Here is a 72,089-nt window from a genome sequence, read left to right on the forward strand (position 1 = left end):
TAATCCCCGCGCTTGGAAAGCTGAGACAGGAGGATCGCACAGGGTTGAAGCCAGCCTCAGCTACTTAGTGAGGCTCTCAGCAACTTGAGACCCTGTTTCCAAATAAAATATAAAATAGGTCTGGAAGTATACCCTGTAGGTAGAAAGCCTCTGGGTTCCACCCCCAATAAAACAAAACAAAAAAGGTGCAAAAATGCACTTTCAATTTTGAAGAGAAATACCCTTTAAAAAAATTTCATTACTTGTAAATTTGATTCACTTTGACATTAATTTAGCGCTACTACGTGTAGCATTGTATTTTTAAACACCAGACTTAGCTCTAGGGAATAAAAATCAATACCACCCAGGTGAACATGCAATCTTTTTTTTTTTTTTTTTTTTTTTGGTGGTGGTACTGGGGTTCCTGGAAACCCTTCCACCTCCAGGCTACGAAAACAGGGTCTCCTAAGCCAGGGAGGCTGGCTACGAACCTGCATGATCCTCCTGTCTCCGCCTCCCAAGCGCGGGGATTACAAGTGTGAGCCACCACACCCGGCGCTGAACATGCAATCTTAAAAGTTACTTGATGCCAAGGGGCAGGAAGCTCAGGTGTACTTGGGTAGGGAAGGACTTTGCTTCTTGATGTCGTCACACGTAGGAGTGGGTTTTAGTTGAGCCTGCGCTCTTAACATGCTTCTTCACCCAGACTATCTGGTTACAGTTAAGTTCCACCTTGAGGTATGGGTTTTATGATGCTAATATGGTCTAGGTAACTGTGGGTTACTGGGTTACTTCAGTCTACGCAGGCATTTGTCCCTCATCATCTGGAATTGGCCCCTTATCATCCTGGAGAGTCTCCAATATTATTTTCAGACAGCAAAGACCAATATTGTCCTAGTCAAGGAGCTCTAGTGCAGCTTGTCTTGTTAGGGTCCGAGAGTCGCCCCTTCCCCAAATAACGAAGAACACACCAAGGATGTAAATCACAAGTAGAGTTTATTGTGCTGCAGCTCTTACTGGCACGCCAGGGTCAAGTCTCCTTCACGAGCCTAACTGTCATTCAGAGGAATTGTCCAGGAACTACCAGAGGAATGCTTCCTTCTGGCCGGGATAACGTTCAGCCTCTTAGACAGCAGGCAAGTGGTCAGAGCTCGACCTTGAGCGCAAAACAGACCTTACATTTATAGCCCCAGAAGGGGCCGTTCACACTGGGATACAGCCAATAGGTTTACAAAGTAAAAAGTGCAGCCAATCATCTTCATAGCACTTTGGAAACATTCTTAACAGAAAAACCAGTTTCAAACAAGTTCCAGACACTTTAGCTTACTTCTATATCTTAATATTTTAATTGTATAAGGGGAGTGGGATGGCCCTCTCAATACTCTTACAGTCTGTCTGGTTTTGGTGCTTTTTAAATTATTTTTGCTGACCATAGTCTCAACCTCCCAGGCTCAGGTGTGTTGGAGACTGGTCCACATTTATCTCTTTAAAGTTTCTAATATGTCTGCTAACCCCATACGTTTCATAAAAGAAATCTCGGGAAGCCTGAAATAAAAAAGGGAAGTTGTGAAAATAAGGTTGGGGCCAAATGCCAGAACTGGAAAGTTGTTAGGGTTATCCAGGTCTCACTCTAGTGAGCCACGTGGTCTCTCTTCCAGGCCCCAGCTGCTTCTCCTCCCATGTATCCGCTCATTTCCCCTTCCTCTGCAAACCCTACTTTCCTGCCAACCTTTCTGAGGAGGGCGGGAATTCACTCTGCTGAGACCAACTCTGGGCACTACTTGAGTGAGGTAGCCTGTCTCGCTTAGGTGTCAACGACTAGAAATCCAGCTGTTGCTGGCCATCTGGCCCTTCCACTGCAGGGCAAATGGAAGCCAACGTGTATCAGCCTGGGGAAAGGTGCGAAATTTGGAAAGGAAAAGTGAAAAAAAAAATCCAGACTACCCTGCTTGGAAGGGACCCTTCAGCTTCATTTTCCTTCTAAGAACTGAGCTGGGAAGGGAGTTCTAGATGGGTACTTAATACATGCAGTGCTCGGTCTGCGTGCTAAGACACTTGGACTCTGTAACCTGACGGCGACACGCTGCGATTAACAGATGACTCTGTGGCAGGAGCTGCCGTGGCTGGAGATGTGAGCGCTTCTCCTGTCTTGAAGAACCAAACAAGACTTGGCCGTGGCTGAATGGCGGGAGAATGAAAGGGGTGGCGTGGCCTCGGCCGGGGGCTGCGCTGGGGCCTTCGCGCTGGGCCTGGGAGCCCGCTGGCGGGGCGGCGAGGCCCAGGACAGGCGGCCAAGGGGAAGGGGAGCGGCCACCAAAGAGGAGGCCGAGTCGCGGGCGCACCCGGCGCGGCCAGAGGGACCGCCCGGCCTCCGGCCTCCGCGTGGCGAGGTGGACTCATCCCTCGGACTCCCGCGGCCCCGCCAGCTCCGCGACTGCACAGTTACTCTGGCTACAAACCGCGCACTCTCCCGTCCGGGCCGAGGGTCCTCCCGCCCTGCGGGCGCGCGGTGACGTCACCGCCGGGTCCCCGCCCCCGCGGCTGAAGCCTTAGGTGTCTAAGGATTGCCTGCCGCGAAAATGTTAGCAGCAGGGACGAACCCCGGAGAGCAGAAGCAGCGAGCCTGCTCGCCGCCGCCCCCTCCGCTTTCCCTCCGCGGCGCTGACCTGCCGCCCCGCGCCGCCGCACACCCCATTTCGTGCAGGTAGTGCTCCGGGCAGCCCCGCTGCGCGGCGAGGCGGGGCGGCCCAGGGCGGGGCGGGGTCCTAGCTGGGCGGCGTCGCGCTCGGGGGCCGCGCCGGGTAGCATTTCTCCAGTGCCCGTGGCGGCTGTACTCTGCAGAGCCCTTCGCTGGCTCCACGGGGACGTCTGTGCACGGATGGACCCGCCCGGGCTCGGCGGGAAGCGGCCCGGCGGGCGGCGGCCCCGGCGGCATCAGCAGCGGCGGGACGGGGCCGAAGCCCTGGGTCCTTGAGGCGTGCGTGCCCCCCGGGCCCAGCGGCGGCACCATGATGCCGGGCGAGACCCACTCGGCGGCGCCCGGGACGGCGGCGGACCTCTCGCGGTGCCAGGGCTGCGCCTCCTTGCAGCAGGTGGGGAGGAGGGCCCGTGTGCGCGCTCGCCGCTTCCCCGCTGTCGCTCCGCGTTCCCCTGTTTTGTTTTGGGGGCCGACTCTGCTTGGCTTTGTGCAAACCGGGATCCGTTCACCTGGGTGCGGTGGTGGAGGGGGGCGGGGCGAGCGAGTTCTAGAAGGCGCCCTCTCCCTCTGCGAGCCGGGCCTCCCCCGGGCCGGTTTGGGGTTTGTGCGTTACAGGTGAAACGCTGAGCGTCGCCTTTCTGCGAATATGGCATTTGGTGGTTTGCTCATCTTAATGTTAGTTGCCTGGAGGCAGGATCTTACGTTACTTGTGGGTTGCCTGGATCATCACACTAAAAGGATTGGGGGATGCAAATCGTCCTATATCGGATGTACCATCGCGAACTTAGTTTTTAAAGCTAATCAAGTAATTAAGTCAGTAACAGGTCAGTTGTCTTGAGTAGTCAGTCAAAATTTTGTAGACTAGAAGTTTCTAAGAGTAGCGTGGACTGTTTATTTTCTGCCCAGAGTTTCTAGAATTTGGCTCCAGGTCTTGTGGGAGAAGCAGAAATAGCCCCGAATACTTATGTCTAAGTACCTTCCTGACTGTCTGGTGTCAGAGTCTAACTTAACTCTTTGCTGTTAGTGTCTTTAGTGGTAAAATGGAACTCACCATTCCCAGTAGCTACCTCATGGAGTTATCACCTACTCTTCCGGGGCACTGTGGATACTGATGAACCAGATGGACGTCTGTTCTCTTAAGTAAGATGTATGTATATACGCACGTAAGACAAGTTTTTAAGTGTTAGGAAGAAAATAAAGATGTTAGGATGGTGGTCTTGTCTCTTACCTGGGTTCTTTCAGAGAGTTGAATGATAAGGAGCAGCTTGTCAGAAGTCTGGCTAGAGTGCAAAGGTTTCTGTGGTGAGGAGGCACAGGGTGTCTTTGATCAGCAGAGCTTGGTCTGGTAGACATGAGCCAAAGGGACTTGAGGCCAGAAGGGAATGCAGACCAGGTAGCCACATGAGAAGCTTAGTTTTTATTTCAACGTAGTGCCTTTGAACTCATTTCATCCATTTAAAATGTTGGGAGCAAGGCTGGAAGGAAATGTGCTGGCACCCTGGGTCAAAAATGCAAATCATTGTCGTAATTGAGCTGCATTGTTTTGGTATAGTGTAAATGCACCCCTCATCTCAGGGAAGTGACTGGAATTCTCCTGAATCTTTAATAAATTGTTTGAGCCCATTTATTCACACAACAATATGTATCGGTCATGTGTTGTGTTTTAGGCATTGCAGTTGCTGGAGAGGGAAGAAGGCAGGCATATTCTTGTCCTCTTGGGATTTTCACTCTAGAAGGAGCAGAACAAATAAAACAGTGTTGGAACATTGTTACCTTCTACAAATAGAGCCAAGAAGGTGAGGAAGGAGCCAGGGCTCTTGGACTCGGGAGTCCGAGGAGGTCATGTTTGAGTGAAGTGGTGAGAGAATGAGGCAGAAAGTGCCTGCATGCAAGCCTGAGGTACGCGGCCCGGAGCAGGAGCTCGCTGTGTGCTTGAGAGGAGCGAGAGGCCCGTGAGACCCGAGCAAACTGAAATCTGAGTCTGGGTGGGGTGGTCACAAGAGTAAGAGGAGGCCGGATCGTATGGCTAGTGGAGACCATTTTAAGGTTCGGGCTTCTCTGAATAAGTTGGCAAGTCATGGAAGATGTTTGCACAGAACAGTTGGTGTGAACTGTGCTTTTCGGTCCAGAATTGCGTCTTCCATCACATGTCTTCCTGGAATAGCCCTTCTTAAAAGGACCAGCTGTGACCTAGAGTCACATTCTTGTTAAATCTCTAGGTCCAGCCTAGCTGTAACTCTTTCTGTAAAGGACAATATCCTGAATAATTAGGACCTGGGGACTTGTTTTCAATACTCAACTCTGCCCTGAGGTGTAAAAGCAGCTGCGAGCAATATAAGAAAGAATGGGTATGGCTGTGTTCCACTGGGACGTGATGAAAACAAGAAAAGGGCCCTGGTTTGCAGACCTCTTCTCTACTCAGGACACTCCATGGTAATTGAGTTCTCTGTTGCCGGGAATTAGAATACCTTTTTAGGGGGAAAAGATTGTCGCTTGTGAACCTTAAACAGCAACTACCATGGTCTTCCCTGCCATTGTTATGGAGTGCTGGGTGTCTTTGCATAGTTACTCCACCAGAGAAGTAAAAATAACAGGTAGTGGTGTGGAGAGTGAATGAGAACATAGAACTTAGAGGTAAGATGAGATTCTGAAAATGAGAAACTGAAAAGGGAGGATGGCTCATTGTCAGGAAAAGGGAAGGCCACGAGACCAAAACATGACAGACCTTGAGAACTGTGGTGATGGAAGGAGGAAGGAAGCCAGGGTGGGGGGTGCTGGAAATGCGGGACAAATTTTGGAATGACACCGGAGCATGAACTTTCAGCCTTTGTCTATGTTGTTTGTGGAGCACAGTGCCTCTAAGGTACCTTAATAGACTTCCGAGAAAGTAGAAAGAGGGCCAGGTTAGGTGGGCACTGGATGGAAGTGATGTGGGCGTAGGGAAGTATGTTCTGTTACTTAACCTTTTTAAAACTAGTGAGTAAAAAAAAAAAAAAAAAAAAATAGCTGGCCAATGAGTGGCCCTTGATGAAGGTGAACATGGACTGGTTTAAAAAGGAGAAACAGTTAAGCAGCATGTAATGGAGGGAGACAGGATGGAAGGAATTAGAATTGAGGAAAAGTCAGTAGATGGATAACCAACTTTTAAGAAATACATTTCAGCTGGGCCTGGGGGTGTATTCCTGTAATCTCAGTACTTGGGAGGCTGAGACAGGAAGAGGGCCAGCCTTAGCATCTTAGCTTTTTCAAAAATTAAAAGGAAGAGGGGGCTGGAGGTATAGCTCAAAAGTAAAATTTCCTACAGTCAATCCTCAATACAAAAAAAAAAAAAAGACTTCTGTTAAGTACTATATATTGCCACATCAAGTAACTACTAGGATTAATCTTTTGCATAAGAGAGAAACTAAAGAGGTTAAACATAGAAGATATCCCGCTCGGTAGTTTATGGACTGAAACTTCTTAATTCTGCAAAGTTTACAAGCAAAATACAGAAATTGATTTCTATAGGAGGCACCCATATCAGTGCCATGACTTCGTTCTGACACTATAACATTAAGCTAACAAGTCTTTCTTGAATTGAATGATCATTTGTTTGCCTTGAACATTTTTCTTTCATGTCTTCTTCATTTATTTTCTTTAGAAGTTGAGAAGATGCAGGACCTTTGCTAAAATCACTGCTTAATTCAGAAGTATAGAGCTTGACTGTATTTTACACGTTTTTTTTTTTTTTGATACTTGTAAAAATCACCTTATCTGTGTTTTCTCACCTTCATTGACTTTAGTGCCTGTCACTATTTCTAGTCCAGTGTCCCTGTGGGTTGCTGAACTTTGGCAATCATATAAACCAAAGTGGGTTTTTACTCTGGTGTAAACTAGGTAAGTCTTAATTAGGTGGTTTTACATCAGGGTAGTAAACTGACATAAGTCCCTTTAGGTGAAGGAGAACCCCCTTTTACCCAACTTTCCTACAAAACCAAACAGTCCGAGTCTTGGGAATCATACGAGATTTTGAAAGTGTGCAGCTCACAGAACTAAATTTAGTTTAATGTGCAGTTGTCCTAGGGACAGGATTGAGCTCATAAATTTCTGTTGGACTCCCACTGATGATTGTCAAAAGTTTGAACTCTGTGTTTGGAACTTGAAGGATACTTTTCCCCAAATACATTGATGCAGATTCCATTCTATCACAAGGAATACTCACAAAATTATAATTCATTTATCTACCATTTGCCTGTTTACCCATGGCTTGAGTTTTGTAACACAATCTTTAGTAGAAGAGTCATGAATCTCATCAGATCTGAGATTACAGGTGAGAGAAAAAGCAACCTCAGTATAAATATAGTACAGTAAGTTTTGGTGGGGGGTGGCCAGTGTACTCTTGGGAGCATATAAGAAAGCAACTTTGTGAGATTTCGGAAGGCTCATTGAGGAAGCAAAACTAAATTGAGGCCCAAAGGACGATTTGCCGTTCGCCAAAAAGAAAGATGAAGGACCAGTGTTGTAGGCAGAGGCAGCCCGTTGTGCAAAGGCTTGGAGAGGAGAAAGGAGTATATGAGGAAGCACCCAGTGAAAGGTAGTGGGTGCATTTCCTCAAAATATGAGCGCTTTTCAATACAGTCTGCAGTCCTCCCCGTCTTGGCTTTATTATTATTACAGTCTAGTCTATAGACCCATTTAGATGCTGCTACCTGGCCCAAGAATAGGTTTTTTTACCCCTTTGTGGTTGCAACTTCTGTCAAATATATATTTCATTGTCATTGCCCTTCAGCTTCCTTCATTTCATCTTTTATGTTAGTGGAAATTTAAATAATAAAGCCTTGCAATTCTTCGGGGAAGAGTGACACTTTCTGAGACATTTTGTATATAACTGTTTGCCATCCACAAGACCGTGTCCAGACTCAGTGATTTGCTAGCAGTACTCAGAACTCAGCATGGGTGTGGTTTATTGCAGGGCAAGGGGATAAAGCCAAATCAGCAAAGGGAGGCACAGGGGTGTGTGTGGAAAGGAGGGAAGCAGCTCTGAGCTTCCAGGACCCTCCCGTGGAGCCACGCAGGACACTAGTTCCCAGCAGTCTGTTGGGCAGCACGTGTAAAGTGTCGTCTACCATGCGCGCTCACTAGAGACTCAGTATCTAGGGTTTTTATTGGCGGCTGCGCCCAAATTCCAGACTTGCAACAAGGGAGTGTTTAGTCTAAACCACGTTGCACAGCTCAGGCACAGTGAGGAACTCTGTGGGGAATGGAGGGAGAGAACCGTGAGAAATTCAAGTTTCCGAATGCCAGCCGAGGGCCCGCCTCGTAAGGCCTTTCTAAGGAGAGCGTTGTCCTTAGGGAGGCCTGCTGTGTGCACACCCACAATGGAGCTGGGGGAGGGCTGCGGCCATTTTGCAGAGGTCAGGGGTACTGTGTGCATGTCTCCAGCCTAAAGTGTCAGTAGTGCCAAGACTAATTCATCCCATCATCATCTATCTATCTTTCTCATGTGTCTATTTATTGTATATTTCACATAGTTGCTTGGTGTGGCCATTCTCCCAGCTTGCCTGCTCTGGGCCCCTAGCCTCCTGCCTCCACCTCTAGCTGTCCTGCTGGCCCCTCCTTGTACTGTGCCAGCCGCTGGATTGCTCTCATTCCCCAGGGGAAAGGGAGTGTGGACAGTCAGTGACATTCAACAGGTGGTGCATGGATAAAACTAAAATTGTCTTGTGGAAAAGGAGCTGATGGAAAACCAAGTCCTTAGTAAGAGGCGGGTGCTCTGGGAATCACATTAGTGAATTTGTCCTAGAGTTTGCAGAGACTGCCCAGAAGATAAAGAAGAACAAACATAGCACTTATGAGGGAGAAGAGCAAATGGAGAATTATTCTCAACTTCCCAATAGACAGTGTAATAACAGTTTGGCCATCCCTGCTCTAAAAATCTGAAATCCCAGTATTTGGAATATTTTATATTTGGAGTTTTGGATTAAGGATGCTCAACTGAAAAGTGTAGATACTCCCAAATCAGAAAATGGAACAGGTTGGTCTAGGCATGGCAAGAAAAGGATTCCCAACTTGTAAAAGCTTAAGAAAAGGAGAGCAGGAATGCTTAGAGGAAGATGATAATCAAAGAAAGAGTGCCTTGACATTTCCCAGAATGGAAGAGCACCTCGGCCTTCGCTCTCTCCCACAGATCCCGGACAGTAATGACTTCCACCTTGTTCAATGGGTGTGAGAAGGGAGCCCCGTGTGCCCTCCACCAGGCAGGCCCTGCCCATCAATCTCTCATGGTTCTAAGGCTCAGTGTGCTGAGACTTTTTTTTTTTCTGTAAACATAAATGATACATACATTTGATTGAAAGAGGGCAGAAAACATTTTATTAGGTCAATGCAGTATCTGACCAGAGTTATTACAATATCTGACCAAATTCAAGCTGATAGGCAACCTGGTCTAAGGAAATAATGTTAGGTAGAGACTGGAATGCCATAGGATAATTAAGATGTGTTTTTCCCTCTAGTGTATGTAAGGTGTTTTTTTTTTAATCAGTTATACATGAACATAGATCAGAGAGACAGCTAGATGCATAACAATTTGTTGAGAGCCTGCAACTCCACCCGTGTTCATCCCTCCTTCCCAAAGACACTATTAATTGTTTGCTCTGTGCGTTTTATAATGAATTTTCTTACCATCAACTAGTAGACTTGTGTTGCTACCTTTATTTCCTTTCAGTTCTAGACATTTGCTTGATTCCTCACTTTGGAGGGTGAGGATGGAGGTCTCTTACTGCCCAATACCTCTCCTTACCTGCACAGGCCCCGCCCCATCTCAGTGGACTTAGGATTTCGGTTAGATCTCTATTCGGATTTGATGTTTTTATAACTTCATGTTAATTGAGAGCTATGCTCTGAATTAATCTGGCTCATCCCATTTAGTTCTGGTAACATGCCAGTTATTTAACCTCTGTAGATTCCAGGTTCCCCACCTGTAAAACTGGAAGTAGCATTGAGTCAAGGAGCAGTTAAGTAGATTTGCTGAGCTCACTCAGCCAGAAAGTGGCGGTGGAACAGGAATCTGAGTTCAGATGTGCGCGACGCTAGAGCCTGAGGTTTCTTTGCCATCTCTGGCTTAGTACCTGACGTTACAGAATGACATCTGCAAGTAAGTGGGGGAGATGAGCTAGAGAAGCAGAGCACTGGAGGGAAGGGGAAGGCAGAATCACTTATGTTTAAAAAACAGTGTGGAGCTGGGTGTGGTGGCACACACCTGTTGTAATCCCGGCATTTGGGGAGGCTGAGACCTGAAGATCGCGGTTTGTGGACAGCCTCAGCTACTTAGCAAGGCCCTTTGCAACTCAGTGAGACCCTGTTCCAACAACAACACAACAAAAAGACTAAATAGGGCTGAGGGTGTGGCTGGGATATACAGTGCCCCTGGTTTCCATCCCCAGCACCCCCAAAAAAATACAGTATGTAACTATATGTGGTTACATAGCAGGCAGTTTTGTGCCCATTTTGTGTTCATAGCCTTCAGTGTTTTTGTGCCCACCAGTCTCTCCTTTCCTTCCCAGGAGAAAAATCCCTTTCTCCTCCAATCTGGGACACAGCTGCCTTCCCAGGGATTCTTTTCACCTCCGTCTCCTGGCCTTTGCGCATCGTCCTCTCTCTGGTGTACTCCATTCTTGGGCAGAGAATGTTCATGTTTTACATTTCCTTCCTGAGAACGATGTTTCTGGGAAATACGTTTGTGGAGACATTGTAGATTTGCAAGTATTTGTCATACAGAATTGTAAATTTTTCTTCAAAAGTTTGAGGATTTGTTTTCTACAGCTCATTTCCAGTGTTGTGTTCAAGTCTAAATCCCTCACAATTCTGGATTCTTTAACTGTGATTTGTTTCATTTTATTTTTCTCATGGAATTCTCGGAGATCTTTGCCTTATCTCTACTGTTGTGAAATTTGTGCTAATGTTTCCTGATTTGAATGCATGTGCCTGGCTCTTTCAACTTGGAACTTTGGTTTCAGTTCTGGGAAATTTTCTTGAAATTCGCTGTTTCTTTGCTGTCGCTCATGTGTTCCCTTTTCTCTCTTTGACACTCTCACTGGTGCGCCTGTGGAGCCACTTTTCACTAGCACCCAATTAAATGTGCTTATTTTTCTTCTTTCTCATGTCGTTTTTACTTTATTCTCTGGGACCTTTTCTTCAGTTTTATGGCCAAAACTTTTGAGTCACTAATTTCTGCTTTCCTGGTTTTAATTAAACCATAACAGCATTATTAAATATAAATTATAAAATTCACACTTTTAATGCGTACAATCATTGGTTTTAAGTATATTCACAGAATTGTGTAGCCATTGTCCACTTTCTAATTGTAAGAATTTTTATCTATCTGTCCTCTTAAACGCTTTACCAGTCCACAGCCATCCCTTGTTCCTCCTTCCTTCCTCTGACCACTGGCAACCACCAATCTACTTTCTGACTCTGAGTTGGCTTATTATTATAATTCACAAAATGGTCCCTAGAATAACTGGCCTTTAGTGACTCCTTTCACTAAGCATGATATAGTAAAGTTTCATCCCTGTGGTGGTGTCATTCCTTCTTTTTCATTGTCAATGATCTCATTGATGTTTTGTTTATCCGTTTATCCCTTGATAAATTCAGTGTATGTCCGCTTTTTGGCCAGGATGAATATGCTTCTATAAATACTAGCACAGGTTTCTTGCGGATGTATGTTTTCAGTTCTCTTGAGTGTATACCTGGAGTGTGGCTGCTTGATCGTGTGGTAGCTGTGCTTAATATTTGAGGAGGTGTCAGACTTTTCCACAGCAGCTAAGACCACTTTACATTCTCATCAGCAACATACGAGGGTTGCAGTTTTTCAGAACATCTTTATAACGCTTGTTATTGGCCATCTTTTTTAATTGTAGCCATACTGCTGGGTGTTAGGTATAAGAGCCTTCCTCTTAACATCTAAGAGCTTTCAATACCCCTTTGAAAAGCAGCTTATTTCACAGATGTGATGCCATTTTTCACAGATTATAGTAATAACTAGCTTTGAAGGTTTCTTCAGTCTTTGTTTACTTCAAGTTGCTGGTGCTTGTTTTGGTCTCCGTCATTGCTAATGCAGGCTTCTGTTGTGTTAGAACTCCTCGCTTGTCCATATTAAGAGTGATGGCTGATAGCTTGCTGCAGCTGAGTGTGTGGGGCTTCTGGACCTTGAGCTTCACTGCAGGGCACTATGGGTGGGCCATTGATGAAGAAGAATGGCTGGTGTAAGTAGTGGAAGTGTTGGGGACCAGAAGAATGGCTGCCTCTGGGAGCTTTAACGGTGGCTAGTCTCTGCTTAATCCCTGTTTTTGTTAGAGTACTCCTGCCTCAAGGTTCATGGTATCCCAGTCATAAGCTTCCTTCAGAAAGCAAGATTGGTTTCTGCCATATGCTTGTGGGGGAGCGATTTCCTCTGCAGGTAGGGAGTTGGGGTTGGGATTCAGCTCACAAAACCCGCAACTCCTGCTCACGGTAGTTGCGCTGCCCTCTGCTGGGGATCGGTGTCACTGCCCCAGGCGCGCTGGGGTTGGCAGTGTACATGGAGAGGCCTCTCTCTCCACTGCTGACGTTCGGGATGCTCCGGCAGCGCTGTGGAATCTGCTCTTCACTGACCAATTGTCTTTTACTTTCCTTTCAGCTTTGTCAGTTTTTCCTTAAGGGGAAAATCCATTTAGCTAGTTTTAGTTGGGATTGGGGAAGGATTAAAAGCAAGTGTATGTATCTGCCCTCTCTGCTCAGAAATCTGAATTAGGGCCCAGGCTAGTCTAATATGACCTCATTCTACTTTGACCGAATCTGCCAAGACTTTATTTCCAAAATCAGTCTGAGGTGTTGGAAGAAGGGCTAGTATGTCAGGAGGTTTTCAAAGAGTGGGGCATTCATCTGGGCGTGGTGGCGCATGCTTGTAATCCCAGCTCTTGGGAGGCTGAGGCAGGAGGATCCTGCAGGTTCGAAGCCAGCCTCAGTTACTTAAGCGAGGCTCTCAGTAACTTAGTGAGACCCTGTTTCCAAATAAAATATAAATTAGGTCTGCGAGTGTAGCCCAGAGGTAGAAAGCCCCTGGGTTCCATCCCCAGTACCACACACACACACACACACACACACACACACACAAAGTAGACCTTCATCAACCCTTGGCAGTATGTGACCTGCCGGTTCTCTACCTAGCAAAATATTCAGACACAAGAGGTATTTGTGGTTTACCTTTGCCTTATACTTCCGACACTTTGAGTAAAAAGGTATTCAACTAACTTTATCAGTTGTGTACAATATTTTTAAGAATACTAGACATGGTGCAAAAAAGTATAGCCATAGTGAGGAGCTATGAACACTAGCCAGGCCATTTAGAGCAGAGGGCCTAGGCACAGAAAGGGTTAAAGGAAACCATCTGAAAAGAACAGAAACTGGGAAGGTTAATAAGAATCTGGAGAGTGATCAAAGAGGGAACGATGGGGAAACCAGATAAGTGGTGCCAGGAGATTAGAAGACCCCACCAGTCTGCAAGACAGAGAGTCAAATTAGGGATTGAAACTGGGCCATGGACATTGGGTCCCTAGGACCCAGTTCCCACCAGTCACAAGAAAAGCAGATGGGAAACCACTAAAAAGGAGAAAAACTCACCTCCCTGGAACTCCAGTGTTGCTCTCCTTAGGGATCCCTCGCTCCTGCATGTGGGGAGCTTTTCTGTCTTTGCATTTTCTGTCTTCCCTTGGCTTTAAAATAAACGTTTATACCCAAGCACTCATCCTTCTGTTGTTCATGGACTTTATTCTTGAATTGTACTGGACGGAGAGCCCACTCTGGGGCACGGGGGCACGTTGCACCGATGTCATTTAGGAACAGGTGGCAAAAGCAACCTGAGCAGGGTGTTGGGGAGCGGGCTCCTCAACATGCTTAGAGCTGGTGTATATTCAGCTGCTTTTATTCCAGAAATACAGGTCAGCAACATTGGCAAGTGTAATCCACTGCAGTTAGAAATGGAGGAGAAAAACTTAGGCTAAAACAAAGCGGTTGTATAAAATCATTCGGCTACCTTTAATGCTCGTGCAATAAAAGTTTTTAGCAAACTACAGATAGGAGTTTTATGACTTGTTTAAAGGACATTAATGAAAAATTGGAGCAGAGTAGACTTAATTCTAATGTTAAGAGAAGAATGCCAGTTCTCCCTCCTACGATCCATTCAGCATTGTGCTGACGCCCGAGTTGAAGACGGGGAAGCAAGTGAGGAGACGCGTAAGTGAAGAGAAGAGTGGGATGTAAGAAGCAGGCCATCACGGTGGCGTTCCTGCTGGTCTAGGGACACAGGTGATGTTGGGAGAGCAGCGAGCAGGGCTAGAAATGTGCCCAGAAGAATTAGAAAGCTATTATATGCTGTCAGGACCCTATTCAGATGCTACCACCTATAGTATATTTTCTTTTTCTCACATTTTTACTGATACTTTTATTCCAGTACAATCTAGAGGATGGAAAATAGATCTTTTGTAATTGATTTGCGATTTTTGATTGAGAGAAGGGTGGAATACCTTCTTTTGTCTCTTGTCCATTTTACATACATCATCTGGCAATTGCTGGCTTATATTCTCATTTGAATTGGGCACTGAACCCAGGGGCATTCTATTTCTAAACTACACTCCCCAGATCCTTTTCTTTTTTTTAGTTTGAAACAGGGTTTCACTAACTTGCTGAAGTCCTGGCTGAATTGCTGAATCTAGCCTCAGACCTCTAATCCTCTTGTCTCCGCCTCACAAGGACTGCACCGCCATTCCTGGCTGATAGCTTATATTCTTTACTTTCTCCTCCTACTAATACACTTGCTTTCTTATATTGATATGTAAGTTGATTTATATGTTAGAGATTCATCTCCTTCGTATTTTACAAATGACTGCTTCAAGACCAACGTGTTTTTGTTGCTTAAAATGTCAATGTTGTGAAATACATCACGAAGCTTATTTTAAATATAGCCAAATACACAAACGGAACTGAAGAGTCCATATGTTGCATTTTTGACTTATGTTTTTAGAATCTGCATCATATTGTACATAAAAATACTAGAGCCGGGCGTGGTGGCACACACTTGTAATTCCCGCTCTTGGGAAGTGGAGACTGGATCGTGGAGGTTTGAAGCCAGCCTCACTGGCTTAAGAGACCCTGTTTCCAAATAAAAATATAAAATAGGTCTGGGATTGTAGCCCAGAGGTAGAAGGGTTCCATCCCCAGTACCATGAGGAAAAAAAAAAATATTAAAGGTATAGATATTTATTTTATTTTATTTTTTTGTGGTACTAGGGTTCCTGGAAACCCTTCTACCTCTGGGCTACACTCCCAGACCTAATTTTATACTTTTTTCAATTTGGAAACAGGGTCTCTTAAGCCAGAGCGGCTGGCTTCAAACCCGCTCTATCCTCCTGTCTCCGTCTCCCAAGCGCTGGGATTACAGGTGTGCGCCACCACGCCCAGCAAGGTATAGGTTTTTAAAAAGGAATAAAAGTGCTAGAATATTTGGAAGAATTATATTTTATCATTTTAGATGGGATAGAACTTTCCAAATACACCATCAGGAATCAGAAGTTTAACACAGAAAACATTCAGCTATATAAATACTAAAAAACATTTTAATGATAAATTGGCCAACATAATAGATATCTTTGTAACATATGAGCAATTACTATCCATCAAATACTACGTTATAAGAAAAGTGCAACCACACTACTCAGTGGGTAATATATTAATGGGCTGTTAATAAAAGAAAAAATGCGCACTTGGGAGGCCGAGACAGCAGGATCATGCAGGTTCAAAGCCAGCCTCAGCTACTTAGTGAGGCTCTCAGCAACTTATTGAGACGCTGTTTCCAATAAAATATACAATAGGTCTGGGAGTATAGCCCAATAAAATATACAATAGGTCTAGGAGTATAGCCCGGAGATAGAAAAGCCCCTGGGTTCCACCCCCAGTACCACCAAAAATTAAAAATTAAATGAACTCCCAGAAGTGATTAGGAATATTTTAAATATCACTAATAAATGTTAATGAAAACTATATCTAAGATTGTGAAGGATCACAGCTGTCCTTTTATTTATTTTATTTATTTATTTTATTTATGTGGAAAGCTTGTGAGGCTACTAGAGGAAGCAGGGACTTCCTAATCTCTGGACAAGGCTTCCTAATCTCTGAAGATGGCCTGCTGCTGCAGGTCAGCACACACTCGCGTGCGCGCGCGCGCACACACACACTCTCACACTCACTCTCCTCCCCTGCTCCCCCCCCCCCTTCTTCTCTTCTCTCCTTTCTCCATCCCCTCCTCCTCTGGACCAGCAATACACTGGACTTCAGCCTGCAGAAAAGCAGGAGGGACTTAAAAAGAAATGAAGGAGGAAACCCATCTCATGATAGGAGAGACTGAAGACCTCAGTAGAAAATTGGCAAATTGAGTACATTCAAGTATGTACATGTGCTATAACACTTTGGAAAGGTTAAAAAAAATAGGTGATATAAGAGAACTTGTACCTTTTAATTTATAGATTACAACTGCAAAAAGAAAAATGGAGAATGTCATAAGTGAAAGTATAACTAACTGTCAAAATCAGTTGGATTTTCTAGAAAAAAAAAACCTTTGTGGATACATAGTGACTATTGTGTCTAATGATGATAGGAAACAAATTAGTTTAAAAATAGAAATTTTTAGGAATATTTGAACCGGATAATAATATTTTCATTTTGAAGTTGATTGCAGGACCTGAGAGCCAAGTGTGTGGCTGGTTCCTAAAGCATAATGGAGATCCTTTGAAACTATTTTTTCACATTATCTGGCCCCATTTTAATCCTATTTGTCTCTTCTGCCCCTATGTACTTTACACTATTTTTTGTTGCTTTTAATAGTCTATACATATTTTGGGGTAGTCTTAAAATTGTTTCAGGGATAATCATGACTAATTAATACTCAGTGACCTATCATAGTGTTTTCTGAACTTTATGATTCAGCACATATCATAAGAGCATCTTTACAACTAGTTTGCTGTTAAAAAGAGTTTTAGCATCCTGATAAAGAGGTTTGAGGGAAAGTGTGGGCTAGAGTTTATGTTTATACACAACATAAATAACATGTATTTCTATGGTTATGTATATATTCAACCAGCCATTTATATTTTATTAATAGTGTTAGAAAATAATTGCATTTGATATAATTACCTGTGATACATAGCTGACTGTAGCCTTTTTTCTTTCAGAATTTAAATGAATATGTTGACGCACTAATTACCTTGAAACAAAAAATTATCAATACAGAGTGAGTATATCTGCATGTGTTTGCAGCGTCCTGTAGACCTGACACCTGGCTGCAGCACGGGGGTTGGCCCTGGGGTGGCCCTGCTGGAGGCGGGTGGTGAGGGGACTGCTTCACCTTGAGCCTGGAGTTGGTGGCTCGTGAGCCTTCAGAACAAAGTCGTGGGGTGGTGGAAGTAGCTTTTGCTGACTGAGATTTTTCTAAGCTGTTTCTGTCTTCAGAATTGCTATAACTTTATGCCAGATGTCACATTTTCTCGTGGTACAGTTTAAAGCCGTGATGTGTGAGGTCTTATAAAAATCTGTAATCATGAGTTTGTAGGCCAAGATTTTACTTAGGCATTTTAAACTCAAACCTCATGTATAAATACAATGATTTTGAGAAATGTAAGATAATACATATTCATTTGCATTCATTTGTTTCTGCAAACCTGAGAGGCTCTCTTAGATGATTTTAACATAGTATATTTTCTAGATAAAAAAGTAACCTATTTTTTTTTTCTTTTTTACAGTAATTTGTTAACAGAGTATCAGAAGAAATGTGATGATATCCTTTGCTGGCTTTTTCTTTGGAATTTTGGGATACACTTAAAATACCTGAAAGAGAAGCAAGGGCCATTTTCCAGAGCATCTTCAGGGAGGCGGTATTGATGGGCTCCAGTGGGAGCCTCCCACAAGCATAGTGAACAGCTAGTCCTTGTACTTTGGAGACATGCTTAGTGATTTGCTCTAAGAGAAGCAGATCTAGCAGTCTGTTTCTGTGATTTGTTCTGATTTCTTTATGTTCTCAAAGCTCTTAGGTAGGTTTTTGTCTTTAGTACCAAAGACATCGCATCTCATGATGTGTTACTGGCATTTAGGAATGATTGTAACTGTAATAATTTCTGAATGTTACTTTCAAATCTGAAAAAGTGCACTTGGAGAACATTTAAAATGTTAAGAAATCGTTTTACTTGTTAATTATTTTTGTATGTCCAAAATCATTTATAAGGAATACTGTGATTTTATAGTCAACGAGATAGCTTTTGCACATCACAACAGTTCTGAGATATAGTCACTGTTGGTTCAATAAGCATTTAGCAAGTACCTGTAGTGTGGTTAACTCTGGTTACGTACTTTCTGTCTTGTGATGTTGATAGAGGCACTGCTAGGAGAAGAAACCTAAAGCAATGATTTCTTGCTCTTGGGAAACTTGACTGGAATTGAGACCTGATAGTAAAGATTTCAAATTATATAGAACTTAATGATGAAAGCGTGTATAGATTCTATGATCTCCGTGATAACGTAGATTTTATGTATTCAATATTTATTTTCTAATTGCTCATTAGATATAGTTGCGTATGATTTTATTAAGTATATAACTTTTGTCAGTTGTAATTATTCTCTGAAATAGTTGAGAAATGACACAGATGTTGGGGAGTTATGATTTATAGAGAAGTACTTTAAAATATATATTTTGACAAATAGGAATGGATCATGCTATAGTAAATGGGAGTAACTCAGTTAAAAAGCTTATTACTGTGTTATAAATGGAACCTTGAATATTGATTTTTAGGATTTATGGTCTTGCCTGTCTGTACATTTAACATAAATTACTAAAGATAATTATGTAGACACATTTTATCTTAGACACATATGTATCAGAAGACAAAATTCTCAGTTTTCTTTAATAAGTTTTACAGCTGCAATTCGCAAGAAGGTGAGCCATTATTTTTATAATCGACGATACCACCTGTTTGGGAGTTTGATTTAGATAGACGTGTCACACCTGATTCTAAATAGAGTCAACAAAATATACCTAGGGTTGATCCTTATGTAGAATACCATGTTGATGCTCATAATAAAAGCTGCATGTTTCTAATTATCCAATCATTATAATAAATTTATTTCTAGGTCTTTAATGGCCTGATGTTCAACTTCAATAACTTTTACTGACTACATTGACAATTCTTTTGTTTATTGTGTGGTACTGGGGGAATGAACCCATGGACATTTTAACTCTGAATTACAGCCCAGCTCTATTTTTATCATTTAGAAACAGGGTCTTCCTAAGTTGCAGAAGGCCTCGGCAAGTTGCTGAGGCTGGCCAATAACCTGTAAACTTCCTGTCTCATTTTTCCAAGCATCAAAGTACTGTTGACTTGCTGGGCGTGGTAGCGCACACTTGTAATCCCAGCATTTGGGAGGCTGAGACAGGAGGCTCAAGGTTCAAGGACAGCCTCAGCTACTTGGTGAGACCCTTTGCAACTCAGTAAGACCCATTTCAAAATTAAGAATAAGAAATAGGGCTGAAAGTTGTGGCTTGGAGGTAGAATGCCCCTGGGTTCAATCCCCAGTACTGCAACAAGAAAATAGTACTGCTGACTTGTTGACTACATGAATTGGGCTGTTTAATGCAGTTGTGTATCTTGTGTTATTTTAAACAATTTAAAATAGGCCCGCTTAAAATTTTAGCAAAGTATCATGCTTCAGTTATATTTTTCACTGACAAGAAGGCAAAATGTGATCATGTAATCATAAACCAAATTGCAAAATTACCTATCTTAATTTTAATAAATGGGAATGAATTCAAGATTGGAAGTGCCTGATTTGACAGATAGTACTCAGATATATTCTCCAGCACACTGATAGTTTGTTGGGCCTGTTTATCTTATCAAGTTTGCTTTTTTTTTTTTTTCCTCAAAAATAGTCTATGACCTCAAAATAAAAAGCAATATGAAGATCATGTTAGTTTAAGTAGAAGCAATGTACTGGGCAAGAGGCTTTTTTATTTTTGTATTCTAAATTAGAAATGTCAGTTTATTGATCTGTACATTTAAGAGTTCACTATAGATACTTCTGTATAATGTGTCAATGTGTTGTTCATTTTCAGAGAGAATAGTACTCTGCATCACCAAGTGGAACAGATGCTTCAGAAAATTTCTCCTCTGCAAAAATGTCAGGAAGAATTGGGATCTTTAAAAGCAGAGCTAGAAGAGAAAAAGGTACTAAAAGGCATTTTCTTACAAAGGTTTATTGTCAATAAATTAGGATTAGCTCATTTATCATAATTGGGACTGGGGACTTTTTATGTGCTAACAAAGGATATTAATGCTAGTCGAGGCTCTTTAAGTGTCTTACAGTCCTTAGAAGACATTAAATTGGTTGATTAATGATTTTACAGTGATTATTAATTCAGCAATGCTTTACTTTTTTTGTTTTATGAAGTAATCAGTAGAGAAAATTTAGAGCTATTGACTTCTATGGTTTTTTATGTATCCTTCATTAACTCCTATTTTTTTACCTTAAACATGAATTTCTGCAAAAATTCACTTGTAGGTAGTGTAGTCATTTGAGTGACAGAAAATGTTGGAGAGAACTTTATCGGTTGTGTTCATTTATTTGGCCCTGTGCTGGGGGTGATTGACACACTCAGGCTCTCTGGTATGAGTTAGGATGTCCATTAAAGAACCGGCTTTCGCGGTTCATAAGGTAGTCTCTGTTCTAAGCTGTGTCCGTCCATATACTTTTGTGAGTTTCTCTGCTGCTTGGTTTGATCCTATTTTATAAATGTCTCCTGTTTTGTAATCATGTTTGGTCCTTTGTGGTTTCTCATTGTGAGAGATACACAAAGTGGGAACCTTTCACTAACATCGTACAGTCTCATGGATGAACGTTCAGGTTAGAGCTGTGGCCTTTGCTTGGGAGTGCTTCGTTTGACTTTTAAAGGGCAGTACTCATCTCTTTCTTTCAGAGTTCTCTAAAGTTGTATCAGGATACTCATCAGGAATTTGCTCGTGTAAAAGAAGAATGCTTGAAAAGTGATGCTCAGTAAGTTTTAAATTACTGTAGGAACGGGGTCTTCATCGTTGACACTAGCTAGTCTATACATCAGTGTCTCTCTTTTCTCTGTATTTGCATTTCTTGACTGTAATTAGCTATGTGACCTTGAACTTGGTGGTTTCTCAGCCTTGATTTCCACCTCTGTAAACTGGAATCATACGTACTTTGAGGGGAGGTAGGAAGATTGAAGTCATCACATGTTAAAGTACAGCACAAAGAAGTTCATAGACGCTTGTATACCATGTGTATATGTGCTTGTCCATGCATCTGTGTGTACATAAGCATAATTATTGGCTCTCTCTTTGTTCAAATACTTTAACAGATAACATGTGGAATTGGCATCTTTGTTATCATTAACATAAAGGGCCATGGAAAGCATCCTCTTGATTATTTTAAGGATGGTACCACCTTGACAGAGCAAACAAACGCAAGCTGCACATGCAGTAGTTTAGCGTGGATGCTGTGCAGCAGTGACTCAGGCTCTCACTCCGTGAGTTACCTACGGGCTCGGACTCTCAGAAAGCCATCTTAAAACAAGGGCAGTTCACTGCTTGGGAGACTGAGACAGGAGGATCGCAGGTTCAAAGCCAGCCACAGCAACTTAGTGAGGCCCCTCCTTTTTTCAAATAAAAAATAAAATAGGTCTTGGGGTATAGCTCAGGTGGAAGGCCCATGGGTTCCATCCCCAGTTCCATCCTCACAAAAAATATAAAATAAAATAAAAAACAAGGGCGGTTCTCTGGCCACCGACTCCATCAGTGGTGCTCTGAACACTAGTACCACACATGCACCAGAGAACACTGGGCGATCCTTAAGCACTGGACCAACTCTTACAGACCATGTAGACACATTGACTCAGCTCATAGGTGACGTCTGATGTCACTGCCCTTAGGGCCCGTCCCAGATGTGCTAGCAACAGAGCCTGGTTAGGTCTGTAATGTGTGTCTCATATGGAAAAAACAGATTTTTTAAAAATTCATTTTAGAAACACTGCACGTTAAGTGGTTTTATTCTGTTATTCTACTAGAACAATTTCTGGTAATTTTGGTTGTTGATGTGGTATTAGTTGAACAGAAAATTTGTTACTGGCACATGCCTTTTATCTCAGTACTTGAGAGGCAGAGACAGAAGGATTGTAGGTTGAAGGCCAGTATACAGTAACCTAATCAAGACTGTTTCAAAATAAAAAGTGCCAGGAATATAGCTCAGAGGTACAGCACCTCTGGGTTTAATCTTCAGTACAGCAGCAACTACAGCAAAATCAGCATCATTAATTGAGAGGTATTTTTGTTACACTGCTTTTTGCCATTTAACTTACATTACTTTTTTATTAGGAAGAAGAAACTAGAAGCTAAGGTGAAGAAGCTTGAAGGTCAGTGGCAGTGTTGCTGGCTAATGGGAGATGCTGGACATTATTCAGACCTCTGGTGACCATGGGGCTGTAGGTCAAAAAGTTGAGTCCTGGGTTTTAGTAGGACCTCCCTGGAGGACTGCAGTAAGAGGTCTGTAGGAGGAGCACGGTATCTCACCAGCTCAGAGGTGGGCATGGAATGTAGCAGCCTCTGAAATGTTATTACCGCCCAACACGCAGGCAGCTACGCTTTTAGTGCAAAAAGTAGTAGTTGATGAAATGACATAATTCTTCAGGTTGGAACTTGTGGGGCTCTCATTTTTCCTTAATGAAATAAGCGATAGAAGTAATTAATACATTTAGGAACTTAATGGCTCCATACAGGGAAGTCTGTGAAATTTCTTGCCTTATACCTGGCACTCATTCTAGCCTTCATGAGCAGGCAGAGTGCAAAGGAGCCCTCCAGCAGTCCTCACATTCAGCAGGTGGCCCTCTAAGAGTCAGTAGGGACGGCACTCAAGGTTTCTGTTTGCTTTTCCTCCCTTAGTGTTTGATGGGGATGGACGTACCCTCAGGCAGAGACATCCTCGCACGTGCTCTCAGCTCCAGCCCATCAGCAGTCATGTGGGCTTCTGACTGAAGCATTGTCCATGTTCTGTTTATATGAGGATATGTTTTCCTTTTTTAAAAAGTTGATTGCCCTTGGTTAAGATTTTGTGTATGGCTGTTTTTTAGAATTTTATGGTGCAGTATAATTATATACATCCATACATTTATGGACACACACGTGTGTTGGTGTGGCCCCCTTTTAGCCCCCCCCCATAGCCCCTCCTCCCTCCCTGTGCATGCTAGCAAGGTGCTTAGCGACACCTTTTTGGACAAACTATGATTTGGTGTTTTTCTCCTCAAGGCTTTATTCCCCCACCCCTTTCATTTAGAGTATGAAGTAAGAGTTTAAATTTCGTTGTATCATGGCATATAAAATCGTAGCTGCTGAAGTATTCCCTGTCGCTAATTTACCTAGATTGAACCAGACTTCGCAGACTTGGATTCTGTAAATGTTTCGGTCGTGTTTTCCTTAGCTTGAGTGTTGCATGAGCGTTGGTGGTAGCATTCAGCGCATATCTTAGTTCCATGCTCTGGCTAGCAGGTGGAAGTGCCTAGGGAAGTGTGTCGAGGAGCCTGAGGCTGCATACACAGCTCCGACAATAGACTCTCAGTAAAGCAAAATGCAAGCTTTGTTTTTCATGAAGCAAAAGTATTTTTGCTAATAAATGATTATAATAAAGATTATTGAAAAGGAGGAGTCAGGAGAAGATTATAAGATTGTTGTTTTACTCGATTTTGATTTTCTTAGCAGTTGTGTTTGAACATATCCACATGAAGTCAATATTGGTCAGATTCTTAATAGTGTATGGACTATTCGATGCTTCAGACCTAAAAATTGAAGAATTGCTAACGGTCCAGAGAACTATAAACATAGCTGAAGAGTAGATCTCTAATAAAGGTATTTGAAGGTAGAATTGGTTAACTTTTTGAAGGGAATTTCAAGAAAAAATAGTAGTAGTAGACATCAAGAAAGTTGCCCTCACCATACATACCATATAAAGAAAATGGAATTAATTAATTCTGCAGTAAGACTGAAGTTCAAAGTTTTCTGAGGTTATTGTTGGCTATTGAAATGAAAAGAGCAGGGCTACCATGGCTTCTCTCCCCAAGCATTAGATTCTTACCTGCCTAAAAGGGCTCGTGAGTGTTGTGCCTGATTTGGAAAGGATGTCTAAGCCCATTGTCAATTGTATAATTTTATAAATGGAGAGTATTTTTTAAAATTAAAGTTATTACATTTAGCCCTGACTGAAAAAATACTGAAGGAGCAGTGATTTTTTATGAAATTTGTTTCAAAGTTTTAAGAAATGAGAAAAACTCGTAATAGAACAGAATTTGAATGATTCATTAACCTAGTAGTAAAGTTACTATTTCTTCTGACTGTTCCTTCATTGCACTTTTTAAATACAGAGGCTGCTGTCAAGAAAACCCAAGACTTCAAGCAACTTAGAAACGAAAAGAAAATACTTGAGAAGAAGTTTAAGGAGACACAGGTACTAGATAAACCCGCACCTGACCTTGAAGGCCGTGGTTCCAGGCTGCTGTGGGGCCTGCCGTGGCTGCCGGGTCAGGCCGAGGCATCTGGCGACCGTGGCTGTCGCCTGCCCAGGGCTCCCACTTCCCACTTGCTTCTCACCAGCGTGAACACACATGTTTTCTTTTCACAGGAAAGGCTAGATGAGTTTTCTAAACAGAAAAATGAAAAGGGTGAGTATTCCATAATACTCACTTAAAAATTCTGTTCTGATACGCAGTATTTTTAATTATTTTTCCCCATATGTTTTTAGAGTTAAGACACATTGGAACACAAATTTCAAGCGATTCTTACGGAAGCATAGATAGAAGTGAGTATGTTGCAATTTTTGTTTGAATTTTGTGTATACTTTTTGCGGCTTGGGTGGGTACCTGTTGCTCTAACATATAATTGTAAAAATGCCATAGTTTAATAGATGTGTCATATTAGAAGAAGTCATATATTTTTTGTGTGAACATCAGATGCATATAATCTGCAATCAACTTATTATCTGGTGAAATAATACAGTGAATGAAAGACTCCAAAAATAATATTAATTGGAAAAAGAAAACTAGTTAGAGATAAAATTTTCATAGTTCAGTCAGTATGTTTAGATTTTCTCTCTAGTTTATGATTTGTCAGTATAATTAACAGCATTAATTTGTTAAATTTCCTAGATGTCCAATATATGAACAATGTTAAAGTCGGGAAAGAAAACTGTAAAGTCAAAAGCCCTATACTATATTTCATGAGGACTAAAGAGTTTAAGGAAGGCTCAAAATTTAAAAGTATAGTGGTAATAGTTATAAAACTTGTGTAAGAGAACAAGCATATTTTATTACTGTGCCCTCGTCTTGTATAGATGATCACGTATTAACGCTTGAAGGTGAGGATTGGGGATTTTGGCAATACTTCTACTTGCTCTTTGACCCCCGGCCGTTTTCTTTTATCTCTGTTTTAATAGTGGAGATAGTGAACATGAATTTCTACTCTATCTTACTAAGGTATATTTTCTTGTGTTTTTTTTTTTTTTTCTCTCCAACTGGAAATATTAAAACCCTTACATTTTTATGTGTGAGTAAATTGGTATAAATCTTCAACTGCTCACACCTCCAGCTCCCTGGCCTGGCTTGTGATCTTTCACTACCACTGATCTGTAATTCCATGTGCTTTTACTCATGTGTGTGGAACATGAGACTGGATGATACTTATTTCTGAGCAATAGGAAAGTTAGGTTGAATTTAATCTTCTTTTGATTTAGGCCTGAATGTTCAAAACAGGGCCTTCACCTGCTTCTTGCAGTTCTTTATCTTTACATTCCACCCCTCCCCCCAGAACTTACCCAGCCACTAGAAGAAATGTGCAAGTTTAACACTGGAAGTGTTAAAGTGAAGTTGCCTTCACTCTCCAAAAGGCTGCCTGAGTGCCACTTTGCCTTTCCTTCCTTCCTTCCAAATTCCAATAAAAATGATGCAAATAAAAGACGGCTTTCCTAGACAGTTAAACTTGCCATCAGTAGAGAAAGTAAATGATAAGTATAGAAAGCAGATGGTAACAGTTGCAGAGAAGATAGATGCTCTCAGAAGACGTGTTTCACTGCAGAAAACTGGAGAGTCCCCAAATCAGAGGTGCGAGTGGTAGGAGGAGCAGGGCATTAGTGTTTTCGGGCAATTAAAAGCTGAAGTGTGCTAGCCTTCACTTCAGATACTGCTTCTGGCCTTTGCTCACAAATTGTGCTCAAGTGTAGATTTCTGAAGTGTTAGCCGTGACATGGGAGGTATACAGAGGATTGTGTATTTTATGTGACTGCCTTGAAGGGGTAACCACTCTTGTTCCCAGGAAATAAGATGTTTGTGCGCTCTAAGCAAACGCACCCAATCAGATTCACTCTCCCAACCCATCCCCCAAGAAAAGACAGGGTTACCTACATTCATGGAATGAGCACCTGTGTTTATCACAAAGGAATAGGGCTGAAAACATACACCGAAGGAATACACTTTGGCCACCAGAAATTTTCCTCCTTCTCATCCAAAACCTGGAAAAGAGCAGTGACGGGAAAGAAAGGCCAGACACAGACCACGGAAGTAGCGTTAAGTGTTAAACCTGGGCCGGGACCCTCTGGGAAGGGTCTTGAAAGCTCTGCTGCCTGAGCCGGGCGTGGTGGCGCACGCTTGTAATCCCAGCATTTGGGAGGCTGAGACCGGAGGATCGCAGTTCAAGGACAGCCTCAGCTACTTAGTGAGACCCTTTGCAACTCGGTGAGACCTGGTTTCAAAATAAAGAATAAAAAAATAGGGCAGGGGCTGTAGCTTGGAGGTCGAATGCTCCTGGGTGCCATCCCCAGACCCACGAAAAGAAAAGAAAAGAAAGCTCAACTGCCATCACAGATCCGCTGGTGGGTGTTGGATGGATTGAATTCTTGGCGTCCCTGAGTATGATAGTGCACAGCAACAAACGAAAGGAGAGAAAACAGAAGAATTTGCAGGATTAAACAGGATGGCTCAAGAGCGATGATAGAATTTCTCACTGGTTAGAGCACAGCATGTGGAGGGAAGGACAGGCAGAGTGACAGAAGGGACGTCCCTGAGCAGAAAGCACAGATGACATGCATATATTCTTGCTCAGAGTCCTGCCAAGCATTGAGCTGAGCATGATTCTTGTATGTAAGCACACGTCTGACATGTTAATAGGAAATTTTCCTAAAATCAAATGAAGCAGAAAGATTGAACGCAGAGGGATGGGTAAGGATATTCCAAGCAGTGCTAACCTAGAAGCAGTAGTATACGGTGAAAAAATAATTTCAAACTTAAACAAATTTGCATGGATTAAATGGGAATGTGTAGATTGATTAGATGTACAGTATGGGAATGTTCAGATTGATTAGAGGTACAATTCTTTAAGCAGATTCTTTCATGTACCTAAGAGCATGAAACTATGTCACACCAAACTCTCGGACATCCTAGGAGGAACCACCAAATCTGTTTTTGTGCTGATAGACTTCAGTACGTTTCTCAGAAATACAGAGTAAGAGCAGACAAGAAGATGGAATTGTAACCATGATTAAAAGGTTGATGATTGCCAGGTGTGATGGCTCACGCTTGTAATCCCTGCACTTGGGAGGCTGAGACAGGAAGATCACACAGGTTCAAAGCCAGCCTCAGCTACTGAGACCCTCAGCAACTTAGTGAGACCCTGTTTCCAAATAAAATATAAAATAGGTCTGGGAGTATAGCCTGGAGGTAAAAAGCCTCTGGGTTCCACCCCCAGTGCCACCAAAAAAACAAAACAAAAAAAAGGTTGATGGTTTACATATGACTGCAGACCACATACCTAAGAGTTTTTTAAGGTACTTTTCAGACATATGTAAAAGTTGGGTCATATGTAACCAAAAAGTCTACAATTGAACATATTAATGAAAATTCCCCTTCTACTCCCATAAGTTAATGAAATGGGCAAGTGCATCAGTAAATTTGGAAACGTTGAAGCTGATGGCCGGGTTTATGATGCTGGTGAAACCAACATCTCTGTGTGGGGCAAGGTGACCAAGAGAAGAGGAAGGTCCATAGCACCAGGCCTGGGAGACATGAATCCATGCTCTCAAGTTGACTCACAACAGTTGTAAACTTGAACAGAAAATCACACAGAAGAAAATTTTTTAAAGTGGTTAAAATTCTACACTATGCTAGATCCAGGTGGTTTACAGGTAAACTCTAAAGCCTTCAGTGAAGAAAACTACTGTCTTTATTAATTTATTTTACCACTTAAAAAATATGGAATGTTTCTATCCCATTCTTAGCAAAACTAAGTAAGAATAACATGTACATACAACCTCAAGACAACTCCTGTTACTTGGTAACAGTTCAGAAATACTAAGTAAAAATTAAAGGCATCAAGTCTATGTCTTAGTATTTATCTTAGGAATATTTACCTCAGTTTACTGTACCCTAATTTAAAAATACAGGCAAGATAATAGATAAAAAGAACTTGGGCCTGAGAGATGAGAAGCCTTGAAAGCATAGTTATTCCTGTCAGAGGCAAGGCAAGGATGTGTCTTGCTGTTTCTATCTGTGTGTATTGGAGGCCTGGGCAGCACAGCAAGGTAAACACAGTAGGTGCTAAATGTGCTAATAAGCGATAGTAAAAATTGTTATCATTTCATTGATATGACTGTGTAGTATGTCCAGAAGATTCAACTGGACACAGGGGTCATAGGAGCTTGGTGGTAAGACTGGCTTGTGCAGTGACCATCCACAGTATACCAAACGGAGTCAGAACAGCCCATCCTGAATGGCAAGTGGGCCATCAGATGTCAAGGAAAGGAGCTGAGTCTGTGCAGCACCTGGGAGGAAACTGTAGCATTCCTAAAGAGACGTAAAGGAAAGCTGGAGACGTGAGCCAGCACTGTTCGTGGTGAGAGGACTCAAAGCAGGCAGACCTGAATCTCACTCAGTGTAGTAAAAGAACAAACGGCGAAGACTTACCAGGAGGGATACTTAGAATAGAAGTTTTAAAAAGCAAAGAACTGAGCAAGAGTTATACCCCAACAGCATTGTTATAAACCTGTCATGATTAAAGAAATGTGGTAGTGATACGCTGAAAAGCAGTGGAGAGGAAAGTCCAGGAATACTTCTGACTACCCTAGATATTGAGAAGGGAAGAGTTACAAAGATTAAAGAGGATAAGACAGAGCCACACTGAAGATCTTAAACTTTGCTGGGAATGGATAGCCTTTTTTTATTTTTATTTTTTGTCAGATTAAAAATAATGACTGCTCAGAATAGGCATAGCTCTGTTTATTAGCCTCCATAGTAATGGAAAAGTAACTTTTTTTCTTTTTTTTTAAGGTTCCTTGCTTGCTGCTTTGGGTATACGTAATAAGCAGGGATCCTGGTCAGGTCATTTAAGCAAAGGGGATTACAGTATTTGGAAGCAGGCTTTTGGGTAGGTTAAATTACAATGTAGATAAGTTACTTCATATAGAATTTTAGAACTCAAAAAAGTTGTGCCTCCCACACAGTGGTCATCAGTTTGATTTGGCTTAGGAGAGTTGGAATGTCCAGCTGCCCAGAGTTACTCGTAATTTGCCTTCCATGTTCGCTCTGTTTGTCTTCCTGTGGATCTCAGTTTTGGAATGACATAATTTGCTCTCTTTAATACAACTAACCTAGTTTAAAATCTGAAAAAGAAAAAAGAAAAAAATCTGATTGATTTTCTGGAAATATTTTAGTTTAAACTGTTATTTTTTATCTTCTCTTTAATTCAGATTTTATTGAATTTAATAAATGCTTAAGGTTAATTTAGATATAAGTTTAATGCACATTTCACCACAAACTATTTATATTTATATTATTGTGAATATTCTTTGTTTTGGAAGGTATTTTTGGAATTTGTATACCTAATAAGTTAACAAAGCTTTTACACCCCATGTACTATCTGCACGACTTTTGCTATGGCTGTATTGGGACTAAGTGTAGCTGTGTGGCACTCGGTTCAATCCCCAGCTTTGCCCACTCCTCCTTGAAGAAAGCATTAGAGCTCTCTTGACTTTTTCCTTTCAACTTAAATCAGTAGTTCTTAACTATTTTCAGAATCTAGATTCCTCTGAAAAGGCACAGAAGCCCCTCCGGAGGTCCCCGTCTTTGTGAAAGCCTGTGGCGTCTCCCTGTCTGCTCATGTTGTCACTGTGCTTGTGCATAGACACTTGCTCCAGACTATTTCCCCTCACGTCCATAGATAGATTGCCTACGTTCCATCTACCCCCAAGTTAGTTTCAGCATGGTCAACTCTTATCACCGCTAGCCTCGCCTAATGAGCAGTGTTTCACTAAAATTTTTGTAGAGTATGTAGAACCCTTATCTTTTAGTGTACGTATTAACTGTGCCTTCTCTCCCCATCTCACTCTGCACAAAGTCTGTAGGCTGAAGATTATTTATCCCATACATAGAAAAGCATGATAAATCCCTTTAACCAATTAGACTGAGTCTGTGGAGTCTCCTTCCCTGCACCAGGGATGAAAAGAAAAAATCCTGTTTTGAGTCTTTAATTTTTAATAAAGACTGTAGAGCTTTCCATTGAATTGACTAACTGTATACAGTGGTTGAATTTGAGGAAGATGTCTAGATACCTAGTCTCCTAAGTCTCTAATAAACCCTGATATCACATGGGGTAGATTTGGGTAGAGATAAATGGCATGACTAATTCTTCACTGGTTTTCACAGGGAAAGTAAAGCTGCTCCTCAAAGAACTCTGGCTCTGTATCAACACGACGCACAGACTTCCTGGGGACGGCAGCAGACGGGGCCCAGGTGAGAGCAGCCTTCAGAAGTGCGTTCGTGCCTGACCATGCAGTGTTCACCGTGGCATGGTGGCCTTGGTGTCCAGTGTCTCCTGAACCTAGCAGAGGAATGAAATACACTAGAACGGGCACTTCAGGTTCTACAGAATCTTTTCCCTTCAATATAACTTCTAGTATGACTTCTTTTTTTTTTTTTTTTTTTTTTTTTTTGGTGGTACTGGGGTTTCTGGAAACCCTTCTACCTCCGGGCTACACTCCCAGACCTATTTTTTATATTTTTATTTGGAAACAAGGTCTCTTAAGGCCAGCAAAGCTGGCTTCGAACCTGTGCGATCCTCCTGTCTCTGCCTCCCAAGCGCGGGGATTACAATCAGTATGACTTCTAATCTCAGCAAGTACATATAGCTTTTAATTTTTAATGATAGCTTCATCAGAGAACATTAAAAAAAAAACAGAAGGATAGAAAACAGGCATATCTGACAGGCATGTGTAGAAGACTGGAGGATGGTGTTATTAAGTCATCTTGTGAGTTCGATTGATTGATCCACCAGCAATTTAACTTCTCCTATTTCCTTTTCTTTCAGTTGACCCTCTTGCTTTTCAGTAAGATGTTACAGAGATGTTCCACCATGTTCATACTTACAGTATTTGTAGACTTTCAGATTTGTAAGTAGATAATAGCCATGCCTAATGGAAGGAAAGGAGAGCCGACTTGGATAAAAGTGCATTTTGTTTTGTCGTTTTACTAATTTCTCAGGTTAGCTGCCATGAGTTGATAGACATTGAGGATCTCTTTAGAACACAGGTACTTAAGTTTCTTCCCAGGCCTCTGGTGACAGTCCCCACAGAAGAGTGTTAGTGAAGAAGTTGCTGGTCTTACTTAGGCTGGATTCAGAACTTGCCTGTGTAGAGGGAGGCTCTAAATAGATTTTTCTTCTAGACCACTCACTGGTTATTAAAACTGATAGTAAGCAGGTAGTGCCTGTGACTCCTACGTGAGTCTCTGCACTTTAGAGCTTAAACACCGTTCATGTACAAGTACTCTGAAGCCGGGCATAGTGGCACATGCTTAGAGTCCCAGCATTTGGGAAGCTGAGATATGAGGATCGCGGTTCGCAACCAGCCTTAGCTACTTAGTGAGTGAGGCCCTTTGCAACTCAGTGAGACCCTGTTTCGAAATAAAAAATTAAAAATAAGGTTGGGGAAGCCGGGCGTGGTGGCGTATACCTCTAATCCCAGCATTGGGGAGGCTGAGAGTGTAGGATCTTGGTTCACCGACAGCCTCAGCAACTTAGTGAGGCCCTTTGCAACTCAGTGAGCGGTTTCAAAATAAAGAATAAAAAATAGGGCAGGGAGTGTAGCTCGGAGGTTGAATGCCCCTGGGTTCCATCCCCAGACTCACAAAAAAAAAAAAAAAAAAAAATAGGGCTGGGGTATAGATTGGAGGTAGAATAACCCTGGGTTCCATCCCCAGTACTGTTAACAAAAAAAAAAAAAAAGCAAAACATACTCTGGGATTCTTTTCACCCTTCAATACCAGTCAATAGCTGTATTTGAAGCACTTGCTTTTATGCTGTTAAAGGTGTTATTAAAAGGGCTATACTTAAAACAGAGTTTGAGGTGTGAATCTATTCTGTTTTTGTTAACCTTTCCAAGGTAGGAGAGAAAACACTGCATCTTTGGAATCTTACTATAACATAAAGTCTTTTAAAAAAAACTTTTGTTTTCATATAAGGACAGTTACAAAGAGCAGTGCAGAGAATTCCCTTAGGCCCTCTACCCTTCTGCAATTTAGCTCTTTCCGTTGCCGGTGATCAGAGCCAGAACACTTGGGACAGCCTGTCTCCTGGGCTGCTGTGGCCTGCTCAGGCCTTCCACTGTGCTCTTTCAGGAGTCATCTCCTTTAACCTTCTCCAGTGTGACCTGCCTCCTCTTTTCATTGGCATCCATGTCTTTAGCACTTCTGAAGAGTGTTAATTTGTAGGAAGCCAATCATTTTGGCATATCTGACCTGCTCTCATGATAGGCTGGAGCTGTGTATTCTTTGCAAGGACGCCACAGTGATGAAGTTTCGCTCTGCTTAGGGCACTGTGCTGAAGAGAGGTGGTGAAGCGGATATAGACTGGCAGACTGGCACCCACTCTATTATCAAACCCACAAGTGGATCTTGCCTGCGAGAATTACTGCTTTGCTGTTTGCTTAATAATGATTTTCTTTTTCTGTCATTTCTTCTGCATTCATTAGAGTTTTTCTAGGAGGAAGAACTTTTCCCTCTATACCGTTTATTCTTTTATATTTGTGCACATCTCAGAATGATCACATAATTATTTTACTCTATGCATTATAATTCAGTACTGCCCTTAGGTATTGTTTAGAGAGCTCAAGTCTTGGTCAGGGCGAGCTACTCCAGAGCAATTCCCAGCCCTTCAGACTTTATCCTGTTCTGAGTACTTTACTTAGTGGCATCCCAAGGTATTTCAGTCTCAACTTGTATTTTTCCTCCCCAACCCTATAATCAACCATTTCTCCTAGAAGCTCTGGATCCTCTATAAAACAATTTTGTGGCTTTCAAATATAATAAGCAGTGATTTGTAATAATTACTTGGGATCCCTGTGTTTTACTAATAAATGGTACCAACTGAAGTTTGCAAAAATCAAAGTCTCCAGCTTTTCTTCCACAATATTATATGAAGTATTCATGTGAACTATTCAGGTCTCATTGTGCCATGCTACAGAAACGGTCAGAGAGAAAAGAGTGGCCCTCTCAGCCTGTATGTACAGACCTGTCTGCCAAATCCTGCTGGCTGGAGGGCAGGCTTCACTGAGGGCACGAAAGGGTTAGTTAGCGAGGCCGCTCCTGCCCTGCCCTGGTGCTTCCAGCCGCTCCTCCCTCTGTGGGTGGGGGAGTCCTCTCAGCCATTCATCCATCTTCTCAGCTTACTTTCCTTAGGGCAATGTTTGTGAATTGAATGCTTGCCTTTTATAAAGCGATTCTACCTATTTAATAGTGAAAGCATTTTGAAATGTTAGAGTAAGGTATTTTTGAAGTTTTCTTGACGTTGTAAGTATTCGATGAAATCTGTCCCCTGTGCCAGAAAAACCTGCCAAAGAAGATGCCAGATGCAGAGCATTTGGGGAAGAAGCCGCGCCGCCTCCAGCACAGGGAAGTCCTGCGCTCGGGAGTCCGGATGTGCAGGCGCGCCTCGCGGAGCTGTCCGTGGAGATGGAGGGCGGCTTCGCTTCGCCGCGGAGTGTGGAGAATGAGAGACGCGGTGGGGCGCAGCGCGGCATCGGTGGTGTTTCCGAGCAGGCTGGGCCTCCCCAGGCGTCCACGCACGGTGCTGGGGACACTGACAGCCCTGCTAGCCACAGGCGTCTGGTGGACACGGATCTTCAAGCTGCAATTGACTTCTTCAAGCTCCCTCCTCCTCTTCTGTCTCCCGTGCCCTCACCGCCGCCGATGCCATCCCCACGCCTAGGCTCCTTACCCTCCTCGCTGGCACCGGTGAGTTGGAGCTTGCTATGAGTTGCTGTCCTAATATGGCTGTGATACTAAAAATGTATTTAGACCAACTGTGGCATGACTTCACTGTGCAGGAGAAAACCGAGTTCTTAGTGCTTACTTCCATTTGCTACTGCCTGGCACATGGTAGATATGAAATGCATAAAATACACATGTGTGGGTGTTGAGTAACCAAGGTCCCCACATTCGCCTGAATTCACCGTCTTTTTAGCATTTGCAGGATTCTTTGTGGTGGCTTCTTAGGACAGTCAGTCTTGATGAAATATATCTGCATACCTTTTGGCTGAAGGAGCAGGCAGGTTTCTTGGTTTCTTGCTCCCTTCAGGAACTGTTGGGCTTGCCTGTCATATACCAGACATGGCCAGGCAGCAAAGCAGCAGCACCACATCTCTGCGTGGGGGTGGACCAGCAGTTGGGAGCTGCCCTGCTGGATTGGAGGCCCGCAGTAGGAAGGTGCTCTGCCTGAATGGCTGAGGGCTTTAAAAGACAAGGTCTCACATTGAGCTTTCTAGAGTGAGCCAGGCCGTGCAGGCATTGTGGCCCACACCTATCATCCCTGCACTTGTGAGGCCAACACAGGAGGATCACAGATCAAGGCCAGCTCACTATACTTGGCAAAACTGTTTCAGAACAAAAAACCAAAAGGTGGGGGGACAGGTATAGCTCAGAGAAAGGCCTCTGGGTGCGGCCCCCAGGACCAACAACAACAACAAAAACTGAGTGAGACAGCACCGAGGAACATTTGCGCACATCAGGAAGGTCACAGGCGTCCTCTTAAGGAGCTTCCGGCTCTTCCTCAGGGCCTGGGAGTCTGTGGGAAGTCTAAGGGTATGGATGGTGGTTGGTTTTCACTTTCAGATTCTGTCCAGTCACAGTGTAAATGAGCAGATCCTAGGGGGTAGTCAGGAAATGGTCAAGACCATGGTCAGGGCCACGGCTCAGCACACAGTTGATGTCAAGTTGTAGCATTGGGCTAGAGAGTAGGACTGGTTGGAAGTGTTAGGAGGTCAGTGGGCAGCACTTGGTAACATTTTTATGGAAATTGAGTAAGAATATTGAAAAACAGTTACCTTAAGAAGAGACTGCTTGGGTGGGAAAGGAACGTGTAAAACTGGAGCTATTAGATACTTGGGCATGGTGCTTGAGGGAGACAGTAGTGGACCTAGACACCTTGGACAGTGGTGTCTAGTGCAGTGGGCACCATGCAGGAAAAGCATGTGGAGGGAGGCAGTGGACACCCTGCGTCTTGGAGACTCAACAGGCAAGGGACAGTCAAGGAGAGGAGAGTGGAGACCAGGAGCTGTGGCCTGAGGGGAAGCCGAGACGGCGGTGGTCTACGTTTCAGAGAGGACAGACTAAACACTGGGCCAAGTCTGTGTCAGTACAGTGAGTCTCAGGCCACTTTGTGCAGAGAGGCTAGGAGTCTAACGTTGCCACACTTGGGGAATATCTAGTTGGGGTTGTGGAAGATTTCTGGAGTGGAGGTGAGTCCTGCCCAGCCTGAGCACACCTGGAACACTCAGGCTGGGCACACTGGGAGGAGCTCGCCAGGAGGCAGTGCCCCCTCGAGGGCTCCAGCAGCGGGTGTCGGGCAGGCCTCTGGTGTGGGGAAGTGAGAGTTCCCAGGGTAAGGGAAGATAGGAAGCCCTGGCCCTGATGAGATGGCTTAGGAGGGTCTTTGTTATCGGGGAGCAGTGGACGTCGGGTTGGAGTTTCTGGGAAGGGCTGAGCTTTTATGGAATGAGTGGAGAATCAACATGCCAGAGGCTGAAACTCTGCCCACTCGGTGATCCCAGAGCCTACACTACCCTTCCCAGGGGTGATGTTAGCAGTTCTTAGGAAGCATACGCTTTTCTAAAAAAGCATTTGATTGATATTGGTAGTTATGTTTAGTCTGTCAAATGAAATGAGGGTTTAGTATCATTCTTACTGTATTGTTTTTAAGGAAACCTACTTTGGAGAATATACAGATTCCAGTGATAATGACTCTACCCAACTTCAGAATTCTGAGCCTATTTCAGAAGATGATACAACTGAATCACAAAATTACTTTGGCCCATTCATAAAAAGTAAAGGGAGTGGTACATGGAAGGAAAACCCAAAATCATATGAACCTGTCCAGGCTCTAAATAAATTAGCAGTAAACAAAGTGACAGCTGTTGGATATGAGACTGTGACAGCAGCCCTGAGGGAACCTTCACCCACATCCTCCTCATCACAGGAAGAACACTGGACAGCGTCATCTGAATTTGTGTCTGGTAGAAAAAGAGACTTTGTAGATGAAGCAGAAGGCCAGGTGGGGGTCAGGGAAGTAGAGAGGTCCGTGCGCGCTGAGCAGACACTTGATAAGCACAGCAAGAGCCTGTGGGTGCAGAACCTGACGGGAAGCCTCGCACAAGAGAAGGATGTGGCCTCTGGGGGGTCAGAGCCGTGTTACTCTCTCCTTGGCAAGAGGTCATCAGCACAACTCACTGAATCTGAAGGGAAAACCTTGTCATCCAAAATGACAGGAGCACCCACGTCAGGGTTCACCCCATGGACACTTACTGATAAAATCACTCCTAGATCAGACTGTATGACGATTTCTGGCCATTTTCAGAGAGTATCTAGAGAAGTGTCAGAGGAAAGACAAGAGACACAAGGGCCTGCTTTACGAGAATCTCCTGGCCCAGAGGGGGATCCCACTGGAGATGTGATGGGTGTGGCCGGGCTCAGTGCTGAAGCCAGCTTTTCTTCCTCTTCTACCTCGGTACCAGTGTCTGTGTGCAGTGATGTCCAGTCTTCACAGTTAGACCATGTTAATGATACAGATATTCCAACTGGAGTAACCCCTGCTGAACTACATCATTCAGTACAGACATCACAGACTAAACCTTTAGACGCGTCACTTCTGCCGTCTGAGCCACCAAAGACTTCTACACGAGAAAATGACCACGGGAATAGCTTGCGTGCTTTGAGCCCTGAGTCGCGAGCATTTGATTTTAATGAACAGAAGAGCAGAGAGATAGAACGTACAGAACCTGTAAAAGGTAAGACCAAAATATATTCACTTCCTCAGTCCATATTTTGGAAAGCAACAAAAGATGGACAGTGTGAAAGTCAAGATTCAAGAATGGATGTCACGCTACAAAAGTCGGATTTGACTTCATTAGTGGATTGTCCAGCTGGCTTCAAGAGTGGCTCTGGTTTTGTTAAAAGCACGTCATGGCACCATAGTGATTTTTTAAAGAGAGGTGATGAAGAAAGCCTAAGAGCTACCTCAGAACATGAACAAAAGACTAACCATCAGTTAGAAAAGGTAGCAGCACTAGCATTACAGAATAGAGGGTCAGCAGCCATCGCCGAACCTCCCAGAGAAAGTAACAATTCTGTGGGATTCACAACTGCTCCCTCCCTGCCGTCTAATCAGGTGTCAGTTATCACGAAGCAAGCAAGACCTGAAAGGGGCCCGAGTGCTCCCTTCCAACACATGAGACTACCTGCGAACGAGCCGGCCTCGTCCACAGAGAATCGGGCTGCCGCTAATGGCATGACCTCCGTAGCACAGTGTAGAAAAGGGGATGCAGCCACACCACACCTCAAGGCAGCAGCTGCTGTGCAAAGCTCTTCTCCAGAACCGTCTGCCTCCTGGAGAAAGCCAGACTGTGATTCTCCAAGTGGTTCTTTACTGACAGGAAATGTTGATTGTTCCACAGATGATAAGGTATCCTCAGAAGACATCCTCACTGAAAGCCAAGCCGTGGTAAGGGAAGACGCAGTGCCAGGGGAGGTGCCAAATCCCAGGCAGTCACCTCCCACCTCGGAATCTGACGCCAGGGGCGTGGACAACAGTGAGCTGCTCCCAGTGGAAGCCACCGAGTCGGGAGGCTGTCCTGTTGCAGAAACACCCTATGCAGACACACCAAAGCCAGACACTGAGGCCCTGGTTGTTGCAAGTGCTCCTGCTAGCACACCCCAGGATGCTCCTGAGCACTCGCAGTTGGCATCCAGAACGCTCAGTGGTCCCTCGTCTGAGTGCCCTAGCACCACAGGCGCCGCTGCTTCAGCGCTTTGTGCAGAAGACAAGGGAACACAGCCCGCCGCCCCCGGGAGTCCTCCTGCCGCTTCATACTGCTATAGAGGCATTCAGGAGAGAGGGGAGGAGGACACCGAGGTGGAGGGCAGCGAGGCCCTTAGCTGCAGTGAGGGTGAGCCTGAGGCCGAGTCAGGGACATGCAGCGGGCAGCAGGGTGTGGCCAGCGATGCAGGGAGAGACAGGGAGAGGGGCCCTGGGGCAGCCGAGATGAAACCTAACGTAGAGGTGGCTTATTTGACCTCAGCGCTTCAAGATTTTAACATAAGTGGTTTTTCTGACACGGACAGACTTTCTACATCGGAAGTTGTTACGTTTCTTGAAAGTTGTCAGTTAAAGGATGTTAGTTCAGGGGATTCAGTTTCAGAATGTTCTAGCAAAGGAACCCTAAATAAAGAAATGAACAAAAAGATAAAGCAACATGGACTCTCTGGAGAGAAATGCACGGAGCAGCCCTGTGAAGAAGGGACACTGGAAACCTCCGAAGAGTGGACCGAATCTGAGGACGACGATGGTTCTTTACAAAGCACAGGTCAGCCTACACAGTCTTCTTTGCAGACACTGTCCGAGGCCCTCACCAAGATTGGGCAAGAACTTCAGACAAGCTACGAGAACTGTAATGGCAACAGTACTGGTGACTCATTGCTCCTGAATATACATAGCAGCCTGACAGCTGAGGAAGTGAAAGGCGAGGCTCCACCTCTGGCAGCGCCCAGCCCCACACTCCACAGCCCAGGGCTCCCGCCGCACGCCGCCGAGGACGGTGCACGGGGCTCCCCTGCCAGTGAGGACCCTCCTCCTGAAGACGCTCCGAGCAGGCCCGAGGATAAGCCAGCTGCAGCAGAGCGTGCTGAAGGTGGGGAGTCGGGCCTGGCAGGGCCTGGGGAGCCAGCAGGGCTGTGCTCTGACCCCACGGCGCAGCTCAGGATGGAGCCCTCTTCTAGTGAGGCTGAGGCAACCTTTCATTGTCAGATATCTACAGTGACCTCAGAAGTCATAAATGTACTGCTAGATAAGGACCAGAATCTAGTCATCGAAAAGGGGGAAGACTGGACAATCATCAGTGGTGTGTCTGTCTGTCCAGATGTGGACCAAGTCACACCGTGTGATACTCCTGGGGACATCCCTGCTTCTCAGGGCCAGGGAGGGTTGGAAGCCGGTTTTGTTTCAGTGACTTCTGTGGAGAAGTCTCCTGAGGCCAGTCACACTGACCCTCCTTTTCAGGAACCTCTGTGTGGCAGTGAGCTTTCAGGTGCCCAAGAGGACTCAGGCACCCAAGAGGATGTGGCAAGCAGTGGTCAGAACACCAATTTTGATAAAAGTCGTTTGCGGAATAGACCTGTTAAGCCTAGTATATGGATTAGTTCTCAAATTTATGATCAGACTTTTGAGACTCAGAATGCTGTATCTGATCACACATATTACAACACAAAATTAGAGCCATCTGGCAAAATTAAGAGTCGCTCAAAGATTTCAAACAAAGATCAATCGAACAAACCAGGGAGGACAGTGGCCTCTGGCAGAGGTGAAACTCAGCAGAGTGAGGCACCACTGTCCTTTTCAGGAGAGAAAGGCAATACAAAGTCTCACCGAAGTCAAGCTCAGCCTGTCCTGGCAAATGCTGATACATCCACCCCAACAGATGGCTCCACCGACACCCTGAGCAGGATCCGGCAGGAGGTGGGGCCCCCTCTGCCGCCGCTGCTCGCCCCCCTGGTAGCCACTCCTCCCAGGACTTCACAGCCACTTTCTCCTCTGGTATCGAGTTCCAGTCCTCCCTCACCAGTGTCTCCCGCCAGACAGGCTTCTCCTTTCGAAACTCCAAGGCCCCCTGTGCTGTCTCCATGGCCAGAAGACCTCCAGCAGGCCTCTCCATCTCCATCCCCTGCAACTGCCAGCGGGAGAATCATGTCCTCACCTTTGCAGTTCTGTGCAGCCACACCAAAGCACGCTCTTCCCGTACCAGGACGCCTCCCACCCGGCGCCCCCAGCCACACTGCTGGGGGCGGGCCCCAGGAGAATTCCGTTAGAATCCTGGACTCCATGTACCCAGAGCTGTCTGCCAGGGCCCGGACCCTCAGCATCCTCAAGGGGAATCTCCAGCTGCCACGAGGGTCCTCGGCTGATGGGCAGGCCTTGCCAGGGCCTGTCAGTGCCCCCATCGGGTTCAAAGCGATCACCTCCAAGTCCACTGCTTTTGTCAAAACCGGAGGCGCCTCTGGTGCTGACAGCAGTCAGGAGAGGTCTCGAGACTTGGGGGACTCAAGTGGAAAGAGAACCTTGTCAGCATCTACCCTGAGGAGTGCTAAAAGATTGCGCCTGGACAGTGAGTCCCCAGAACCAGGAACCCAGGAGGCTGCTGCAGAGGGAGCTTCTCCCGGGCACCTCCCGGGGAGCCCCCCGCAGGCGGGCACCACCAGGACAGAAGAGGAGAGAAGCACTGTTCCCACCAGCAGTGCCCTTCCCCAGCCCCCTGCCAGCCCCAAGGGAGCCATCTCAGCCCACGATAGAGCCATGGCCCACGAGAAAGCCATGGCCCATGAGAGAGCCATGGCCCACGAGAAAGCCATGGCCCACGACAGAGCCATAGCCCACGCTCTGAACAAGATCGCCGAGTCTTCTTTTGACCTCCTGCCTGTCATCCGAAGTCACGTGTACGTGGGAAATATCTCCAAAAAACCTGTTATGAGAGATCAAGAGAAAGAAGTGGTTTATGAGTTTTGCACAACTAAAAAGGTATGTGGCCATTTTCCTCTGAGTGCATTAGGCCGTTAGAAAATGTGTCAGTAAGCCGGGCGTGGTGGCGCACGCTTGTAATCCCCGCGCTTGGGAAGCAGAGTCAGGAGGATCGCGCAGGTTCGAAGCCAGCCACACGTGCTGGTTTAGGAGACCCTGTTTCCAAATAAAAATGTGAGAATAGGTCTGGGAGTGTAGCCCACAGGTAAAAGGGCTTCCAGGAACCCCAATACCACCCAAAAAAAAAAAAAAAAAGAAAAGAAAATGTGTCAGTAATGGCCATGAGTGGAGAATTTTATTTTGAAAGTTGAGAATTATTCATATAAACATTAAGACACACGCTTACTTCCAGCCAGCATTCTATAAACTTGAAATGTGAGGAGATACTAGAGGTTTGATTATTTGTATTCATTAAGTAACTTAAAATTTTAAAGAAGTCTGTCAGGACTAAAAGTGCATTTTTTCCACTTCACCCAGGCATGTTTCAGTGCTTAGGGTAATTTCAGTCCCCTCAGGTTACTGTCACATAACAGATCCTTGCTCTCCCTTGAGTAGCCGTGTAAACACTTGGAGAGGTTTGTGGAGTTTCACAGACTGTCCAGTGATGAACATCACAAATGGGGTAAACAAACGCTTAGTTTGTTAGGACTCTGCTGGCATGGTCGTTTTTTGTCTTTTCTCTCTCCTTCCTTCCTTCTTTTTTTTTTTTTTTTTTTTTTTTTTTTTTTTTTGTGGTACTGGGAATGGAACCCAGGGGTCTTTTACCTCTGAGCTACACTCCAGACCTATTGCATATTTTATTTGGAAACAGGGTCTCACTAAGTTGCCTACAACCTCACTGAGCTGCCGAGGCTGGCATTGAACCTGGAGTCATCCTGTCTCAGCCTCCCAAGTACTGGGATTACAAGTATGCGCTAGAACACCTACCTCAGGTTTTTTATTTTCTAACTATCTCAACAGTATCTTAATGTGAATGATTTCCAGTGCTCACTGGTTCATTCTTTAGAGGTGTGTGCATCCTAGGAATCCTTATGGCATAACTATTTTATTTTTGATTACTTACTTTCAAAAAGTATAAAGAGAAGACTACAAGTGTACTTGAAGGGTATTTTATTCCCCCCAACCCCCAGGGAAGAAGTATATCATATTGTCATTGTTCCTATTCCTGTGCAGGAAAAATGTCACCCATTATCTTAAAACCTAAACAGAGTAAATGAGGGAAAGAAAACAAGAATTGGAATAGAATTAGATGAGGCTTAACATAAACACAGACACACACATACACATACACACATGTGCATACACAGATTATTGTTTTGGTAAATACCAGGAAATTATGATTTATTTGAATGTTGGTAGTGGCAGTAGAAAACCAGGTATTCAGACTTGCCATCTGACATCTGTAATGTTACCAAAACAAGAAGCAAGTAAGTACAGGGATTTCTGATCCCCTCCCCACCGCTTGTCGCTAGGGAAGTTATTACCATTTGTTACTGTAGTCTAGCTTCTTTGCAAGTTTTTGTTTTTCGAATATATGCCAAATTGAGTTACCTGTGGCTGTTTTAGGTAGGCTAAAAATAAGTACAAGTGTACATTGCCTTTTAATTTTTTCTTTGATTCTAATCTAGCAATTCGCAGAGTGCTTGCTTCACTCTATTCTCTCAGAACTAAAAATTCAGAAGATGTCTGAGGACTACAATTATATTCATGCCCTATGCAGAGTATACGTGGGTATATGTCGGCAGCTTGGAAACTTGGAACGAGCTCGCTTGTTTTGCTACAGCCTACTTAAGGAAGGTATGTTTCAAGTGATACATGTTTGTATTGAAAAGATTCTAGTGATTTTTAACCTCATCCTTAGATCTGTGTCTTTCACTTGATTGTTATCAGAGCTTATGATTTGTGCATATAGCAGAGGGTATACAGAGCTTTAATCATATCTGACCAGGCCTGGTTTTCAGTAGGAAATGTAATTAAAACTTATGTCCATGCATAGCATTCCTACTTGTATATAGTGTCTGTCTTTCTTGCGTTACTGCTTTAGAATCAGATAGTTGACATAACATGTAAGAGCATTGAGAATGACAAGCCAAGCCGGGCGTGGGGGTGCACGCTTGTAATCCCCGCGCTTGGGAGGCAGAGACAGGAGGATCACGCAGGTTCCAAGCCAGGCGTGCTCTGGCTTAGAAGACCCTGTTTCCAAATAAAAATATAAAAATAGGTCTGGGAGTGTAGCCCGGAGGTAGAAGGGCTTCCAGGAACCCCAGTACCACCCCCCCAAAAAAATAATAAAAATAAAATAGAATGGCAAGCCATACTATTGTGCCATTAGCTGGAAAGGGCAACGATCTTAACTCAGCTTATGAATTGAAGGCAGAGTCCTAAGCTCATGAGAAGAGAGGTGTGTCACAGAGCTGAAGAGGAAAGATGCCTGACTTGTTTATGATGATCCTTTTTCTTTACTATATTTCTTCAGTCTCTATTAAGGCATCATATTAGGGGTCATTCTTCACTGTTTCAAGTCACCAGTATTTTTAAATTGGGAAGTGAAATATAATGCAGCTGTATTATATCAGAAGGTCCACTCGGGTGTTGCCAGGCTACTTCTGTATTTACTCCTTGAGTCACTCTTTTCAACAGACCTTACAGGGTGCTTGCTAAGAGCTAGCTTAATGGTGACCAAAATCGATGCACATGTGACTGTCCGGTGGGACTGAAAGGCTGTGGCCACGTTCCAGGAGCACACATTGGTCTAAATGGTGATGGGTGGCCAAGGAGGGATGTTGGCTCAGCCAGATTCACGAGGTCTCACAACACACTGGTTCTCACTGCAGTCGTCGTTCTTAGGTTTCTCTTTCTGCGTCCCTTGGCTCCCTAGGGCCCATGCAACGTCCTCACGGATCCCCTTACTTAGGTATTTGGTCTCATTTCCTCTCCTCTAATTGTCTTCGTGCACTTAGCTCCTTATCATATCATGAATCCTATCGGTTCCTTTTTTCTTCTCTCTTCCAGTACATTGTATATTCTGAAAGGACAGACTTTGGTTTGTGTCCTTTCAACTCTTTTTCTTACCCCGGAACAGTGCATTGTTGGCAGTCATTAACCATTTGTTAAATGACTAAGTCATGCTTTGGAAGGTGGATTTTGTAGTCTGGGGCATCAGGGGACTTTTTCATGTCATTGTGACTTCTGGAGTTGAGGTGTGAAGGTACACAGTAAGTATGTAATCAAGAGTGAGGAGGAGAATCCCAGGCCAAGGGAAGATGTGCAGAAATCCTGCAGTGGGAAGAGGCATCACCGTATATAGACATGGACTTAAAAAATAACAGACCAGAACAGTGCATTGAGTGTGTACTCTGAGATCCCATTTTAGCGTACACATGATAATGATAAAGTAGAGCAGAGAAAATTAACACGGTGATTCAGCACAAACAGGGTAAAAATCTTCACATTGACTGGTATAAGCATACTGGAAACACTTAAACATTTTATTTATTTATTTATTTATTTATTTATTTATATTTTTGGTGGTACTGGGGTTCCTGGAAACCCTTCTACCTCTTGGCTACACTCCCAGACACCTACTTTTTATATTTTTATTTGGAAACAGAGTCTCTTAAGCCAGCAAGGCTGGCTTCGAACCTGTGTGATCCTCCTGTCTCCACCTCCCAAGCACAGGGATTACAAGCATGCACCATCATGCCAGGCAAACATTTTTTTTATAAAATTAACACATTCCTTTATTTTATGACCCAGACATTCTCCTCCTAGGTACATATCCAACAGAAATAGAGAAATATCCTTATAGACTCTAGTTCATAGATATTTATAACATCTTTATTAATAACATCCCATAATTGGAAAAGAAGTTCAGTCAGAAAGAGAATGAAAAGTTGTGATCTACCAAACAGTGGAGGACTACTTGGTCATTACAGAGCAGTGGACTGATCCATGCAGCAACGTGGATGAGTCTCAGCCAGACAGAGGAGAGTCCAGGCCACACCAGTCCGTAGGAAAGCTGCGTTGACAGGGAGCAGGTCAGGGATCTCTAGGCCTGGGGTGAGGTCCTCATTTTAACAGGTGAAAGGAAGAGAAGGTTTGGGAGGTTGGCAATTGACTGTAGTGCTGGTGTTTACATAGATGTATTTATTTGTTAAAATACAGGAAATTACGTGATTAAAATTGCATGTTTTATACATAAACTATAAGTTAATTAAAAAAGAAAAAAGCCAGAATGTAGGATGCCGCAGACTGCTCAATCGGAATGGCCGTGAGTCCACTTGGGATCGATATATCTCAGAAAAGATGTGCAAGGATTCAGGTGCTGTTCTGCAGCCGCTTATCTGCAGCGATTCTTTCCCCTCTATGAAATAAATTTCTTTAAGTTCCTATTTACGGCACTTCGGGAAAGAATCTGACATGGATAAAAGCTTCTTGAGCTATTGACACTTTATTACAAGAACCCAGAAAATTTATACCCTTCACCAGTGAGGTTAATAGTAAAAAAAAAAAAGGGCGGGGGAGTGCAATCACTGCAAAATAATAGTGAATAACATGTAAACAAAGGTAAAAAAAAAAAAAAAAACTAGTCAAGAGATTAGCTCCGGATCTTTTCCCGGATCTTGCAGACAGGGGTCCCAAAGGGCAAATTCCAGAAGACACAGCACGCCCAGGGCTTGGAGGCCTCTCATGGAGTCTTCTTTAACTTTTTTGGAACTTTCCATCTTTAGGGCTCAGTCCATATGGCAGGCATGGGGAGAAGTGGCGATCCAGGTTGATGTGATGGAGTTCTCCCAGGTGTCGTCCACCTTGCCTTCTAAAATCTGAAAGCTTAAGCAAACTCACAACACAGTTTGGCAGATAAACACCAAAAAATACCATGAAATTTTTAGATTTAGTTGTCAGATGTACTTCCTTAGCTGCAGAGCACTTTTCCTCAACCAATAGGCTTATTAGAAACCTATTCATCTTAGCCGGGCGTGGTGGTGCACGCTTGTAATCCCCGAGCTTGGGAGGCAGAGACAGGAGGATCGCGTAGGTTCGTAGCCAGCCATGCTGGTTTAAGAGACCCTGTTTCAAAAATATAAAATAGGTCTGGGAGTGTAGCCCGGAGGTAGAAGGGCTTCCAGGAACCCCAGTACCACCAAAAAAAAAAAAAAAAGAAAGAAACCTATTCATCTTATAAATAATCCATATTCCTATCCCAGACCCTTTGCAATATCCTTTTCTTAGCCACGTGGCACCTCCCTGTCTTGGGCAGGGCTCATAATGGGTGTAAAGGTCAAGAATCTTCCCAGCCTTCAGCTCCATTGTATTGGGCAGTATTAGTTGCTCATAAACTAGGTTGCTTTGATGTCACACCCAAAGTTTGTCTTCCTGTATCTAGGCAGGATCACAAAGAGAGGGATAAATAGAGGCACCAGGTTGCCTCCCCTTTAGGGCTTTTGTTGTAAGTTAGTGATTAGGATGAAGGTCAGAGATAGAGGGGAAATCTGCGTTTGTAATTACTGCCTGGAATGCTGCCACTGCATCTAAATTCTAACTAGATTTTATTACCATTTGAACAAAGCCGAGGACGTTTAGAGGCTTAGACAAATTACCAGAAAGTTTATTTTCCACGGACTCAGTTTCTCTCACAGTCCTGATCTTACACCACCAGATCAATTCGTGTGGAAAGTAAAAAAAAATCATTACCAAAAGAATAATAGTTATGAAAGAATATGTAAAAGTGGGGGAGTACTTTGGCCAGAGACAACACCCTCTCTTGGGGCTTTGCTCACGTTGAGAACCAGCCGATTAGCTGCATGGGAGGCCATCACACAGATGCTCAGAAAAAGCAGGTGGTCTCAGCAGTAGGAGAACATATTTGCAATTCAGGATTGTCATCCAGAATGTATTAGATTTAAAATCTCTGTGCGCTACATGTTTTCTCTGCATTTATAAATACATTAAGATATTCTGTGGTGATGTACCAGATGAGAGACTGAGGAAATTTGGAGAAAGGGCATTTTCTTTTTTTCATTTTGCAATTATTTTTTTTAAATATATATACAATGCTTAGTATATGCATACTGTGTTTAAAATGTAACTAAAGAAATATGCCAAAGTGGGAAAAATGTAGATTCTAAAAGAGCCAAGGACAGAGCCTCGTGAACTACGGTGTACAGCCCCTTCTGTTGCAGGTGTCTTGCAAGGCACCAGGCAAATCAGTACAATTTGTTTGTAGTTTTTAAAGTGCTTCATTTGATCAGACATAAAGGCTTACTGTGTTTTTTTCTAGATTTCCCAGAGTCTGAGAAACTGACTTTGTTCATTGCAAATATGTGGCATGATGTATTTCTCTCTCAGTCTGTGATTAATAAAGCAATGCAATTAGTCGCCAGGCAGCGTGCTAAAGGAGAGGTTCTGAACTGTTTGAGAGCGTTTCTCAATTGGGAAAAGGTGAGTTTATTTTATTATACAATTATTCTATCTTAGAATACCATACCTGTAGTCCTTACATAAATGTTATTTTTGACTGTATGTAGTTTTACATTAATTTTTAGGCATCTTTAGAGATGATATTCTTCATTTTAGATCCTTTAAAATATCATTCTAGCCTAAGACAGTCCGGGATGCATTGAAGGAGTGTGTTAATTTAATGGTTTTATAAATTAATTTATAACTGATGTGCTAGGGCAGGAAGATTGCAGGTTCAGAATCGACAATGCACAGTAACTTAGCAAGATCCTTTATTAAAACTAAAAAAAGAAAAAGGACTGAGGCTGTAGCTCAGAGGTAGAATGCCCCTGAGTTCAGTGCCCAGTACCAAAACAAACAAAAAATTATGACTGATGAAATCCAGACATATGTATATATGGACACAGGACTTGTGGGAGCTGTACATTATTTGATTGTATAGTAATTACTTAGGTGAAAACTTAGTTTCTTCCTGATAGGCTTTTTCTAAATCTAATATTTTGTGTTTTTCTTTCTTAGTAATGAGATCCGTATTTGTTTATTCTCACGTTACCTTTTATTATTTTTTCTTTAGTTGCTGGTGTGTTAAAGGAGTATATAGATTGGTGTTTTGTCATTCATATATTTTATCTACTGAGAATCCAGTTGATGTTAGTAAATTTTAAGAAAATATGTGCAAATATGTGATTTTATCTTTTCTCTTTTTGATGTACATGTATTACTTTATCTTTTAAAAAATTTCACGGCTTTTATGTAGGGTGAATTTTATACATTATTTTGCTTGTCCTTTTACGTACCTTTTGATATTAGTGTTCATTAGGTTTTCTTTTCTTTTTAATAAAGAGAAGGCAAGGGATACTAGTGGTCCTGAGTTAGGTAAGTATTAAAAAGCAAGTCAGTAATTACCTTTTCAGCAGTCTATCTAGAAAAACCAAAGAATATTTATGTAAGATACTGTTAGAAATTCCAGTGAGTCACTTCACTTGGCAGAGGAGACTCTCTGCTCTGCTGTGTAACTTGGTGGTAGGGGTTCCCTCACCTGCAAGAGGTCTTGGGTTCAGTCCCCACCACTGTGAAACACTCAGCAAACCTCCCACTCCCACCAGTGGGACACCCACAGCCACACGAGCGTCCCCTCCGCACGGAGTATCCCTTACCCAGGATGTTCCCAGAAATATTCCAGATTTCAGAGTGTTTGGATTTACTTACACAGACACATATTGAGCCTCCCAATCTGAAAATCTGCTCGAAACCCAACTTTGTGAGCGTCATGTGCTGGAATTTCGGATCCCGAGGTCAGTGGTGCTCAGCTTGCACTGCCTATGGGAATGATATTCCTGCCAGCCCGTCAGGGTGGTGCCCTCCAGGGATTTTTAGGGGAGTTGATAAATTCTTAAGGGCCTTAACCTCTCAGTTTTGAAGTTAAAGCTTTTAAATTCATAAATCATGTTGCACTTATTAATCAAATAGTTTTAACAAAAGTAACACTGTCTTTATTTGGCCATTGATTAACTTTATGTTAACTCATGTTTTAACACTTCAACATCTTCTAAATGATCAATTTTACTTTTAAACTTTAATAATTCACTTATCTTCAACTTTTAAAGTAATCATAAGCTTAAGATTTTCTGCAAAAACACTTCAAATTAGATCTTTAAATGTAATAAGCAAAGTCTCAAAGCACTTAAACAACATTTTTTGTGTGTGTGTGTGATAGTGGGAATGGAACCCAGGGGCATTCTACCTCCAAGCTACACCTCCAGCCCTATTTTTTATTCTTTATTATGAAACAGGGTCTCACCAATTTGCAAAGAGCCTCACTAAGTAGCTGAGGCTGGTTGCGAACCATGATCCTTCTGTCTCAGCCTCCCAAATGCTGGGATTACAAGTGTACACCACTGTGCCTGGCTCTTAAACAACTTTTTAATGTAAAAAGTAAAATTGAGAATGTAGAATGAGTTGTAATATTAAAACACTGCTTACATGCTTAACCATACTGTCATAAACATTTCTAAATAAAATCATAATTCTAATATGAAATGCCTTAAGCTGTTCCACCACTTAAACAGCAGTTCTGAGTGCTTTATATGGTATAAGTAGCACACAGGCAGATGATCACATATTTACAATTACTGTATTCTTAAATATATTCTTTATTATAATACAAAAGAATGTGATTTTCTCAGGTTGCAAAGCCCCAACTTTCCTAAGGAAAGAATATTTACCCTTTTAATGTGTTTTGGTTATCAGATTGCTTTGGACCACGGTTGGTTAACAGGTTATCTGAAAGAAAGCTTAATATACTTTCAGAATGCTTAATTCCAGGCTACAAATTAACATTTTTTTTTTTTTTTTTTTTTTGGTGGTACTGGGGTTCCTGGAAACCCTTCTACTTCTACTTCTGGGCTGCACTCCCAGACCCATTTTTATATTTTTATTTGGAAACAGGGTCTCTTAAGCCAGTGAGGCTGGCTTCGAACCTGCACGATCCTTCTGTCTCTGACTCCAAGCGCAGGGATTACAAGCATACGCCACTCGCCCAGCCAAATTAACATCTTAAGACCTTTAATGAAACAAATGTTTAAGTCCAAGCTTGAGAATATAAGTCTGTATTATACATGTACCATCTTACACTAGAGTGGAACTTGCAGGCAGTGTGGTGCAAACACTGAATGTACAGCTGCTTTGGAAGCGGGGTGGGCAGCTTCTTAGAAAGTTAAGTGTATTCTTAAGAAAGGGCCCAGCAGTTCCTCTCCTAGGTGGAGTGAAACTTCACTTACGAGAGGTGAAGTTCATATTCTACAAGGAAACTATACATGGATGCTCATAAAAATACAGTGCCCCAAAGCTGGCAGTAACCCAGATGTCTATCAACAGGTGACTAGAACAAATGATGACACATCCATGTAATGAATTACAGCCCAACAAAAAAAGTTCAAATTACTAATATGTGCAACAGTGCTGATAACTATTTTAAAAATGATACACAAATGTTAAGCTGGATGTTATCTAGTACAGTCTGACTCCGTTCTATAAATTTCTGGGAAAAGCTGGTTCCATTTTTGTATCCTGCTTGTGGTTTTTTCTCTGATGTATCAACGACCGTGCTATAATGATTTTATGATAAATATTATGACTCAGATAAACATAGTTTCTTATTCAAAATGCAGCTAGTTGAAAGCTTCATACCTGTGAAAGTAAAACACTTCTCCCTGTGTTGTAATGGATCTGTTAGCAGTCGTGGAAACTCATCTAGAGCCCTGTGTCATGAGTGTTTTTAATATTAAATGGTTATCCCTCTTGTATATATTATAGTCTTTGAGATTACTGACATAAGATGAACCATATTTGAGATTCTCGATTTTGTATTTTCATTAATTTATTTTCATTTGTTAGAGTGCTCCGGTAGATGTTGGCATCATGATTTCTAAGCTGCTTTTGACCATACAGCTATGTCCAAAAACAGAATTTCAGTCTAGTGAGAAATTTGGTGAAGACCTCAGTGATACTACTTGGGAATACATATTTGCCATTGATCTGCTCTGCTGCCATCAGAAATGGATCTGGACACATGATAACATCATCAGGTTAGCTATCTTGGTAGTGTAAAGATGGGCTGATTGTAAGAGAGTGTATTGAACACTGAATTGCGATTTGACCTTTACAAATGGCAACATTTTTATTTCAATGAAAGTTAATAAAGCCACCCTTAAAATGTGTCGTTCACATTTCTTTGCTTCCTTGCTATAGTACCTCTCACTGAAATGCCCCTCAGGAAGGGGCCTTTGGTTTCTTGGCATGTCCTCTGCCCTTAGAATAGTGCCCATACACAAGGAACACTCAGCAGATTAGTCAAAGGAAATTTATTATCATAATACACAAATGCTCCGGAAAAATTGGAAGGGATTTTACTCGGAGAGAAAGAAAGCCTGATGCTCAAGGCATATTCTGTCTCGTGAGTTAACTTTTCTCTCTGCATCTATAATTCTGGTGATAGCTGTACAGATCGTCTCTGAAGAAATGCAGAAAATTGTCTCTCACCCTTCTGTGGGCCTTGATTTTCTTGTGGAGCCTTAATTGAGATAGGTTGTTCAAGTGAGTTTATGATATGAAAAGACATTCACCAAGGGTTGCTAAACTGTGTCCTTCAAATAGTTAATATATTCTGTGAAATTACCTTGATTGGGGGACCATCTGTTGCTCATCCTCCCTTGAAACTGGGAAAGACTAGCCATCTAAATGTTAAACAGTAGAAATTAAATCATGGTCCATCTATAGAATGAAATTTAGTATATTAAAGTACATAGCCTAAAAATAGGTTTTTGTGTATTGACATGGAAAAATATTTCATAGTTACTAAATAAGAAAGTGACAGCCGTGTTTCTAGTCCCTTTCTCTGTGGTGATATGAATGTCCATGGGAACCTCCTCTCATCAACTCCAAGACCGGAGCTGGCACCCCACAAGAGTGTCGTGGCCAAAGTCCACTAGCGGTGAGAGTAGTGCAGGGTATCTGGACCTCTGCTTGAGTGACTCCGGCCCTTCCTCTTCCCTCCACACTCTGGGGTCTCGCCGCCATGTTTCCATATATAAGGATGTGTCTGAAGAAAAGCCAGTTAGAAGATCCCACATCTTCAAAACGAGTCACTCTTAGTCCCCAGCACTGTGTACCTGTGACAGTAAAACACTTCCCCATGAGTTGTTAGGGATCTGCTGCCAGTCACGGCTCATCTAGGCTTGAACGCGATGTGTGGGCCTCCCTGTGGAGAGTGCCTGCCTCCACCAACAGCCTGGGGTACCACAGCACAAGCATGGGCTGAGATACAGGTTAAAATGTTTTGACTGCTTGGCAAGAAATAAATGCCTTTTTGAAAAAGAATCCATATATTATATAGAGAAATTGACACTGCTTTCAGTATGTGGGAGTTTCCTTCATTCTTCGAAAGTGTGCTTCGATTGACCTTCGTTTCCTCAGGCTTAACTCCTTTCTTCTCACGACTTCATGTGTCAGAATTACCTGGTTACCTGTGTGGCTTTGGAACTCAGCGCTCCTTAGCACTTAGAGGGCCCAAGGGAGAGTCTAGATGCCACCGCTTCCCAGTTCTGTGAATCTGGGGAAACTATACAAGAGGGTATTGACAGCCCTCACAAGTGAATGTGGTCACAGATGCCCCGAGCAGTTGGACTAGGTGTGAGCTTCCTAAGTTAAAACGCTTCCTGGTCTTAACCCTCTTTGCCCATTGTCTACGAATCGTGTATTTAGTCAATTATTATTCAAGCAACAATGGACATACATTCTTTACCTTTTTTATTCTTTTTGTATAGTAAGGAGCTGTGGCCTGTAATGGATAAGTGGATAAAATACAGAAAAGGACACGCGAATATTGCATATACCCCTGATGTTATTATAGCATCCATACTGAGACTGATTGGTAAGTTGTATGTTTTATTGCTTTTTATCATTATTGATATCTTGATGGGAAAATGAGTATACACTATTATATGTTGGCTTTGAAATTTCATACTAACGACTGCTTTCATAGTGCTCAGGGCAGATACTTTTATGTTGTAAGTCCTTCTCCTTACTCATACTTTTTCTTAGAGTGTCGTAGCTATCTTTGCCAGAAACTAAGATTTTTCATGTTAGGACATTTGACACATAATTGAACTCTCTGATGTTTATTTTTTTTATTTTTTTTTAATTTATTTTGGTGGTACTGGGGTTCTTGGAAACCCTTCTACCTCCAGGCTGTACTCCCAGACCTGTTTTTATACTTTTTTTATTTGGAAACAGGGTCTCTTAAGCCAGCACGGCATGGCTTTGAACCTGCGCAATCCTCCTGTTTCCACCTCCCACGCGTGGGGATTACAAGCGTGCGCCACCACACCCGGCTGAACTCTTTGATGTTTAGATGTTAGCGTTTATACACATACACACCAGGGTAAATAAATTGCTGTAAGTTAGACTATAATCTCATTTGTTGTCTACAATCAACATATCGTCACCAAACCTGCCCCAGTTTCTTCATACTCACCCAGTGAGGATACCTTAAGAGAATTAGATTAAAACCACTGTTTAAAAATACTTTAATCAAGGCATTGCTCTTCCTTACTCTCAAGTCTGAGAGGACCTCAGTGGCCACTTGGCTATACTCTAGAGCCTGAATTCTATTTTTTCCACTTGGCTTCATCTCTGAAAAGCTGTTGTCTCCAAGCTCTGTAAAATTAGTATCAGCGAGTCTACTAATTATTAAAAGGCTCTTCTATCTTTGAACCGATTTCTCTATCTGCAGCAATTCCTTACCCACCTTCTCCCACATAGATTGAAGTCCCTCTGATTTAATAAGCTCTGTAAGTAGATTACAGTAGGAAATTGTTCCTGCTAATTTTGTTACCAGCAAATAAGCATTTTTTTTGGTGGGGTTCCTGGAATCCCTTCTACCTCTGGGCTACACTCCCAGACCTATTTTTATACTTTTTTTATTTGGAAACAGGGTCTCTTAAGCCAGCGCGGCTGGCTTCGAACCTGCACGATCCTCCTGTCTCCGCCTTCTAAGCGTGGGAGTTACAAGCGTGCGCCACCACGCCTGGCCAAATAAACACTTTTCTGTGTGAACTTTACACACACGTGAGCTCAGTCAATGTTTAAGTGGTTTCAGATAAACAGTTACAAGGTAATACTTAATTTCATTGGAAACAACCAAAAACTGCACTTGGAGTGACATTGTCTTACAAGAGAACGAGAGAATGGAGTAACTGCAGAAGTAGACAGGCACAGGAGTGGACCTCAATAAAATGTGCTCCATTTGCGCTCACCCGTTTTGCTGAGTTTCCCAGGTGTGACGCAGGAGAGAGCACACGAGGCCCTTGGCCACATATGGGCAGTCAGGTGAGATGCCTGTGTCCTGGGAGTCCTGGCCCCAGCGACAACTCTTACCAATCCAGAAAAAAGGAAAATATGGGCTAATTGACTCCAAATGGTGGGGTCTTTTTGAGAAATTTAGAAATTGGGAGAGATGTTTTAAATCTGTAAATATATCTCGACATATCTGTAAGAGACATATGTATGGCATATCTACAGAAAATTAATGGAATTGGCCAGAGAGTGACATTTTTGAAGCCACAACATAAAACACAATGCTGCCATTCCTGCAATGCTGGGGTTCTACATGTGTTGTTGGCTGTATTTCTGGTTCCTAGCCTCCTCGTGCTGCCGTGGAGGCAGCCTTTGCAGTTATTTCAGGAGGCCCACCATACTGCAGCTCTTCTTTTTGACGTGCCCACAGCCTCCTCTAATCCACTTGTAGCACTGGCCTTAGGAAATGTGGCTGGTGATCTAAATTGCCCGAGAAGCTAAGTAGCTGAGGCTGGTTGTGAACCTATGGTCCTCCTGCCTCAGCCTCCCAAGTACTAGCATTACCAGCATGTGCCACCGCGCCCAGCCAGCATTCTGCTCCCAACTCTGAAATTTGCTTTCTTCCTGTGTCTTTCTTAGGACAGGTGAGTGACCTGGACCTCGCAGCCTTCTGTGCTGCCCTTTTTTCTCATCTCTTTGACAGATCCATCTATTTTCTTTATTATGTCATCATATACTTGGACTTTTTCCACAAACATCCACCCAGACTCATGGTATTCTTTTACTTTACTTCTGGTAGCTCCATTAATTTAAGGTACTTATAAAATGCAATTTCATTAAGTACTGTTAAATGAAAGAAAGGGGGAGCCATTGCCACATGGAGATATGTTTATCTGGGAACACATGTGTCTTTAGTGGAGTGATTCCGTCCCTGATGTGTGTCCTGCTCCTGCTAGACTGTGGCGGAGGGCAGCTCTGGAGCTGCACTTAGCAGTTTGATCTCACTGCAAGGAGGTGTTTAGAAGTGGTAACAGCAACCTAAAACAAGTCTTTCAGCTTGCTCGAAAGGCTGCAGAGGAGCTACCTAGATATTAATTAGCTAGTAGATATCTGCTTAGCCTCTGTTACGTAGCACAGCGTTCAGGGTTCATGTATCAAGCACTAGGCCAGTTCCTGTAGGGAATTATAAAACACTGACAGTTGTTTAAGTACTAATATGTCTCGGTTTCTCCAGATTCAAAATAGAGATGAGGCAAATGTCCCAGATCTGTACATTAATCTATGGATGTTTGGAGTATTGAGAGAGACCTTGGGCATAGAAAAATGAGCAAACAATATAATATTGTCAGAAAACCACATCCAAAACATGTTCCAGGACCTTTTTTTTATATAAAGAAACTGTCCAAAGAAGGTGAAGGCCTTGCTTGCTGAAGGGAACAGGATTCCTCTCAAAGCAAACTCACACTAGAATAAAGGAAGGATCCAGATGCTTGGAAACTAGATAGATGCGATCATTCATCCTGTTGGCGTTTGGCCTTTGGTTGATTGTATTGCCCTGTGACCTGGATCAGTGGTTCTCAAACCTTCTGGTGTCAGGACCAACCCCTGTATACTGTTAATCAGTGTCAGGAACTCCAGAGAACTCGGTACCCTGTATTATCAGTATTTACAGTATTGGGACTTAAACAGAAATTTTAAAAATATATAGTCATTTAAATTTTTCATTTATAAGGTCATTGATATCAATGACATTTTAACAACTAACACTCACTCACTCTCTCTCTCTCTCTCTCTCTCTCTCTCTCTCTCTCTCTCATTTCCAAAACCAGCAAAAAGCTGTGTGAATGCCTCGCCTTGTTGCAGACCTCTTTACTATCTGGCTTAGTAGAAGATAGCTTCTCTCTCACTCTCTGCTCTGCATCTTACCTCTTCCAGTGTGTTTTGGTTGATTATAAAGTAAATCTTTTCATCGATTTGATTCATAAAAGGACAGTATGTAATTCTAGAATTCTAGATATTCCTCTGATGGCACAAAAAAATTCAACATGAACTAATTTGTATTTTATTTTTTTGAGATGGGATCTTGCCTTGTGGCTTGCACATGCCAAAGTAGTAATTTTTTAAAGGTTAGTTCTGCAGTGTGGAATCTGAAACCTTAGCAAGCTTTTCATACTGTTTCAGTAAAGCACTGGTCTAACCTGCATAGTCAGGCCCATTTGCCCAGGTTGTAACCGCATTATTAACTTGGAAAATAATTGATTCATACACATCTTCCAATATTCAATAATACCAAAAAAAGAAAGAAAATGCCCACATTTAGTATTACTAGCCTTCTCACAGATAAGTGTGAAAATTGTCAAGATAAGAATGAAAACTGTCATGTTTGGGGCTGCTGGTAGAAGTTGTTCCAAAATTTTAATTTTGTTTAAAATCTCAAGTACTATCATTTGCCATTTGAACTTTCCTTGAAGTTAGAGCTCACTTTGTTCATTTTTGAAAGTGTGTTTGTTCCAAGTAGCCCATTTGTCATTCCTTTAGTGGAAGTGAGGCCCAGCTTGAGTCCACGGGGTCTGTCACCCAACTAGAGGGCGGCTGCTGGTGTCAGATGGCGATTGCCGAGGGCTTGGACCAAAAATGTTTTGCTTTGAAAGTGTGCTCTTTCATTTGATCCGTGAGCCAATGGGAGCTAGCCATTTCAGGTTTGACCTGCTGAAACCATTCTCTCTAGAATCTATCTGGTGTGGTGTCGCTTACCTGAAAAGGCAGCCCCTTCTATCTTGTCTGTGTGTAAATAAAGAAGAGATGCCTATCACCTTGATGACCTGGAAGAGACATACATGACTGTTCTTAGTCTTGATGCCTCACTGTTTAACCCATTTTCACTTAAGAGTTGGTCCCCATTTTAACTTTAGTTGCCAGTTCTTAGGCTTGGAATACATAATATCACACAAGAGAAAACACAGACTCGAAATTTATGTGAAAAGTGAGTGGACATTGTCCAAAGACTGTGCTTTGTTCTGCTTCCTCTAGGTCGCCTGGGCCAGTTGGGTTTGAAGGAAGGCTTTCCAACTGCTGTGAAAAATATCAGTTCGGTTATTGGTATGTTTATACAGCACGCCCAGGATGAAGGTAAAACTCACTTGTTAAAACTGCTGTATGTCATGGAGGTTTTGCTCACCTTTCACCTTCTTTGACTCTTTGCTCTGCTCGGTGCCTCTCTCCCTACTTGTCCACAGAACCCCAGCCGCATACCCTCAGCACTAACATTCGCGCATACGAGTGGCAGTGACTGTGCCTGCCCTGTGGAGCGGTGCTCCTCTGGGATGGGGTTTTCTTCCCTCCCGGCTGTGAGCCACGGTCTCGCCCTGGCTCTCCGCAAGGCCCCGCCAAGCCAAGCCGCGGCCCACTGAGGCAGCACACAGACAGGTGCTGCAGGGCAAGGCGCCACGCTGCTGGTGTGCTGAGCATGGCAGCGGAGAGGGCGGCAGAGTTGGAACTCAGCCTGCCGCAGCGGGGCTTCCCTCGCCACTTACATACTGTGTCACATGGAATTTATGTGTTGTTCTTTGTGGGGAAAACTTAAAGGATCCCTTAGGCGTGATGAATCCAGAATCCATTTTGAGTATTTTGCAATCAAGGAATAATGTAGTTAAGCAGCTTCTCGTCAGTACTGCGCAAAGTGACCTCTTAAATACGGCGTGCGCCCGCTATGTCCATAACGTGGCGGACTGTCTTCAGCTCCCGGTAGGCTTGATGTGCTAAGCCTGTGGAGAAGAGCCGGAGGCGCATTCTCCCTGGGTGCCTGCTAGGCCGGAAGGAGCTGCCGCAGTGACGCCAGGTTCCATAAGCGAGCGCCGTCTTCCACAGTCCGAGTGCGCACAGACACAAAGGGAGCCAGAGGGGCGGTGATCGCTTGTCTTGCCAGTCGGTGCAGACTTGCCCCGTGGCTGGGTGCACGTTACCTAGAAGCCCAGTGGTCCTCCTCTTGGGGAGGATGTCATAAACTGCATCCTCAGCCAGCCCCTGAGGTGGACCGCGCTGTCCATACACTAAAGCCCAGAGCAGAGCCTGGTGTGCCTGAGGTAAGGAGCCAGCGGGCCTTGTCAGCCACCTGGCCTGTCCGCCTGCGGAGCTGCACTCTGGGCTCGGCCCTGGCTGCTGCTTGACATGAGTCACTGTGCTCCTCTCGGGTTGCTGAGCCCTGGCCACGCTGTGTTGTGCTCTGCTTCTCTCGATGTCTATAGCCTGGCGGGGGGGTGGAGGGTCAGTTCAACCTACATTTTCAGCATTACTCTCTGAATGTGGGGGCGTTTGGTGGTTTCCTTTAAATACAGAATGAGCATCCCTAATCCATAATCCTCAGTACTACAAAATCTGAAAATTTGGAGGTACTTACAAAATAATACAGATGGAAATTTTTATACCAGGAAATTGTTTCATGCTCAAAATTATTAAAATATATTGTTATCAAATTACCTTTGGGCTGTGTATAAGTTGTATGTGGAGCGTAAATGAATTTTGTGTTAAGATCTAAATCTCATCCCCAAGATATCTCATTAAGCATATGTAAATATCGTAAAATAAAAAACTTGAAGCGTCTCTTGCCCCAAGCACTTCAGATAAGGGGCACTTAACATGCAGTACTAGTTTGCCCAGTTGGGTCATACAGTACTCATAGAATACTGAAATACATGTGAATTGTTGAAACTAAATTTGAGTAAATTAATCTTAAATATACTAACAGAATTATAATTGATATGTTATAATAAATAAACTGGCTAGAATCTGGTTGCACTGTGATCTGTGGAAGTGTTCATGAGGACAGTTTCATTTTGTCTCATTTTACTGTTTTTGTGCCCAAAGCCATTGGTGAACACGTGTTACAGATATTTAGTAGAGTCCTGTCTTTGGCAGGCATCATGGGATGTGCATCTTCTTAAAAACTCTCCATGGGAGCGTGATCTTTTCAGAGCTGCTCGGGACAGCCCCTCCCTCCCACCATAGACCGCGATCCTCAGGACACATCCAGTCCCAGCAGCCTTGAAAGCTGCGATCAGCTCTGTTTTCTTATTGTAGACAGGCCTTAAATGACTATTTTTACTGTGAGGTTTTTCTTTTACAATTAGTTGTCATTGCTGGCAGAAAGCATTATTTATCTGAATAGTACTCCCATAGATTACAGCATTAAAAATTGAGTAACAGATAATTGTCTTATGATTGATTGAAAAATTTTTTCAGATATACCATGGGGCATACAGTTAGCGGCTGTGTACGCTCTTTGTGACTTGAGTCCCAGCAATCCAGCGGAAATATCCAAGATCCTGGAAGCCTGGCGGAGAGAGACTTCCAACAGCATCCCGTCTGCAGTGGTCAGCTGCCTGAAGGAAGTCGGCTCCTTGAGTGCAGAGTTGCTCAGCTGAGCCAGCCAGGGTGACTGCTGGAGAAGTGCCTTGACACCTCTTGTTATCAGCAAACTAATCAGCTTTCAGTACCAACTGAGGGCCAGAGAGGAAAGACAGAGCTTAGAGTTGGTGGCAAGAGGCCCTCCTCAGTGTTTGGCAAGGAGACAGGAGAAGCAAGCAGCTGTGTAATTGTTTCTTCCCAAACCACGTACATTTCACTTACGGCCGTTGTGATCATGTGACATACGGATTGTATTATTGTGTCTTGGTCGAAAACAAAAACTTGAACCTAGCCCTTTTTTTGCTGCAAAAAGTGTCCTTTTAGTGGCTTTTGAAAGTTGGGTGGCATTTTACAGTGAACAATATAAAAACATGGTTTGATTCCTGAAGTGTTTTGGACTTTATACTCATGAATTGCTAGGAAGAAACAAATTGGCCAAACAATGAGACGAGTCTTCCCCTCCTTAGCTGGAAACGGGCTACAAAAGTTTTCCTGGAGATGTAGTACCTAACTGACCATAGTGCAACACTGAGAGCCCTTAGCAGAAACTCACTTGATGTATTTTATTTGAATCTCTAAAGTTCCTTAAAAATATTTAACTATATATCAGGAGGAGAACTGAGCAGTCGAAGCTGTGCCGCAGGTTCTGTCTGGGCCACGTGCGGGAGTGCTCCTGCGGCGCCCAGGCCGGCGGCTCTGCCGCGCCTGTGGACAGTGCTGTGATGTGTCTCACGTTAGAGGATGTTCCCCTTGCGGAATTTTAGTGTTTGTATATAGAAACTGGGTTTAATAACTCACCGTGATTCTGATTTGTCTTATATTCATCATTTCTTAAAACTCTTGTATGTGTTTTTATAATAAAAAAATAAAAGTAAGCCATGCACATTATTGGTCTGATTAGTAAAGCTTGGTCCTTGGTCTTCTCTAACAAAGATGAAGGGACTGTTGCTAATCACAGATGGGAAGAAGTGGCCCTTCCTTGGCGCCTCACTTCCTGGTGACATAACTTGCTGCATCACCGGTGTTTCATTGGCTCTGAGCATTCACTGAGACAGGTGCTTCCTAGTAATACCAGGTAAATGCTGCTCGCCCCTTGGGTTTGTTCAAGTAAGATTGCTGCCCTTGAAACACTGCACTTGACAGCCATGTTGCTAATCCTTCTTCCTGTTTCTTAACATCAAGTCATAACTGAGGTTTACGAATATTAAATTAGTTGTCCCTTTGGAAGTTCTCGTTGGTGTGGAGATGCTTTCCACTAGTGAGTGTCGAGCGAGCACGTGTGTGTGTCTGCTAGGTGCCAGGCTGAGCGGGGCGGTCAGCAGGGCAGTTGGGAGCCAGGTTCTCTCAGACCTCCAAGCTGTGGTTTGAGAAAATTCTCAAATACGTAATCACCAGCAAATAACCACCACCAAGACTGGGTGAGTGCAGTAAAGGGCACGGACGTGTGCAGTGGTTAAGAGCCGGTGAGTGACCCTGCCTGCAGGAAACCTGCCAGTTCCGAGGACCTGGACCGCTGTCCCAGCAAGAGGCACAGTCACACCAAGAAGTCACCAAGGGGGATCTGAGCAGAGACGTCTCGCGAGGGTGCGGTTCACTGAGCCTCTTCTGAGGTTAAGGTGTGTGACGGATGTGTCATGAAGCGGAGCGACCTGTTGGGGTGTGACCTTGGAGCAGGTGAGTTGGAGTCAGTGGTCGCAGTGCCAACCATCCAGGGAGATAAAATCTGTCTCGGGTGGTGGAGCGTAACTTGGTGGTATGGTACTTGCCAAGTATGCATAGACCCTGGGTTCAGTTCCCAGTACCACCAAAACAAATTATCCTGTAGATGGAACCAGTGTCTTGTGATAGGGGGGGGGGGGCAGGGAGAAATCAAGAAAGGTTTGGGTTACGGAGGGCATTGTGGCCGGTCGTAGATACAGCACACATCCGCCACTGAGCATTTGCCATGTGGATCCTAAAACATACAGCAGGAAGCCTTTGTAGGTGGAATTCTTTAGAGATCAGGGCAGAGGTTTGGGAGTAGGTAGCATATGGAGGTAATTAAAAGTTCTGTGTGTATCTGTGTGGTCATTTAGGGAGAAGAATAACCTTCCCAGGCCTTCCAGTGATTGGTAGTCGGGTGGACGAGGCCAAGGAGAAGAGAAGGCAGCCCAGGAGGAGTGACTGCAGCTTGCGCCTCCAGGCCAGGTGAGGGCGCGGGGCACCTCACGAGCATTTCCCTGTGACTCTGGCTTGACCCGGGCTGCAGGGTGAGTGGGAGTGGGAGGTGGGGAAAAGATGAGCTGGAGCAGTCTGCCAGGCTGGATTGCGGTTTGAGTGTGAGTGCAGCTTCAGGTGGTCCAGAGGCGTGGCCCTCGGCAGTGCTGTGCAGTTTTAATTCGTGGAGGGCAGGCAGGCACATATCTTTTGTGCTGTCCAGTAGCACTGCTGCTGACTCCCGGATCCTGTGCTTCTAGGTGCTTTGAGCTTACCTGGCAGCTCTGTTCCGTGTTGAGATCTGATGCCTAGTCCTCAAGTTGCACGTGGTGCTTCATGATCCTGAGAGCAGCAGGGTTTTACGCTGTTCATTTCTGGTCTCCAGGAGGAACTTTGTAGGATTTGAACCACAAAATGAGCAGACACTTAAACCTGGAACTGGATGAGACTTTGGGCTAGAGACGGATCCGCAGAATCACACAGGGCCGGGCAGCTCCAGCTGGGTCCTTGCAGTGCTGGGGTAACCAGAACAGGCTGCACCGCTGCACCCACAGGGGTGCCTGTATCTTCAAAGGAGCTGTTGGGTTTGGTATCCTGAAGAGGATGAGGAAGGTGGTAAGCAGGGGAAGGGCCAGGGGCACTGACGAAGGCACAGCCGGCTGTCTGTACCTGGCACCTTCCTGGTAGTGCTGCCTTTGCATTCCAAATTCAAAACCAGCCAGTGTATGCTAGACTAGTTACACAGTTTATCATGATTTTTCAGAATTCTTTGTCACCATGTTCAGTTTGTCTCTTAAGATACAATATGGCCTTGTAACTCAGCAAATTTAGTTGGGAAAATAAAAAACTGGAATGTGTACTTGGGGAGGGAAGGATTGCACTGTGGCCACCAGGGGGCACTGCAGGCGCGCCTGTGAGCAGAGCCTGGCTGGAGGCACCTCGCTGGCACTGGAGGAGCCCGCCCTTAAGGGAGTCAGAGCCCGTTCATGTTGGGGGCACTGTTCATGCTGCCTAGGCCTGGTATCTTCAGGAGAAAGTGGGGAAATGTGTGGGCAGGATAATGTGTAAAATTAATGGTACTTGAAAACATATTTCAGGGTAAAAAGAGCAGCCAGGTACTCTGGCCTATTTGATTAAATTCTTTTCTGGTCATTTCTTTAAAAATTACCCTAAAGCAAAATGCTGAGAACAACATCAAAATATGTCTAGGTGAGTTACTGGCAGGGACGATGACCCTGGGAGATCAGGCCTGTCGCTTTGAGCAAAGGACTCCTGCCCACAACACGCGTACTCGTCTCTTGTCCCATGACATTCCTGACACAGCCCCTGTGGAACCTCGTCATACAGGATTTGTAGTGTGAGTAGAGGTTATAAAGGAAAACTGATCCTCCTGCCTCATTAAAACTAAAGATGAACAAAGATTTCAATATGGAGGCATGCTGTAGAAAATTAGAGGAAAGAGTCTCTAAAATCAGAGCCTTTAACTTGTACAGTTTCCTCTTCTTTCCGTTTACCTGTCAGTTTGGTGAGCTGGTTGGAAACGACCCTGGGATTTTTAAGGAGTGCCTTCTTTTGTATGGTAACATTTCCTTCTTTATATCCTTCGATGTTCTTGTGAATGGACTCATGCGGCTCTCTCTGCCTTCAGTTTGTAAGCAAAGAGAAGTGTGAGGGAATTGCCAGGCGGAGGTGGTACTGTTTAGTTTTTTATGCCAATGAGCATATCCACTTGGTTTTATGAAGGCCTTGGTATTTTTGTGAAGGACACTGGGATGCTGGACAGGCTCGCCTCAGGTCAGTGCTGCATAACTCTTCCTGGATGCCGTTGTTCTCACCAAGAGTCCACATTTCCTGATTTTCCTGCTGGGAATGGCAGGGCTGCCCAACACCTTCCCAAGCCCCTGCAGCAGGAAGGAGCTGCCGGTGGTCGCCCAGTAGTTGACAGTGCATAGCTTGTTAGACGTGCAGGGTACCTTTGGAGTGCTCAAGCACTGCTGCCCACCTAGCCCTGCTCTGGACCTGCCCGGAGCAGCCTCTGCCCCAGGCCCTTGCTTTTCACCTGCAGAATGTCTTGTCTCTGGTCTCCACGCGGATTCTGCTGTCCACCCTCTAGATCTAGTGCAGTGGAAAATTAAGAAGATAAGGTAAGCATGCTAATTCCCTTCATCTTGAACTAAAGTAATTTTTTAAGCTTTTTTCCTTAAATGGTCATTGTCACACTTGAGGACACTTCACCCTAAATCCCTAGTGTACATGTGACACAATTCAAAGGGACACTGAAAGACTGAGGTGTACACTTGAACCACCACAGAATTCGCCCCTCAGAGCTGCCATGCTTTTATGGTGGTTTTGTTTGTGTGTGTGTGTGTGTGATTGTAACTTTTTTTTTTAAAATTGGTGCACTGTATTCATACATCATAGTGGGATACAAACTTTTGTAGACATACATGCACACATCGCCCAGTCAGCCCCCACCCGATCCCCTCCCCATTCTCTCCCCATCCCTCCCTCCCATGCTTGGCTTAGTGGTTGACATCTAGTATTATAGCAATTTATCCAAAATTAAAAATGATAATCTCACATAACAGTTTCATTTGTCTGATACCAAGCTTTTGCTGACTTAAAGATAATATTTCAATATTTCTTTTTACTTTCTTATTCTGTCTTACCAGAGAATATTTTTTTTCTATTTTTTTAGCTGAAACTATCATATATTTATATATTTATTTTCCGAAAAAAAAAAAAATCTATCCTAATATGGAATATGGACTCTAGATACCCAAAACGATCTTGAAAAAGAACAAAGCTAGAAGATATATATTTTCTTATTTCAAACCATATAAAGCTACAATAATTGAAACAGTGTAGTACTGTTCTAAAGGCAGATATATAGACCATTGGAGTTAAATAAAAGCCTAGAGCTAAATTCTTCCCTATATTGTCAAGTTATTTTTGACAAGGTTTCCACGAACATTCGGTGGTAGAAATAATAATCTTTTAACTAAATATTGTTGAAAAATAATAATTACATGGAAAAGAATAAAATTGGACCCTTACCTAATCCCATATACAAATATTAACTCAAAATAGATAAAAGACCTAAATATAAATCTTAAGACTATAAACTTTTAGGAGAAAATCTGGGTCATAAAACCTCACAACATTGAAATTGGCAGTGATTTCTTGGATATGATTTCAATGGCACAGGCAACAGAAGAGTATACAAACTCCCTAAAAAATAAAAGAAAATATTGTATATCCAAAGACAATGTAAACAGAGTTAAAAGTTACTAATAGAATGGGATAAAATATTTCCACATGCTATATCTGAAGGTATATTAATATTCCAACTAGAAATCCTAAAAATTAACAACAATAAAGGCAAACAATACCCTTTAGAGATAGGTAAAAGACTAACATAAGTAATGAATCTCCACAGATAACCAATCTTAGTTGTCTGTTGGATGGAAAATCTTGTTTCTCTAGTTCTGATGTGTGTTACCTATTTCTTCTTTATAGTTAATATCTTTGAGTATTTTCTCTAGTGCTGGTTTTGAAGACATAAATTCCTTCCGTTTCTGTTTGTCGTGGAAGCTTCTTATTTCTCCATCTAATTTGATAGAAAGTTTTGCTGGGTAGGAAATTTTTGGCTGAAAGTTGTTTTCTTTCAGAGTTTGGAATATGTTACTCCAAGCCCTTCTGGCTCTCATGACTTGGTTTGGGAAGTCTGGAGTGATTCTAATTGGTTTGCCTCTGAATGTCACTTGGCCCTTTGTTTTTGTTGCCTTTAAGATTCTCTGCTTGGTTTCCACATTGGTCATTTTGACAATGATGTGGCGTGGGGATCCTCTTCTCCGATCCTGTCTAAAGGGAGTTCTATAAGTTTCCTGGACCTGTGTATCAACCTCTTGCTCTATGTCTGGAAAATGTTCTGCTATTACTTCCTTGAAGAGATTGTTGATCCCTTTGGTTTCACCTTCTTTTCCCTCCTCTATTCCAATTATTCTTAGGTTAGCTCTCTTAAAATGGGCCCATATTTCTTCAATATCAGATTCCTGCTGTTGGATATTTTTTTCTAGATTAGAAACTATGCGTTCATTTTTGGAATGATCATCTTCTAAGAGCGAGATTCTGTTCTCCATGTGGTCTAATTGGTTGTTTGTGCTTTGAATTGAGTCCTTTACTTCATTAATTGCATCCTTTATCTCTTTTTGGCTCTCTCTGAGTTCTTTTCGAAGCACCTCTATTATTTCTACAGTTATTTTCCTGATTTGATCTTCTAGAAATCTCTGATTTTCAGTTTTATCGGGTTGTGATGTTGTGGGGTTGTGGGAATTCATTGCTCCAGTATTATTTCTCTTTCCCCTGATTTCGGAAGTTCGTGCCTTCTCTGGGTTCTTCCCTTGGGTCACTATGACTTCACTTAAGGTGCTCTGGATCTCGAGTCAGTAGTATCTCAGACCCCACTACTCCTTTACTGGGTTGTATCACAGAGTCTCCGACCCAGAGAGTCGATGGAGGCTGCTTTAGACTGTAGGGGGGGGCCAGGTTGCACGTTCTCCTATGGTGTGATATCTCTGCCACCGCCACTCCCCCACTGGGTCAAGTCCCAGGGAGTACAGTACTGGGATTTCTCCTCTGGGGCCCGCAATTTGACTCACTGTTCTTGAGTACGCAGATGTAGCTGTACTGGACTCGGTGAATTCGCTGCTGCTGCCGCCGGTGGCAATATGGCGCTGGCAATATGGCGCCGCTGCTACGCCCTCGGCCGTGAGGCTGGCGTATTTCTTCTTTGTTTGGGGTTCCACTCCGAATCCCTGCAGCGTGTGCTGAGCTCAGCCACTGGGAGCTTTAGATGCTCCCTGCGCCGAGAAATCCCGCCTGGCTGTTCCGCAGCGGCTCACCTCGGCTTGCTGTAGCCGTCCTGTGAACTCGCCGCTGCCGCCGGCAGTATGGTGCTGCTGCCGCGTCCTTGGGCGTGAGGCCGGTGTATCTCCTCTGTGGCTCTGAGCTCTGTTCTCAGTCCGCTTTCTCTCTCGAGCCTGGTGATTTTTTTGTTTCTCTGGTGATGGTGTTTTCTGGCTATGAAAGGCGCTGATTTTGTGGTAATGGAGATTGGTTGTTAGCGGGGCTCTTAAGCCCCGCTTTTCTAGGTCGCCATCTTCCCGGAAGTCCTTTTATGTTAATTTGGGTCATTGTGTGTTCATTTTAGTACTTAACATGTAACGCCATGTGGACTATTTTTTAATCATCTTGGGTTAGTCTGTGGTGAGTCAGACAATGAAACAGCCCTACCGGGTGCCATCAACCTGACCTCAGGTGCCCCTAGAGGCCCAGGGCACACGCGGTAGTGCGCAGTGCTGACCTCATCACACCACACCACTTCCCCATCCTGTGCTCCTAGTCCTGGAGGGTGACCTGGAGTGCCTCGCGCTGGTCCCCTGCTCTTCTGTTTCTATGTGGCAAATTGTCCCTAGATTTTAAGGGGTAATTGCCCTTTCGGTCACTGGGGGGAAAACGTCCTTATTTGGAGGAGGAATAGCCTTCCAAAGCAAAGCGGAGGATACTGGGAAGTCACGTCTGGAGGCTGTGTGCTCAAGTCCTAAGGCTCAGGAGGCAGGGGCTTGTGCACACCTTTTCTCCACAGAGGCGCAGGCTGGCAGGGTGCTGTGCTTCCTGCATGGCCTGAGTGAGGTGCTTGCCAGCAGCCGGGTTGGTCAGTTCTGAGGCATGTTCCCTTACCAGCCTTCAACCTAAGGCGCCTGTGTGCTTGAACTCCACCCTCGGGTAGATGTCTGTTTTGTTTTTTGTTTTTTTTTAATCCATGAACATTGATAAAAATGCAACAAAATTCCAAACGAAGCAACTCCTGACTTGATCATCACAGCTTGAATTCTGTGCCACCTCTGCAAGGAGAAACATACCTAGGAATGTTGCAGAGGCTGGAGTTGAGTGGCAGTGTGTACATTTGTGACAAGCACCCAGGCTCACTGCTCACGCCTTCCCTCACTCCCCAATGTTGAAGGACCATCTGCACCACCACCATGGATGCACTGCAGGTCGGCAAGGTCAGCACCGAGGAAAGGCTGACCCCTGCATCCCAGCACTCTCCCCGTGTGTCCACTTGTTCTTCATGGGAAGGCCAGGTTTGCACATGCCAGTGTGCACCACTGAGGAGAAGGTTCTTCCTGGCCTTCATCTTGCATTTTAGACCAGTACTTACTTTTCTCCTGGGAGAAAAATACAATGCTAGATAAAGATGATAAAGTCCTTGAGTTAATCAGCTTTACATCTGTAACCAAAATACCTGACAAGAAAAACTCTTAAGTAGGGAAAGTATGTTCTTGTTCATGGTCTCAGAGGTCCTAGTTCATAGCCAGCTCCATTTCCCTTGGCCTGAACTGAGGCAGGGCATCATGGCATAAGGGTGTGGGGGGAAAGCTGCTCAGCTCAAGGCACCAAAGAAACAGAAAGAGAAAGGCCCATGGAGAAGATGAACCCAGGGCACGCCCCAGTGACCTGCATCCTCCAACCAGATCCCACCTCCCAGTGGTCCACCATCAATGGATTCATCACTCACTGATGAGGGCATAGCCTCAGGATCCTTTCACTGCCTACAAGCCCTGCCTTGAGCCTTGCTGCCCTGGGGACCATGCTTTGAACAAGAGACTTTGGGGGAATCTTCCGGGTCCAAACTATAACAGTCCTTTTTAATAGGGCCTACTCTCACCCTACACCTGAGCCAGGCAGAGGAGGATGGGTGGGGAAACTTCTGTCAGCACTTCAGAGGCTGTTCACCCAATCTCACATTTCAGCTTTCACGTCACCGCTAGGATGTTGGAGAGAAGGAGGAGAAATTTACAGAGGAGGGAAACCTACCAATTATAGAGCATTTACTTAATCTAGAGTTGTATTTGTATGGAAACTTAAAGGGAACTTTGGAACTGCACTAAAAACAAATATTTGGGATGTTGAGATTCAGCAGAGGCTTGAGAATGCTAAGGGAGTAGAAAACTTACCAGATCTAGAAATGATACAGGTGTGCAGGTGTAGAAGATCAAAGGTCAGCAATCGAATTCAAATCAACCAGCACTACCCAAGATGCCTTACAATGAAGCCCTCAAAGGGCAAAGATGAAGGGGAGATACTCAAGGCAGCAAAATGAGAGAAACCAAGGGTGCCCCAGTGGACTCCAGCAGAAACTTTTCAGACCAGAAGAGAGTGGCATGAACTTCTCATTAAAGGAAGAAATTGGCAACCAAGAATGCTATACAAAGCTATCCTGTAGAAATGAGAGATAAAGATGTCCCTGGTAAAGGAAAGCTGAGATAATGTGTCTCCACCAGAGATTAACCTCCAAGAAAGGCTAAAAGGAGTCCTTCAAAGTGAAAGAAACATTAATGAGTAAAAAGATGAGAAGAGAAGAAAGCTCACTGGTAAGAATGATTGTCCAGGCAAGTTCAGAATGCTCTAATGTCACCATGGCACATAAATCATCTATGGTCCATAAACTCAGTAGTTTGAAGAAAATAACTACACTGATATGTTAAAAGGTAACATAGATGCAAAGTAGAACATGAAAAAATAAAATGTGGAGAGGAATGGGGTACAAGTATCGTGTTTTAATACATTTTTGTCTCATTTCTTTACTATCATGTTATGTTTGCTATCATTTCATAATAGCTTGTTATATTCAAAAGTTGCTTTCTTCCATGCCTATAATCCGAGTACTCCAGGGGTTGAGATGAGAGGATTACAAGTTTGAAGCCAGCCTGGGCAACTTAGGCCATTTCAGTATGAAAATAAAAAGTTCTGGAGGTGTTGATCAATGATAGAGAACCCCTGGGTTCAATTCCCTAGTAATACACACACACATACACACGCACACACACACAGTCAAACTAAAAGTCTTCTGCATAGCAAAAGGAACAACAATGAACAGACAATCTACAGAATGGGAGAAAATATTTGCAAGTTTTACATCTGACAAGCTTTAATATCCAGAATATATGAGGAACTTTATAAGAACTGAAAATCAAATAGCCAATTGACCTAAATAGACATTTCTTTAAAAGTATGAAAGGGCAATAAATATATGGAAAAAGTTTTCAACATCACTAATCATCAGGAATATGCCAAGCAAGAATTCAGTGAGTTACCACCTTGCTCCAGTAAGAACAATTGTTATCAAAAAGACAAAAGACAAAAATTGGTGGGGAGGGTATGGAGAAGAGGGAACCTCTGCACACTGTTGGTAGAAACATGGAGGGTCTCTCAAAATAGAGCTGCCATATCATCCAGTATTCCCACTCCTGGATATGTATCTAAAGAAATGAAGGCTTGTATTGAAGAGACAGCTGCACCCCATGTTCATTGCTGCACTATTTACAATAGCCAAGAGATGGGAAGTACCTAGGTGCCCGTGAATGTCTACAGGAAATGTGGTACATAGATGCAGCCAGCAGAAGGATGAAACCCTGTCCTTGGTGACACGCACATGGACCATTATGTCAAGTGAGGTCACTTGGGCTCAGAAAGACAAATGCTGCATCATCTTGCTCACATGTGGAACCTAAAGGAGTTATTTCTTAGAAGTTGAGAATGGAATGACGATGGCCAGGGGCTGGAAAAATAAGGGGAAGGAAGGATGAATAGAGGTTGATCACCAGGTACTAAGTTAGATATGAGAAGGCAGTTCTGGTGTGCTGTTGTATGTCACGGTGACTGTGGATGATGATACTGTGTTGTACACTCAAAAAGTTAGAAGGAAGCATCTTAAAGGTTTCCATGATAAAGAAATGAAACATATTTAACCCAATTTAAACACACAGTGTATGCCTGTATGAAAATAGCACACAGGAGCCCATAAATAGACATGGTTTTTGCAGTTTTCTTAAGAGAAACCCATCCAGAAAAGCAGATTGGTTCTCTGGTGGCAGCGGCTGATGCTCTTCAGAGTCCTCTCCCTGTTTCCTAGCAGGCATGCCTCTGCCAAGGTAAGATCCCTCGAGAAAACCAAACACAACCCCAACTTTCAGAGACGTGCAGCAGGAAATCCATTAGCCTGCAGTGCAGGTCGCCCTTCTGAATGCCACTCTCCTAGTTATTCTTGTTGCTTGAGAATCGAGGAGCTGATGTGTTGCCTGGAGGGCCATCTGCATCATGGCCATCCACACCTTCATCAAAGAAGCAAAATTGTGACGTAGGTCTAAGCACTGTGTTCTACCCGTTCTGAATTTCTGTGAGGGATATCCTTTTACTTGTTGACACTGTTTGATAAATCTGCAGTGGAGCAGAAAATAGAATTTTTAAAGCCCTCCCTCCTGACCTTTTCTATTTTGTATTTTTAAAGAGACTGAAATTCAACCCATATCGCATTGGCAATCATCCAGAACAGTATTTTGAATGCATCTATTTGTGAATTCTGTTTGTCTTGGTGATGGGGAAATAATGTTTCTGGATTTTGATGTAGTTTTATACAACTAATTTCTTAATAGAAACATTGCATAGGAAAAAATGAGACGATAACTATTCCAGAAACTCTAGGCTTATTTTGATTTCCACCTCTTCCTCCCACTCTACCCCACCTTTCTTTAGCCTTTCTATCCCTATCTCCCCCCTTCTCTCTCTTTCATGCTCTTAAGAAAAAAAGCAGTGTTGCTGTGATGGTTAGTATTAATTCACAGGCTGACCTTTATATCTTGTTCTTTACCTAACATTCTTTTTCATTCATATTTCACAGTATGGCTGAGCAAGCAGAGAGAAGTTAAGACAGAAATGTTAAAATAAAAACCTTTCTGCCTGGCTTCCCAGCTTGATTTTTAAGTGAATGTTGCCAGTTTCACACAAGATCCTCCATGCACTTCCTCCCAGTCCCTGGCCTGTGGGACCCCACCTTCCAGCAGGAGGCACTCTGCCCTCAGAAGGGTCCACATGCACAGAGGTCCTCCTGCCCCACCACAAACCGGCTCAGGAAAGAAAGGAGACAAGCTGAGTGTTTAAGTCCAACTCCATCCTTTCTTCAACAAGCTTTTGATTTTGCTTTATTTTTATTTGGAAACAGTGTCTTGCTAAGTGGTTGAGGCTGGCTTTAAACCTGAGATCCTCCTGTCTGAGCTTCCCAAGTAATGGGATTATAGGCATGCACTACCATGTCTGGGTTCTGGTGTCTGTTTTAAAAGAAAATGTTTTCACAGAAGCAAAGGCTGTGTGAGTGAACGAGTGGTGGAAGGAACTTAGAGCACAGGACTTCAGAGACAGCATGACCCTTAAAAGCAGCCGCA

The 72,089-nt window shown here is 43.5% G+C and overlaps 1 protein-coding gene across 1 annotated transcript; it reads left to right on the top strand.

Annotated features, from left to right (window-relative positions):
• Nucleotides 1–2,987: 2,987 nt before the first annotated feature.
• Nucleotides 2,988–59,627, top strand: ICE1 (interactor of little elongation complex ELL subunit 1; the record flags this gene model as incomplete). The annotated part of the gene is made up of 19 exons (XM_080697908.1): nucleotides 2,988–3,071; nucleotides 16,918–16,976; nucleotides 17,485–17,521; nucleotides 18,655–18,671; nucleotides 19,845–19,956; nucleotides 20,706–20,782; nucleotides 22,129–22,166; nucleotides 24,165–24,247; nucleotides 24,422–24,461; nucleotides 24,542–24,598; nucleotides 30,486–30,572; nucleotides 33,658–34,067; nucleotides 36,031–40,893; nucleotides 42,522–42,690; nucleotides 47,174–47,334; nucleotides 50,749–50,939; nucleotides 52,677–52,783; nucleotides 57,238–57,336; nucleotides 59,446–59,627. 19 exons carry the CDS (start codon nucleotides 2,988–2,990, stop codon nucleotides 59,625–59,627), a joined length of 6,873 nt encoding a protein of 2,290 aa, XP_080554034.1.
• Nucleotides 59,628–72,089: the final 12,462 nt, after the last annotated feature.

The sequence above is a fragment of the Muscardinus avellanarius genome, assembly GCF_963383645.1.
Source record: "Muscardinus avellanarius genome assembly, chromosome: 1".
NCBI lineage: Eukaryota > Metazoa > Chordata > Mammalia > Rodentia > Gliridae > Muscardinus > Muscardinus avellanarius.